Here is a 72,089-nt window from a genome sequence, read left to right as displayed (position 1 = left end):
GGAGCCATTATCTGAAATGATCTCGTTTGGGACTTCGTATCGGCAAATGATATTGTTTCTGATAAACTTAGCCATATGCGCTGCTTTCAATACTGCGTAGGACTGAGCCTCCACCCACTTTGTAAAGTAATCAATTGCCACCATAATGCATTCATGCCCATTCGACCCTTTTGGTGTGACTGCTACTGAGAAAGGCCATGGCGAAGTCATGTTGTATAGTTTTGACGGTGGGATATTCATGCTATTAGCATGAATTTGGCATTTGGGGCATTGCCGAACAAAACCAATACAATCCTCCTCCATAGTAGACCAGTAGTAACCCTTCCTGAGAATTTCCAGGCCAACATTACTCCGTTCTTGTGCGCTCTGCACTCTCCCCCGTGGATAGCCTCCATCAAGCGTTTTGACTTCTCTTCTTCGACACACAACTTGTGCATTCCTAGATGACCTCTCTTGTACAGTTTTCCTCTGCAAATGATAAATTGAACAGCCATCCGCCATATTGCCCTTTTGTCTTTGGCATTTGTCCTTGGTGGATAGATCTCATTTCCTAAGAAGTTCTGGATATCATAGTACCAAGGGTTTTGATCTTGCGCTTCATCTATTGCGGTGATAGTCTCATAGGCCGCGCGTGTATCTACTCAATGATGATTGGACACATCCGGACTCCAAGAGGGATGTCTATCATGGACGATAGAGTTGATAAGGCATTAGCGAACCTATTGTTCTCTCTCAGTAGATGCGTGAAAGTTAGCTTTTCAGACCTAGGAATCAGAACATCCAGGGTCTGGTGATAAACCTTCATCTTTTCTTCTTTGACTTTCCAGTCTCCATTTGCTTGAGAAACAACTAGATTCGAGTCCCCGATGATGTCCAATCTTTTTGCCCTTTGTTCCAGGGCGGCTTCTAAACCAACGATACATGCGTCATACTCTGCCTCGTTATTGGATACCTTGATCTGAGTTTGAAGGCTAAAGGTATATGAGAATTGTCGGGTGCTAGCAGCAACACACCTATCCCATAACCATATTGGTTGGACGCTTCGTCAAAGTACATTGTCCAAGTCTCTTCCTCGACTTGTAGAATGGCTTCATCTGGGAACAAGGTATTCGACCCCTTCATCCCCTTCTACCGGGTGATCTGCTAGGAATTCCGCTACAACTCTTCCCTTGACTGACTTACGAGTAACATATTTAAGATCGAATTCAGAGAGATGAAGAAACCAACGGGCTAGCCTACCCATAAGCGCTGGTTTCTCAAAGAGATATTTAATGGGATCTAATCTTAAAACCAGAATTACGGAGTGAGCTAACAAGTAGTACCTCAACTTCCTGGTAGCCCATACTAAGGCTAGGCAAGCTTTTTCCAGCGAAGTGTAGCGGGTCTCATAATCTAGCATTTTCTTGATCAAATAGTAGATGACTTTTTCCATCCTATCGTCAGATTCCTTAGCAAGCATGCATCCCATTGTGGTGTTTGTTACTGACAGATACAGAATCAAAGGCTTATTCGGCTCTGACGGTGATAACACGGGCAGATTCTGAAAGTACTACATAATCTACTCAAAAACGAATTGACATCGATCATCCCATCGGAATTTCTCTCATTTCTTTAGGAGACCAAAAAGTGGTTCACAAGTCAAGGTTAATTTAGAAATAAACCGTCTTATGAATTGCACTTTACCCAGAAAGCCTCGCACCTCTTTTTCAGTCCTTGGTGGTGGCATTTCTAGGATGGCCTTGATTTTGGAAGGATCTACTTCGATGCCCCTCTGTGTGATCAAGAAACCCAGTAATTTCCCTGCTGTTACACTGAAAGTACACTTCTGTGGATTCAACCACAGTCTGTATTCTCTGATTCGTTGAAAGAATTTCTTCAAGGCGGTGTAGTGGCCCTCTCTTTCTTTGGAGTTGACAATCATGTCGTCCACATACACCTCGACCTCTTTATGGATCATATCATGCAGACTGGTGGTTGCAGTCCTTTGGTAGGTAGCCTTGGCATTCTTCATCCCAAATGGCATAACCCAATAATAGTAGGTACCCCACGGCGTAGTAAATGCAGTTTTCTCTCTGTCCTTGGGCGCCATCAGAATCTGGTTATACTTGGAAAATCCATCCATGAAAGAGAGCAACGCATGACCCGCGGTGAAGTCAACCAACTCATCAATATACGGCAAGGGAAAATCGTCCTTCAGACTAGCCTTATTCAGATCCCTGAAGTCGACATAGACTCTGATTCTGCCATCTTTCTTTAGGACTAGAGCAATGTTGGCTAACCATGTTGGATACTTAGACACAAGCAAGAACCCTGCCTCAATCTGTTTGGTAACTTCTTCTTTAATCTTCAAAGCCTAATCTGGATGTATTCTTTGCAACTTCTGCTAAACGGGTCGGGCCTCGGGGTCAAGAGGGATTCGATGCTGTACAATCTTAGGATCAATTCCAGGCATGTCTTCGTAGGATCACGCGAAAACATCTTTGAAATCTTTTATTAAAGTGACTAAGTGCTCGCGCTCTTCCGAAGACAACGTGGACCAGACGCGGATCCTTCTTAGCACCTACATTAAAAGCAATGATTTCATCAGCAAGGGGTTTTGCAAATCTCTTTTCCTCTTGATTAATCAAGTTTTTCAAAACTGGAGGAATTCCTTTCTCTTCATTTTCATTAAAATTTTAAAAATCTTGGTCAATGCAATAAACAAGCGACATAGAGAAATATTCAGAAATAGCAGTGGCATTCTCATTCATAAAGTCCAGCTCATCTAGTTCTTTAGTTACAACCGACTCGAAAGCAAAAGAAAAAGAGGACCTAAACAAGACCCTGGTATCCCGATTATCACCTCCAGGAATACCGGACTTGGACTCAGGAGAACCAGAATCTGATTCTAACTCCACAGACTATGTGGAATCAGATTCTGGTTCACTACCCAACTCAGAAATAGATATGTAGCCATCATTGAGTTGCCAAATAGGAGATGGTGCTTCAGATGCATCCAAAATGTTGCTAGATGGGTTCACACCCGGTTGGTCCCCGATCATGAAGATGGTAAGGATATCCCCAAAGCTCTCCAAGTCGGCCGGAGGATCTGAAAGGAGACATGCCAATGCTGCTCCTACTCCAAGCTCACTATTGTCCGAGTCACTTCCGATGTTCTGTTCCGCTTCAGCACTTGGTTCAGCCTTGTCCTCAGCATCACTTTCTTGCAACTGGAGGTCGAAGAAGATTTCGAAGCCAGGAACATGCTACTTTGCAGAATTCAACCAGGGCTTGGGAAAGCCACAAAATGGGAAGTCTTCTCCCTCCCGAACAAAGTGACCATTCAGTGTTCCCCAGATCGGCCTGTGAACAAGCTTATAGTATTTCCCAGCCCGCTTAGCTTTGGCTCTACCTGCTATCTCTTCTCTTTTCCTGGTCCAATCCTCTTTGGTGGGCGTATAGCCAAGACCAAAGGCATGCGGATTATGCAGTACATCGGCCAATACTGTGACGCCTTTCCGGTCACTTCTTCCTAATCCCATTCCGGGCACATGTTGGAGTTTGTTCATGAAATACACAGACTGGACACTGACATACATGCCCTCATCAGCTGCCAATATGTTCTGCACCACCCGAGCCTCGGCCAGAGTAAACCCTGAAAGGAATACATCCTCCTCGCCATGAACGATCTCCAGTATTGGTGTAGTTACCTTTGGCGGAGGATGTATGGACAAATTCCTGAACACAATAGCCACTTCCTTCTCGTGAGGGTATTTCAGCATTTGGTAGATGGTAGAAGAGACTGCTCTCACAAGGTGCATCCAGGGCCTTCCTAGCAGTAAGTTGAAAATGGCTGGCACATCTAGGACATAGAACTCGACATCCTATTACGCTAGGCCCACCTGAACTCGGATTTGTATTGTGCCCATCACCTCCCTGCTCATGTTATCATATGCCCGGATCACTTGGGCTGTGGGCACGAAGTCTGCTGGTTTCAGGCCGCTGGCATTAGCTGTACAAGATAGACAAACATTGATGGCTGACCCACTATCGACCAACACCACTGGCACCCATTTTTCTCTGCACTCAACGGATATATACAAAGGCTTGTTGTGTGTTGAGCCTTCTAGCAGGAGTTCTTTCTCAGAGAAGGTTAGGGTTGGACTGGCACCACTTGGGAAAACTAATCCCACAAGCTATTCAGAGGTGATGTTAATGGACAGTTTGACTTTGTCCATTATTGACAGCACAGCTTGCTGATGCACTGGGGAGGCCATAAGAAGACCCTAGATCGAAATGTCGGCTTGGATATTCTTTAGTTGATTTAAAACTGCCTTTTCCTCCAACTGCTTCTCTTTTTGTCTTTCTACCTCTCTCTCTTTCGTAGAGGCCTTGGCTTGGTCTAAATGTGGGGCCTTGAAATATCGCATACTCCTTGTCATGTGATCTACTTCTTCAAAGTACTAGGTATTATATGGAAGGGACTTACCCCAATCCTTGTCAGTGTGGGCCAGAAGTAAATCGTCATCCTCCCACCATACACCTCCGGCAACCAACAAACAATTGTTTGGTTCCGTTCTTATCATTCTCACATCACGAGTATCCCCTACAGGGTGTTGGGCCATTCCAGCTTCCTGTTTGTCTTGATCACTTTCTTGTGCAAACTACTTCAGCACAGCTTTTTGTTTGGTGTTCACGGTATTCACAGTACCCGATTCTTGACCTAAATTCTCGACGCCGGTGCTCTCCATCAGTTTTCCCTTTTCATCAGCCATTTCGGCCACTGCAGCGATTCTTGCTTCCATTTCCTCTAGTTTTGTTTCAGTTTCCTCCTCCCTGTCGGGTTCATCACTCAACCATCCAGAATTGTCCGTCGACCCATTCAAATCAAACCAGTCAATTTGCACATCTCCTTGATCTTGTTCGTCATAGAACTGCAGATTTTCGAAGTCCTCCTCTAGCTCTGCCAGATCATCCAAACCTTGGATCGGGCCATCATCTCTAACCACATTGACCTTCACTGCTGTTGGCAATACCACTTCCGGTTTATCTTGATCTACCGGCACAATGTAGCAGCATGGGTCATACACCCCCTTTGGCAAGTCCTCAGAGCACTCAGGTAGCAGACTCGTACTCTCCTCTAAGACCAGCTTCCATTTTTCTGCCACTGCCACCACTACGGGTTCAGGTTGAAGTGTAGACGTGCCCATCATGCACAAATCTGTGCTTTTAGGAATGAACACCGTTGGTCTGGGTAGGTGGGAAGGGGTAATATATATGCTAAGGTCGTAGGGGAGGGCCAGTGTATGGATTAGGTTTAGGTTGTGAGGTGGAGGAACTTGATTGTGGGTCGAGAGAGGGTTAGTAATCACATTTGGCTTTTGGGGTAGTGCGATCACCTTGTTGTCGACGAGGTCTTGAATCTCATGACGCAACCTGAAGCATTGGTTGGTGTCATGACCGTGCTACTGATGAAACGCACAGTACTTGGTTCGGTTGTATTTTGGTGGAAGGGGATCAGGTAGCGGGCGAGGCTCTAACGGCTTGAGGTGTCCTTTTTGATCAACACCCTCAGGGCTTAGGATAAAGGCATGTAGAGTGGGGTGAAGGTCCTCTAGGATTGGGCCAGGTTGTTTGAAGTTTGTGGAGTTATATTTGCAAAGGGATTGACGATCTTGGTTGTGGTAGTGATAACACTCACATTCGACAGCCGCTCAGCTGTGCTTCCACTAGTGGTTGTATTGAAACTGCGTGCAAAAGGCCTCTTGGCCCACTCTTTCTCATCAGTTATCAACCCCTGTTTCATGGCAACTTCAATCTGAACACCCATCTCATGGAGCTCAATGAATGTGAACAAAGGTAGGACAATCATTTTCTGTAAACACAGTGACTTAAATGCACTGATGCAAATGCAATGCAAAGAAACATATAAGTGTAAATAAAATTTCATATCATGAATTTCAAGTCAAGTTCTCTAATTTCCCCAGTAGAGTTGCCAGAAACTGTAGCTCGACTTTTTCGCACCCCCTTTCGGAAGCTTGAATATAAGCCCTACAGTTTGGACTCCCGTGGTTCTGAATCTAATATGAACACACAAGTATAGACTAAAATTGCAAGAATTGGAACACCTCGAGTCATGTTTGTTTTGTAAAATTGCTTCGAAATATGGACCACTTGAAAAAGTGATCGCATATAAACATTGCTCAAATTATTCCAATTCAAGCAATAAGCCTTCATCCACAGGCATTCAAGCAGTTTATCAATTAAGCAATTAGCCTCATGGCAAGCATGCTAGACATGGCAACATTCACACGCATGCGATTATGCTGAATCGAATAAAAGCTCACCTAGTACTCCAAGCCAAAATAAACAAAATAGTTAGAAAAATACATGATTCCTAACTTATGCAAGATGACTAATGCAATATATGCGATATGCAACTAATAGGCTCGGCTACTAAACATGGCATATGAATCGATGAAATAGCATGTGATCTAAGCATGTATTCAAAGAAGTATTGAAACGAAAATGCAGCTAGAATGATGAACCGAACCTCGGTGCATGCAATACAAGTGGATACAAATATGAAGAGTGCTAATAAAACGTGATGTCCATAAACTGACCATCATAAGCAGTTAAATAAAAGGGAGAAAGACGTGAGGTTAGAAGACATACACATTATTACAACATTTTGATCCCTCACGCATGAAGGTGCGAATCAATGTTCGAAAGTCCAAATTAAGCTAACTATTACAAAATCGAATGAACAAATAATAATTAACTCAACTAAGCTAATTAACTACTTTATTACAACAATTGAATCAATTAGTTATTCTAACTAACTAATTACAAAACGAAATTGAATAACTAGTTGAACTAACTAATTAAATACAACACTTTACAAATTAATTAGCTACAAACCAATTAATTATAACAAGATTAACTACATTCAACAAAATGCGTAAGTTAAAATGGATGAACGTTGCATGCGCAGCGCTTGAGGGCTACTCTGTCTGTCCAAGCCAACTCTATTTCACCTTCAGCCACTGCCTCTATTTCTTGCAAAACTGCACTGCTGGCCACACATTGAGGGCCGACCGTGCATCACTGATGGCTGGCTGGGCCTACAGATGGTCGGCAGGGCATCAATTTGGTGCAAAGCTCTATTTTTGTGTTCTGAGGTGAACAAATGCAGACAAAGTGTCCTCAAGCTCTGTTTGTCCCTTTCTTCCTCCTGTGTCATGGGAAAGCCTTGAGAGAAGGTCGGAATTGATTCCAAAGCCATTAATGAGCAAAATGATTGCTTGATGGTCTCGAATGCAATTTTGGACAAAAGTCAATAAAATGCAAAGAATAAGACCACCCCTCCCTCTTGTCATAGTATGAACTCAAAAAGGGAGGTAGTGACATTTCAAGAGTCATCAAAATGCCATGGATTAGCATGTGACGACTCTTGACACAAGGAACTTGGCATAACGTCTGGCCAAGTTGAAGCAATTTAAGCCACTTTCTTTATGTGTGTTGATCCAAGTTTTAAACCAATTTTATCAAGTCTTTCCATTCTTTAGTCCATTTTTCCATGGTGATGTTAAAGTCCTCTAAACAAGAAGTAATGTCAAATAACAGGTTCTTCTAAAGCATGAGAGAGAGACCACACTGTTGGCAATGAATCTTCGAAAAGATTAAGCCATTAAGTAAGAGTCTCCCTTACATGTATGGAACAACCCCAATCGGTTGAAATTGTTCTCAAGAATGAAAGAGATGAATGGTGGAATAATTGTTAAAGTTAGACTCTTAAACATGGAAACGAGCAAAGGAAAGCTTGGAACAACATGCAACAAGTTATGTATGCCAACTTATGAGACAACAAATGAACTAAACAAAGCATGAATCAATTTAAAAGGCTTGGACAACCTTAAAATAGCCTTTAACATGTGAAAAACAGAGGCTAAACATGCATGAAAGAGCTTAAAAAGCTAAACAATAAAGAGAAGAATGAAGGCTAGTAAGCAAGAAGAAGGAAGAGTGGCTAACCCCTCCACTTTTGAAACCTCAAAACATGATTTTTGGCCCTTTGAAAACTCTGAAAATTAGTGTAGATATCAAAGAAAAAGAGTGGAAAAGGAATGGTTTGAGCTATAGGTAAAGGTATAGAAAGAGCAAACTCTCTCTACCCTTTTGGTAGCTCTTCAAACCCAACCTTAAACACTTCAAATAGACTCAAAACACCAAAAAACAGTAAGAATGATGAAGCAGATGAAAGAAATGAAAGCAAGAGAGAAGAAAACAAGCTTATACCTTTCAAGGGGTAAGCTTGTTGTTTGTGATCCAAACTTGGTTTCAACCCACTCTCAAGCTTGAATTATGCTTGTCCAAGATCAATCAAGGCTTTAAGGTGGTGAGACAAGGTTGTAGATGGAGTATAGAGATGACACAAGGAAGCTAAGTTAGCTCAAAGGTTGCTTGCAATGGAAGAAAGAGGAGGGAGGAGCTCTCAAGGTGAATATAGGCTCTCTAAATTTTTGTTCAACCCTCAAAACAATCACACAGTTTCGTTTTTATAGAATTGAAGCTCAAAAGGTGATAAATATTTTCAAAAATGGACAGTTGGCGGCCTCTCGCCCAAAATAGTGTTTTTCGCCACCAAGGGCCAATCGGCCATTCATAGCCAGGGTCGGCCATCACTGATGCACGGTCGGGCTTTGATGCCCTCCCTTGTTTTTTGGTTCAAACTCAACTCAGAGTGGAAAATGGTCCAAAAATGAAACTCACATGTTCAAACAAGGTAAATGTTGAAGATTTGAGGTTATTTTGAGAGTCTGATTGAATCCGAATCGCTGTTAATTCAAAGAACACAATTCAACTTTCATCATCGAGTGTATCGAACCAAGCGTCTAAGTCTTGCGGGCGTTTAAAAATGGGGTGTCTACAGGTGGCTAAGTGCAAGAAGACTCATACACTTTATTTGATGCAAGGAAAAAATTGTGAAGGTGTTGTCAATGCACTTGAAGATAATACTTTTACCGAATTGTGGCACAAACAACTTGGGCACATAGGTGAAAAAGGGATGCAAGTTTTGTTCAAGAAAGATCTTCTACCTGGTTTAAAAGGTACACATTTTAAAACTTGTGTTCATTGTTTGGCGGGTAAACAGCATAGAGTTTCTCTTCATAAAAATGTTGTTTCTAAAAAAAAAAAATGTTTTGGAGTTAATTCATTCGGATATTTGTGGTCCTTTAAAAGTTAGAACACATAGTAGTGTACTTTATTTTGTTACTTTCATTGATGATTATTCAAGAAAAGTTTGGGCTTTTATACTAAAAACTAAAGATCAAGTTCTGGATGTATTTAAACATTTTCAGACCATGGTTGAAAGAGAAACAGGGTAGAAATTGAAGTGTATCCGATCAGACAATGGTGGTGAATAAATTGGGCCATTTGATGAGTATTGTCACAGCCAAAGTATTTGGCACCAAAAGACAATTAAAAAGACTCATTAACAAAATGGTGTTGCCGAGAGGATAAACCGCATCATTGTGGAAAGAACAAGGTGTTTGCTTTCACATGCTAAATTGCCAAGATCCTTTTAGGGTGAGGCAATGAGGACGGCGGTTGACGTAACCAATTTATCTCCTTCATATCCTTTGAACGGTGATGTCCCAAAAAGAGTTCAGACCTGTAGCGATCCCAGTTTTGATCCTTCTTTCATGTTTTGCCACATTGACTGGGCCGATCGGGGATCAAGCTGCCTAATCAGCTCGCGGGGGTCCAGGGGGCAGCGTCTCTTGGCGGGTTCGAGGGCAGCGCCTTGGCAGGGTCGAGGGGCAGTGCCCCCGAAGCAAAAATGCAAAATGCATTTGAAGTTGCTTGTTCGTTCGAGCGGCCGTTTATGTGCTCGAGTGGAGAATGTTTGGTTTCAGAACTTTGACCTGTCTGCAAAATGTACTAGGTTAGTGTATTTGACACTCGAGCGGGGCCTTCCATGCTCGAGCAGACCATGTTATATCAGTTCGTGAATCCGATATTTCAGATCACTTTTTCAGTCCTCTCTCTCTCTAAAACTCTTCAAAATTCCAGATCGGGAGCTTCTCTCTCTAGAAGTCATCTTCACTTTTTGATTTCTCCAAATCTATTGGGATTTAGACCTAAGTTCTTCACCAAAGTTGGTTATCATACCGAGGGCTTCGTTGTGTGCGGTGAAGATCGAGTTTCGACACAGTTGATTTTGGGGGTTTCATCTCATTTCTTCTTCAAAACTTGAGGTAGGGATTTTTTTAGAGTTATATATATATATATTTTTGCAAGATCTAGATGATTTTCGAAATCATCCTTCGATAGCTTTGAAAATTGATTGTTAATTTAAGAAGTTGAGCGATTTTTGAAAGTAGGTTTGTCTCTTGTTCTTTTAAAATGATGTTATGGATTTTGATCTTCGTTGATTGAAGAAAAGATGATTTTGAAAAGTTTTGTTTCAAAAGATTTGAGTTGTATAGTTTTGGTGAGAAAACCTAGAATTCAGGGAATATGAGAATTGTTATTCATTTTAGAAATTATTGTTCAAAACGTTGAAATAGTCTTGAAATGACTAATTGTTAAGGATACTTGAGAAGAGGGAATTGTGTTATTCCTTAGATGATGAATTGGAATAAAAGTATTTATATTCATTTTGTGTTATTGGCATAACAATTCATTTGATTGCATTAAACTTTGAAAGTTGATTTGAAAACTTGCATTGAGAAAAGAATGTTGAGAAACAAGTTTTCATGAAATGGTTTTGGGGTAAATATGTTGGTAAGTCTTGATAGGTGGTGTAGATGATATTAAATAAGTTGGCCTGAGAGTCTAGGGTGAAAGACCGAAAACCCACGCGGATAGGTGTGGATCCTTCCGGTTAATATCGGTAAAAATGACAATTTGGTAGTACTTGTATAGTTTACTTGCAGACACCGACCTAGGGATTACCAAAGTCGTATTTACCACTATTGAAATAAATTGTTAATTTTTGAACAATTGAAATTGCATGACATCATTGAGCATGATGGTTTTCAAAAGATGAAAACGTGATTTATCTTAAAAAAGGATATAGCATGGCATGTGCATTTCATCTCTTGAGACTTGTATAAAATGTATATACTTTGTTAAGGATTTCCTACTGGGCTTTATGCTCACCCTATGGGATTTTTGTGCAGAAAAAGATGTGGTGATGTCGCCTAACTAAAGGCGAGGAAATGTGTGTTGAGAGTACGAGACTCTCATTTTGCTGTGACTCTGTGTGTAAGCCAAGGGCTGTATGTGTGTGGGTTTGAATAACCGTTTTGTGTAACCAGGCACAAGCCTTTGAAACTTGTAAACCCTTGGGGGTATTTATTTGCTTATTTACTTCTTGTTGGATTAATGCATTGTTGCATGAAGAACTATTGTATCATGTAATGTTAGTTTGGAGATTTATATTCGGTTTTGCTTGAAAGAGCCATGATTGTTGTATTATTGTTTGGGCTAGAAATTTGAGGCGTTACAACTTGGTATCAGAGCTACCCAGTTTGAATACTTGGAGCTCGTAGGAAGTGGCTGTTTAACCACAATGGGTTCATTTAGCATGCTTAGGAAGTGTTATGTATTTTGTGACTATGTGATAACATGTTTATGTGACTAAATGGGTATGGGATTGGACTTTTGGGATGTTGTTTGCACCTGTTAAATTCTTTGATGTCTTATTAGAAGGGTACTTGATCAATACTCATTCTACTAAGAATTCTTGGTTCTTTGTGAGACGAATCTCATCATAGGAGTATAATCCGTATGTGTTTACATGACTAAGTGCTTATGTGGAGTGAAATTGAATTGTGTATATGGTAGAGAAATATATGAAATTGTTGTAGTCAAACGTGTGAGTCAAGCTACGAGCACATATAAGTTAATGTGCTAAATTATTTCTCTTGTGTCCTTTATTAGGATGTCAGGAAGAGGTCAAATCTGTGGTGGTAGAGGCGGGAGGCGTGGTAAGGCTCGCCGGGGTGTGCATGAGGTACCGGTCCATAGGGTTCCGGTGCAAGAAGAAGGGTTCGGCCAAGCTAATATGGCCGAGTAAGTAGGCCAAGCTAATGTAGCCAAGCAGGTGGGACAAACGGGTCAAACCGCAATGGGGGCCCTGTCTCGAGAAATGGCAGGGGCTTTAAGAGAGTCTATGAACTTGTTGAGGGTGGAGAATCAAGCCCGAGAGAACACCGCGGAGTCAAGGGTGAGTTTCCTTGCTAGAGAGTTCTTGCGGGCCAAACCGGATGAGTTCCATGGTGGTCCCGAGCCCAAGAAAGCGGATGAGTGGGTCGAACAAACTGTGAAGACATTTGAGATGCTTCACATTGAAGATAGTGAACTAAGAGTGACTCTAGCGAGTTACTACCTTAAGGGAGACGCGAGTCAATGTTGGAAATATGCCAAAGGTAGAGTGGAGCCAACATAGGAAGCCTTTGCGGTTGCTTTCCAAGATAAGTACATACCTCCCACTGCTAGGGAGAGATTGAGGCAAGAGTTTAAAGACCTCAAACAACTCGACATGCCCATGGTCGAGTTTGAGGCAGTCTTCTCTAGTTTGTCCAGATTTGCACCAGAGTTGGTGGCAACGGAAGAGCGCCATTGTATTGAATTTGAAAAGAAATTGAAAACAAAAATTATGTTCAAGCTTGTCGGAAATATGATTCGGGAATATGACCGTCTTGTGGAGACGGCGACATACGTAGAAATTTCCATACAAGCCGAGGATGAGAGGCTTCAGAGTTCGAGGTCTAGGGGCCAAGAGTCTCAAGGAGACTATTGGCAGAACAAGAAGAGCAGGAACACTTATCCATCCTAGTCCCAATCACAGCAGTCTAGATCCACTTTTCCTTTGCCTAGTGCAGGTCCGGGAAAAAGTGCATCGAGTAGCTTCTTGTGTTTCAAGTGTAGCCAACCGGGTCACAAATCTTTCTCATGCCCATAAAATGAAGGAGGGCAGTTAATGTTACCACCACCTAACCGATCTCAAAGTTAGTCTCAGTCTCAGAATAAAGGTCAAGGGTTTAATTGTTATCAGTGTGGTTAGCCGGGGCATATGAAGAGAACTTGCCCACAGTTGGGAGGCGCATTTGGCGCATCAGGGTCGAGGCAGACCCAGAGCCATCAGCAGGCTCAATCAGTTCAAGCTTCGCGAGCTAATTAGGGAGCCACTTCGGCTCAGTTAGTATAACAGGCCTATGCTCCGAGAGGGGAACAAGTGAATCAGGTGCCACAGGGGCGTGTGGATGCTATTACCGTGCCAGAGTAGTTGCCAGAATCCTCAGTTGCGAGAGGTATTTTTGTTGTGTGTAATTCTTTGGCTAATGTATTGATAGACACGGGTGCGTCTCATTCGTTTATATCTATTGCATTTGCTTTTGTATTGGGGTTAGAGGTAGCACAATTAGTGCCTCGACTCAGAGTAGAGTCACCTGTTGGGGGTACAGTTGATTTAGACTGGGGTTGTCGTGATTGTGAAATAGAAGTTGCCAGGTGTCGACTTCCATTTGATTTTGTGTTGCTAGATATGTTGAGTTTTGATGTCATTTTAGGCATGGACTGGTTGTGTTCTTACCAAGCTGTGATTGATTGTTATCATCAAAGAGTTACAGTGTGCACTTCGAGCGGTGATCGTTTCTATTTTCGAGGGAACCGAGTTGATAAAGCCTTGTCGCCAGTTGTTGACCCTCGTAGTAGGAGCAAACTTAGTGGCCTTTTTGTAACTCTCTTGCATAATGAGAGTGGCGGGGCTCTTGTTGAGTTACCAAGGGTAGTTTGTGAATACCCTAATGTCTTTCTAGAAGATCTTACTAGTTTACCACCTCACCGGGAGATCGAGTTCTCCATTGAATTAGTGCCTGGCACGACACCGATTTCCATGTCATCATATAGATTTGCACCCGCCAAATTAAATGATTTGAAGATTCAACTCCAAGAGCTTTTAAATAAGGGCTTCGTTCGTCCTAGTATATCACCTTGGGGAGCACCGGCTCTCTTTGCGAAGAAGAAGAGTGGATCGTTGTGGTTATGTATTGATTACCGCAAGTTGAATAGAGTTACAGTTAAGAACAAGTATCCTCTACCCAGAATAGATGATTTGTTTGACCAACTTAGAGGGTCTCGTTGCTTCTCAAAAATAGATTTGAGGTCGGGGTAACATCAGTTGAGAGTCCGGGAGGAGGACATTCAGAAAACGGCCTTTTGTACGCGTTATGGCCACTATGAATTCCTTGTAATGCCTTTTGGGTTAACCAATGCACCTGCTTCCTTTATGGATTTGATGAATAGAATTTTTTGGGAATACTTGGACCGTTTTGTGGTCGTCTTTGTGGACGACATATTGATTTATTCAACCTCCGAGGAGGAACACGAGACTCACTTGCGGGTAGTGCTGGGTTTACTTAGTGAGCACCAATTGTATGCCAAATTTGAGAAATGCGAGTTTTAGTTAACTAAGGTGAAGTTTTTGAGGCATGTAGTGTCTAGAGAGGGAGTAACTGCGGACTCCTCAAAGATAGATGCCGTACAGGATTGGGAACAACCCAAGAATGTTTTTGAAATTTGGAGTTTCTTGGGATTAGCGGGGTATTATCGACGTTTTGTAAGGGACTTCTCTAGACTAGCTTCACCTTTGACTAGGTTGACTAGAAAGGGTATCAAATTTGTATGGAGTGAGGCGTGTGAAACGTCATTCCAAGAGCTTAAGACTAGATTGACTACCGCATCAGTTTTGATAATTCCGGAAAGGGGTTTGAATTACACTATCTATTGTGATGCATCCGGGGATGGACTTGGTTGTGTCTTGATGCAAGAGGGAAAGTTGTGGCCTACAGTTCACGACAATTGAAAACTCATGAGAAAAATTACCCCACTCATGATCTAGAATTAGCAGCGGTGATTTTTACTTTGAAAATTTGGAGGCATTACTTGTATGGTGAGAAGTTTGAGGTTTTCTCTGATCATAAGAGTCTGAAGTATTTATTTTCTCAAAAAGACTTGAATTTACAACAACGGAGGTGGATGGAATTTTATGGAGGATTATGACTTTGAGTTACACTATCATTCGGGGAAGGCCAACGTGGTGGCTGATGCTTTGAGTCGAAAATTTGTGAGTAGTTTGGCAACTGTGGCCATTCAGGAATGGGATATGCTAGATGTTATTGGCAAGTTTGATTTGCACTTGGGTGAGTCCGGAGAGAGTGCTACCTTGTTTACTTTGAATGCTCAACCTACCTTGGTTAGTAAGGTCATAGAGGCACAATGAGGAGACCGTGATGTGGAATCAATCTGTGTTAAGATTTCCAATGGGAAGGAAGAGAAAGGTTTGAACGTTCACTCGGATCTAAGGGTACATTACTGTGATAACCCCGTTCCGTATTTAGCTAATTGGTCCTTATTATGAATGTGATTATGTGTTTGACATGATTTTGTGTGCCATTATGTGAAAATATGTGGTTTTGAATTTCTATTTGTTTACCGTAGGAATATCTGTTTGATTACCTACTTTGAAATTTAAGTTGAAGGCCTTATCGGCCGTAAAAATCGAAATTGATTGCACCATTGTGATTGGCATAATATTTAGAGCCTACGGTGAAATTTAATTGAAAATTTTTTTGGATCAAAATAATTAGATTCAAAACGATTAATTAAGTGCCCAATTATTTAATATTAATAATTTTGACTAGTGGGACTTGTAAAGAGAGGCACTATACACTCAATTCATACACTTGAGCTCAAAAATCAAATTTTGTGCCTTAGAAAGAGAGAGGGCCGGCTATAGAGAGAGAAAGGGAGAGAAATTGTGCAATTTTGGCTCAAAGCTTGGAAACCTTGAAGATTTCTCAAGAACTTGCTATAGCTTGTGAAATTAAAGCTCCTAGGTGAGTATTTCATGGATTCTAGTTTGTAATTTTGTGTATTCAAGCTAGTTGGGTAATCAAGAGTAAATTTGACATGAAATTGGGTTAGTTTTGTTGTATTTGAAGTCATCGAATGCATGCATGTGCATAATAACCATGAATTGTATAGTTGAGCATGAAAAATATGATCCATGTAGAATTGGGGCTAGAATCCATGCTTGTGACCACCATTTGTACAACTTGAGTTGAAATGGAAGTTATATCTCACATGCATGTACGATTCACAAGAAGTATGAGCTTGAATGCATGAAATGGTTATGTTGAAAGTGAATTTGGTGTAGATTGGGACATGCATGTGATTAATTTGTGAAATTGAGCTCCATTGTGTTGTAATTTGGTGTTGGTACCATGTTGGTATATGTATATGTGAAGTTTGAGTCAAAATCATGCATTTGGAACCTTTGAACATCGAGTTGAAGCTCAAGAATGTGTTCTGGAAAACCCAGAATTTTTGATGTCCGCTCGAGCGGGGGAAGTGCCGCTCGAGCAGGGAATTCGTGCTCCTAGTATTTTTGCAGACATGGATGTCTGTTCGAGCGGGGAAGTTCACGCTCGAGCAGGGAGCTATGTAGACAGACCTTCAGCTCGAGCGCCAGACTTCACGCTCGAGCGTTATTTTGATGCATCCAGTACTTTTGCAGACCTCATGGGTCCGTTCTAGCGGGGAAGTCCACGCTTGAGCGAGGACCCTGTTTTCTGAAATTTTGAAAAGACATTCTGAGTTTTGTTTTCCGTTCTCTTTCACTTCTAAGTACTCTTGGCATGCATTGAGCATTGTAATTAAGTTATAAGGATAAGAATAAAGCCTAGAGAGGAATATGTGAATTAAAGAATGGATTGAATCGGTTGTGACCCATATGTGTTATGTGATGTGTAGGGTCAAGCTCCAGACCAAATCAACCAGCCGATCACTGTGAGTAATATCTTAACGAAGATATCTGAAATGTGTTATTGTCCAATTGCTTACTTTTATATAAGTTTTATAAGTTCGTTGATTCGATGGATATGTTGTTGTCCAATTGCTTACTTCTATGTAAGTTTTATAAGTTCGTTGATTCGATTGGTGGACAATGTTTGTTATACCAAATGAATGGGCCAGAGGCCATTTTGACACGAATAAATGGGCCGGAGGCCGTTTTGAAATGAATGAATGGGCCGGAGGCCGTTTTGACAAGAATGATTAAATGGGCTGGAGGCCGTTTTGACAAGAATGAATGGATGGGCCAGAGGCCGTTTTGAGAAGAATGATTAAATGGGCCAGAGGCCGTTTTGACAGGAATGAATGGATGGGCCAGAGGCCGTTTTGACAAGAATGAATGGATAGGCCAGAGGCTGTTTTGGCATGAATGAATGGGCCAGAGGCCGTTTCGACATGAATGAATGGGCCAGAGGCCGTTTCGACATGAATACACGAATGGGCCAAAGGCCAGTTTGACACGAATGATAGTTTGACACAAATGACAATTTGACACAAATGATAGTTTGACACGAATAACAGTTTGACACGAATGATAGTTTGACACGAATAACAGTTCGACACGAATGACAGTTTGACACGAATAACAGTTTGACACGAATGATAGTTTGACACGAATAACAGTTCGACACGAATGACAGTTTGACACGAATAACAGTTTGACACGAATGATAGTTTGATACGAATAACAGTTTGACATGAAAGAATGAATGGGCCAAAGGCCAGTTTGTCATCTGAATGGGCCAAAGGTCGTTTTGACACAAAAGAAAGTTTGATTGGGCCAAAGGCCAGTTTGACCTAAATGACACTAATGAATTGGGCCCGAGGCCGTATGACGTGTTTTGAACTGCAATTTCTTAACTTACAGATGTCTATGTATGTGTGTATTAGCTAGAAATATAAACTGGGCCCAAGGCCGTTTGGGGTATATTGTTCCAATGCATATTCTTTATTTGATATTATTCACTGAGCTTTCGCTCACGCTCATTCATGTGTTTGTAGGTGAGCCTAGAGAGGTCCAGACCCAGCCTCAGTGAAGTCGGTGTGGAATAACCAAAGTTTTGAAGAGTCAGCCCTTGCGTCTCACACATGAGACACGTCTTCGCCCTTTTTCTATTCTGTGTATTTCGTCATGTTGGCGAGGACTTTGGTTTACGTCTGTGTATGGTTTTGTTTGGCTGACTTAGTTTTGAATGATCCTGTCTGTACAGAACCTTATGTTACTATACTTTCTACGGTGAGTTATTAACATATGTAAATGTGGAATGTTATGATGTGCATATAAGCACGGCTCTATGGACAAAGTTTTAAATTTGCTTCCGTTTGGCCCCTTTACTCTGATGAGTTTTGTCTTATTTGGTTTGAGGCCGCAGGTAATCTCGTGATTACTGGCCGGTTATGGCCTTAACCCATAGGGGCGGGTTCGGGTCGTGACAGAGTGGTATCAGAGCACCAGTTAATAACTCACACACTTGTCCAAAAGAGCAATAAGCATCTAGAGAAGATCTAGGATGCATTCATGTGATAAGCATGAATATGAAAGCATCAAGAATACACTCAAATGTTTAATGTGAACGATTATGTATTATAAGTTTGTAATTTGCTTGCATTGCAAATTATTTGAATACGTACGCTCTTTAGTATATGTATACCTGTGAATCTTTTGTATAAAGTATAATGTAAGTTTAATCAGATGGTGAGAACATGTGATTATATGAGATATGAATTGTTACACTAATGTGTACAACAAGTTTGTTTTGTTACAATGCACATACGTGAACATATGAGTCATGAAAAGTTACTTATGTGCGTTCGATTCTGCAAATGGGTGTCTATGTGAAATATGAACATGATTTGAGTATATAACTACTTAGTAAACGTTGAGCATGCGATATTTGATAAGTATGCAATCATCTGTTACGTACGTGATTAATTGTGCCATGACGATACATAAAATGGGAATATAACAATATGCCTATGTGCGAATGTACGCATGTGTATCTGTGTTTATTTTGGTATTGGGCATCCTGGTATTTGGCAAGGCTTAATAAGAATTTGTGTAGAACATGGATAAAGTAAGGGCATACGAGTTGGCAGACTCTTCCACAGCCCGACTTGATAGACTGCAAAGAATAGTACAAGAAATGGCAGAGATTTTAAGACAACAACGTCAGTTGCCACTATGGCAAGAACCCTTGCCACCACTAGTGTAAGAAACACCGAGGAGTTTGCTATCGAATTTCTGGGGCTTGTTATAGGTGTGGTAAATTGGACAGTATGGTAAGGAACTGTCCCCGAACTAAACAAAATGTGAACAAATCCTCTGCCTCAGCTAGATTCGTACCAATGGTAGGAATTACTAATCAGGATAGAGTAATTACACTCATCCCAGAAAAGCACTCAGAATACTGCGACCGTTATCCCAGGTATCTATACTGTTTATAAACGAATGCTTATGTGTTGATTGATTTTGAGTTAGTACATGTGTACATCTTTGCTTGGGATATTATTTGATTCGGATCGGCATCTTCTTTCGTATCTGCTGCATGTGTATCCAGACTGGTTAGACCCACAAGATCGAGACCGTATTCATTGAATATATATGCTCCATTTGGGAAATTTGTGAAATATGTATTGGGATATCGATTAACTCTGCACATGCACATGTACATCTGAACCTGTGCTCAGGGTGATTTGTTATATTACTATCTTCAATGACTAAACCACTAGAATTATGACTCTGTGATTGTGTGACTGGGTTGAGCACTCCAAATAACGAACTCTATAAATTGCGAGATCATCTACCTGGATTGGTAGAAAATTGACTGAACTATGTGACTATGTTAAGCTTGACTCGTAAACCTATGTTTTTGTGACTAACTTGGAACCTCTGCGTGACAAATCCTATATTGTGTAATCGAAGAATTTTGTTTAATGTGTTACTGTGTACCATGTGCTTGCATATAAGACCTATTTGAGAATTTCTATACTGATTATGATATATACCTCCTTATATGAACACCTGCATATGCGACTATACCTGAACTTATGTGAACAATGCCATATTGTACATGATTTGAAATACTTTGACATGAACAGTTGTGATAAATGACTCTGATATGACTTTGAGAACTGATGAACTTAGAACAGTTGTGAAACTATCAACTATGTACCTAAGCAACGAAGAGTGCCTTACAGAACCAAAAATACCCCATTGAGAAAACTTTTATCTGATTCAATCTGATAGAACTTTTGTTTGATTGGGCCTGTTAGAACCCTCATTTGATATAATTTGATGGGACCTTTGCTTGATTTGATTTGGCAAGACCTTTGACGGGATTAATTTGATGAGACCCTCTATCTGATTTGACCTTGTTAAGGGGAAGTACGCATTACGTATGAATAAATAACCAGCCTATTCTTGGCAGGAAAATTGATAGACCCAAAACTTGAATCCATTTGGAGTACTTGACTTACTTGAAAGACCTTTGGTGGGCTATCAATAGATTGATCTAACCATGAACACCGTTGAGAACCAACCTTCAACTATTGAGGACATATGTGTTAGAAATGAACTGAATTGTGCAAATCCAGTGATCGGGTGTCTTAAGGAACAATGTTTGTGTATTGTCATACCCTTGCTTATTTGACGCTATGGAAGCCAATGACAACAGATTGATTTGATTGTAAACATTAATGAATATTTATCCTCGACTAATCAGAATATGTTTCATATGTCTGCTTTAGTGCTATCAGATTTTGGGAAATCAGGTTATGTGAGTGGTATTGTGTTTGTTTTGATGACATTCTTGAGACGTCCTTTCGTGCTAGGGGACGTTAAGCCTATGTAGCACCTTTGTTGAGATATCTCTTTTGCCACCGACGGTTTTGTACGGGTGGGTTTGTCTAATCGATCTCGGGCCGGCCACCGACGGTCGTGAACGGGTGTGCTTTGATTCCGAGATGATTATTCATTTGTTTTGTCCGGAATGTCATCCTTTGGTATTATGAAGATGTTATTGACATCCAAGAAGCTTTGAAAAACCTTGATTATCCGTAAGTATGTGAATTGGGTACGTCTTATAATAACTGCTCAGTGCCGTTATATTCTATAATTGGGACTCTGAAGATGTGCAAATTGTGCTTAACGTGTGATTGACTCCTTTGATATTGTCTTTGACATCACAGGGGTTTATATATGAATTGCGTTATGCTTTTGACGACTATCTGATAATGTGGAAAGACTCGATGGAATAGTGGATTGAATATTGAACTGAATTGTAAACCGTAAACCGTTGAATGAATTGAGAACACGTGTATTGTGTTAGAAATTGACTGCTTCGATGTTATTGTACTTTACAGTCAGTATTATGGGGATAGGCGGACTGTGTGCATTGTATGGGTAATTGCTTCGATGCTACCTTTGTTGATTTGGGAATCAGTATCTGAATCCACTTTATATTCCTGAAGACTCTTGATTGGCCTTGGAAAACTGTGATGAGTCGCTGAACTAAATATCGAATTAGATTGTGAATTGTGGGATTATTGGAGAATAAATTGAACTTCCGTGACGAGGAAATCGTTGAATTTGTGTCCAAATGTTTTCGGTGTCAACAAGTCAAAGTTGAACATCAGATATAGATGGGACTACTTCGACTTCTCTCCATTTCGGAATGGAAGCAGAAATATGTGACTATGAATTTCATTGTGGGGCTGCCTTGGGCACCTAGGGGTAAGTCCCGTTTGGGTTATTGTATATAGGATTACTAAGTTTGCTTGTTTCCTCTCTGTGAAATTTTCGTATGATGCTTATAGACTAGCAACTGTTTACATCGACAAGATTGCTCGTTTGCATGGGATCCTAGTATCTATTGTTGTAGACAGGGATCCTAAAATGTGTTTGAATTCTGACAAGCCTTCAAGAGGTGATGAGAACTGGATTGGGAGTCAGCGCTACCTTCCATCCGCTAATTGATGTATAACCAGAAAGAACTTTTAGATTTTGGGAGGAATGCTCTAAATGCATGCCTTAAATTTTTCAGGGAAGTTGGAAAAATCTATCCATCGTTGGCAGACTTTGCTAACAACAACGGCTCACACTCTAGTTTCGGTATGGCACCATACAAGCCTTGTATGGCGGGAAAGGTAAGTCTCTGACTGATTGAGAACAGAGTGTTGCTTGATTTTGAAACAAAGCAGATAACTATCAAAAGGATTGGAGCCGTTGAATAAGGAAGTCTCCCGAGTTTCTTTCAACTAGAGATAAAATAAGTTTGGAGGACCAAACTTCCTAAAGGGGGGAAGACTGTGATAACCTCGTTCCGTATTTAGCTAATTGGTCCTTATTATGAATGTGATTATGTGTTTGATATGGTTTTGTGTGCCATTATGTGGAAATATGTGGTTTTGAATTTCTATCTGTTCACCGTAGGAATATCTGTTTGATTACCTACTTTGAAATTTAAGTTGAAGGCCTTATCGGCCGTAAAAATCGAAATTGACTGCGCTATTGTGATTGGCATAATTTTTAGAGCCTACGGTGAAATTGAATTGAAAATTTTTTTGGACCAAAATAATTAGATTCAGAACGATTAATTAAGTGCACAATTATTTAATATTAATAATTTTGACTAGTGGGACTTGTAAAGAGAGGCACTATACACTCAATTTATACACTTGAGCTCAAAAATCAGATTTTGTGCCTTAGAAAGAGAGAGGGCTGGCTATAGAGAGAGAAAGGGAGAGAAATTGTGCAATTTTGGCTCAAAGCTTGGAAACCTTGAAGATTTCTCAAGAACATGCTATAGATTGTGAAATTAAAGCTCCCAGGTGAGTATTTCATGGATTCTAGTTTGTAATTTTGTGTATTCAAGCTAGTTGGGTAATCAAGAGTAAATTTGACATGAAATTGGGTTGGTTTTGTTGTATTTGAAGTCATGGAATACATGCATGTGCATAATAGCCATGAATTTGTATAGTTGAGCATGAAAAATATGATCCATGTAGAATTGTGGCTAGAATCCATGCTTGTGACCACCATTTGTACAACTTGAGTTGAAATGGAAGTTATATCTCACATGCATGTACCATTCACAAGAAGTATGAGCTTGAATGCATGAAATGGTTATGTTGAAAGTAAATTTGGTGTAGATTGGGACATGCATGTGATTAATTTGTGAAATTGAGCTCCATTGTGTTGTAATTTGGTGTTGGTACCATGTTGGTATATGTATATGTGAAGTTTGAGCCAAAATCATGCATTTGGAACCTTTGAACATCGAGTTGAAGCTCAAGAATGTGTTCTGGAAAACTCAGAATCTTTGATGTCCGCTCGAGCGGGGGAAGTGCCGCTCGAGCAGGGAATTCGTGCTCCTAGTATTTTTGCAGACATGGATGTCTACTCGAGCGGGGAAGTTCACGCTCGAGCAGGGAGCTATGTAGGCAGACCTTTAGCTCGAGCGCCAGGCTTCACGCTCGAGCGTAATTTTGATGCATCCAGTACTTTTGCAGACGTCATGGGTCCGGTCGAGCGGAGAAGTCCACGCTTGAGTAGGGACTCTGTTTTCTGAAATTTTGAAAAGACATTCTTTGTTTCGTTTTCCGTTCTCTTTCACTTCTAAGTACTCTTAAGCATGCATTGAGCATTGTAATTGAGTTAGAAGGATAAGAATAAAGCCTAGAGAGGAATATGTGAATTAAAGAACGGATTGAATCGGTTGTGACCCATATGTGTTATATGATGTGTAGGGTCAAGCTCCAGATCAAATCAACCAGCCGATCACTGTGAGTAATATCATAACAAAGATATCTGAACTGTGTTGTTGTCCAATTGCTTACTTCTATGTAAGTTTTATAAGTTCGTTGATTCGATGGATATGTTGTTGTCCAATTGTTTACTTCTATGTAAGTTTTATAAGTTCGTTGATTCGATTGGTGGACAATGTTTGCTATACCAAATGAATGGGCCAGAGGTCATTTTGACATGAATGAATGGGCCGGAGGCCGTTTTGACATGAATGATTAAATGGGCCAGAGGCCGTTTTGACAAGAATGAATGAATGGGCCAGAGGCCGTTTTGACAAGAATGATTAAATGGGCCAGAGGCCGCTTTGACAAGAATGAATGGATGGGCTAGAGGCTGTTTTGAAAAGAATGAATGGATGGGCCAGAGGCCATTTTGGCATGAGTGAATGGGCTAGAGGCTGTTTGGACATGAATGAATGGGCCAAAGGCCGTTTCGACATGAATAAACGAATGGGCCAAAGGCTAGTTTGACGCGAATGATAGTTTGACACGAATAACAGTTTGACACGAATGATAGTTTGACACAAATAACAGTTCGACACGAATGACAGTTTGACGCGAATGATAATTTGATACGAATAACAGTTTGACCTGAAAGAATGAATGGGCCAAAGGCCAGTTTGTCATCTGAATGGGCCAAAGGCCAGTTTGACCTGAATGACACTAATGAATTGGGCCCAAGGCTGTATGATGTGTTTGGAACCGCAATTACTTAACTTACAGATGTCTATGTATGTGTGTATTAGCTAGAAATATAAACTGGGCCCAAGGCCGTTTGAGGTATATTGTTCCAATGCATATTCTTTATTTGATATTATTCACTAGGCTTTCGCTCACGCTCATTCATGTGTTTATAGGTGAGCCTAGAGAGGTCCAGACCCAGCCTCAGTGAAGTCGGTATGGAACAACCAAAGTTTTGAAGAGTCAGCCCTTGCATCTCACGCACGAGACACGTCTTCGCCCTTTTTCCATTATGTGTATTTCGTCATGTTGGCGAGGACTTTGGTTTACGTCTGTGTATGATTTTGTTTGGCTGACTTAGTTTTGAATGATCCTGTCTGTACAGAACCTTAAGTTACTATACTTTCTGTGGTGAGTTATTAACATATGTAAATGTGGAATGTTATGATGTGCATATAAGCACGGCTCTATGGACAAAGTTTTAAATTTGCTTTCGTTTGGCCCCTTTACTCTGATGAGTTTTGTCTTATTTGGTTTGAGGCCATAGGTATTCTCGTGATTACTAGCCGGTTATGGCCTTAACCCATAGGGGCGGGTTCTGGTTGTGATAGTTACATAGACCGTTTGTTTGTACCAGAATCTTGTAGAGAGGAATTACTTCGGGAGTTCTATCACTCACGCCTTGTGGTACACTCGGGAGGCACTAAAATGTATCATGATTTTAGTCGTCAGTTTTGGTGGAGGGGTATGAAACGAGATGTCACTTTATTTGTATCAAAGTGCCTTACTTGTGAACAAGTGAAGGTCGAACACCAAAGACCAACGGGTTTGTTACAACCCTTACTGATAGCCAAGTGGAAATGGGAGCGTGTTACCATGGATTTTGTAGTTGGGCTTCCTAGAACACAACGAGGCAATGATGCCGTTTGGGTGATTGTTGATAGGTTGACTAAGTCTATACATTTCATTCTGATGTGCACCAGTGACTTAGTTGAATGCTTGGCAGAGTTGTACATTAGAGAGATTGTTCAACTTCATGGAGTCCCTGTGACTATTGTGTCGGATAGGGATCCTCGTTTTACTGCTCGATTATGGCAAAGCCTTCAAGAGGCGTTGGGAACTAAGTTGACTCTTAACACGACTTATCATCCTCAAACAGATGGATAGTCGGAACGTACCATTCAGATCTTGAAGGACATGCTTAGAGCTTGTGTCCTTGATTTTAAGGGGACTTGGGAAAGGCACTTACCATTGATTGAGTTTGCTTACAACAATAGTTACCAAGCTAGTATTGGGATGGCACCATTTGAGGCCTTGTATGGCTGACCATGTAGATCACTGGTTTGTTGGGCCAAAGTGGGTGATGCATCGTTACTGGGTCCATAAATTATTAGAGAGACAACCGAGAAAGTTGTTCTCATTTGAAAGAGGTTAGCTACGGCCCAAAGCCGACAAAAGAGTTATGCCGATAAGAGGAGACGACCTTTATCTTTTGAGGTTGGTGACCATGTGTTTATAAAAATCTCTCAAAGACGGGGTTTGATGAGATTTGGTAAGAGTGGTAAATTATCTTCAAGGTTCATTGGGCCTTTTGAGATCTTAGAGCGAATTGGGGAAATAGCATACCGATTAGCTTTACCGCCACAACTTTTGGGAGTTCATAACGTATTTCATGTATCTATGCTTAGGAAGTATGAACCCGACCCTTCTCATGTTCTTGATTGGGTTGACTTGGAGGTAGATGAGGATGCCTCTTACAAAGAACGACCGGTTCAAATATTAGATACCCGGGAGCAAGTGCTACGGGGCAAAACTATGCCGTTGGTAAAGGTGTTGTGGAGACACCATGGGGTTGAAGAAGCGACGTGGGAATGGGAGGCGGAAGTCCGCTCCAAATATCCGGATTTGTTTGAAAATGCTTAAGTTGATTTTCTTTGTAATATTCCCTAGTGTTGAGGGAAACGTATTTAAAGTTGTTAACCACATGTTGATATGTGCGTTGTTGTTTTAAGCATAAGGTTGTTGAGAGTTGCCATTACTTTTTAGGAAATTTCTGGTGTGTTTGGTTTGTGTTTGTAGAGTAGTTTTTGAGATAAAAAGTATGAAAACTTGTTTGCTTTGCCTTTTTCAGAAATGGTTTTGGAAAATTGTTTTGGGGAGAGAGTTTTAAAAAAAATGAGTGATTTGATGTGTATGAGAGAGAGAGAGAGTGATTTTTGAAAGTAGGTAACCAAACAAAATTTTGAGATTTTTTTTGGAAAATTTTGTTTAGTTTGATTACTCTTGAAAATTTATTTGTAGAGAATTTTTTCCAAAATTTTTTCTGAAAAACAAACCAAACAAGCCTTTCATGTTTATGCATATTTGGGAGGTTGTTGTTAATGAGATAACCACGGTGGAAATGGTGAAATTTGGTTGAGAGTTAGTATTGTGATTTGAAAATGAAATAGCGTGGCTTTGATCGCTAGAAACCCCTTTGTTTGGGTAGGTTGATTTGAAATTTCGGGGACAAAATTCTTTAAGGGGGGAGGGTTGTAGCGATCCTAGTTTCGATCCTTCTTTCATGTTTTGCCACTTCGACTCGGCCGGTCGGGGATCGAGCTGCCCGGTCAGCTCACGGGGGTCGAGAGGGCAGCGCCCCTTGGCCGGTTTAAGGGCAGCGCCCGGGTGGGGTCGAGGGGCAGCACCCCCGAAGCAAAAATGCAAAATGCATTCAAAGTTGCTTGTCTACTCGAGCGGCCGTTTATGCGCTCGAGCAGAGAATGTTTGGTTTCAGAACTTTGACCTATCTGCAAAAGTACTGAGTTAGTGTATTTGACGCTCGAGCGGGGCTTTCCACACTCGAGCGGACCATGTTATATCAGTTCGTGAATCTGAAATTTCAGATCACTTTTTTAGACCCCTCTCTCTCTCTAAAACTCTCCAAAATTCCAGATCGAGAGCTTCTCTCTCTAGCAGTCATCTTCACTTTTTGATTTCTCCAAATCCATTGGGATTTAGACCTAAGTTCTTCACCAAAGTTGGTTATCATCCCGAGGGCTTCGTTGTATGCGGTGAAGATCGAGTTTAGACACAGTTGATTTTGGGGGTTTCATCTCATTTCTTTTTCAAAACTTGAGGTAGGGATTTTCTTAGAGTTATACATATATTTTTGCAAGATCTAGATGATTTTCAAAATCATCCTTCGATAGCTTTGAAAATTGATTGTTAATTCAAGAAGTTGAGTGATTTTTGAAAGTAGGTTTGTCTCTTGTTCTTTTAAAATGATCTTATCGGTTTTGATCTTTGTTGATTGAAGAAAAGATGATTTCGGAAGGTTTTGTTTCAAAAGATTTGAGTTGTATAGTTTTGGTGAGAAAACCTAGAATTTGGGGATTTTTTTTTAAAGATACTGAAAATTCATGAATGATATTGTTATATTTATTTTGTGTGTCAAAATAAATGGATGTTTGGAAATTTTCTTATTCATATTTATATAAATGATGAATTTCAGGGAATATGAGAATTGTTATTCATTTTAGAAATTATTGTTCAAAACGTTGAAGTAGTCTTGAAATGACTAATTGTTAAGGATACTTGAGAAGAGGGAATTGTGTTATTCCTTGGATGATGAATTGGAATCAAAGTATTTATATTCATCTTGTGTTATTGGCATAACAATTCATTTGATTACATTAAACTTTGAAAGTTGATTTGAAAACTGGCATTGAGAAAAGAATGTTGAGAAACAAGTTTTCATAAAATGGTTTTGGGGTAAATATGTTGGTAAGTCTTGATAGGTGGTGTAGATGATATTGAATAAGTTGGCCTGAGAGTCCGGAGGAAAAGACCGAAAACCCGCGCGTATAGGTGTGGATCCTTCCGGTTAATACCGGTAAAAATGACAATTTGGTAGTACTTGTATAGTTTACTTGCAGATACCAACCTAGGGATTACCAAAGTCGTATTTACCGCCATTGAAATAAATTGTTAATTTTTGAACAATTGAAATTGCATGACATCATTGAGCATGATGGTTTTCAAAAGATGAAAATGTGATTTATCTTTAAAAAGGGCATAGCATGGCATGTGCATTTCATCTCTTGAGACTTGTATAAAATATATATACTTTGTTAAGGATTTCCTACTGGGCTTTATACTCACCCTACGGGATTTTTGTGCAGGAAAAGATGTGGTTATTTTGCTTGTTTTGCCATGATTTGGCACTGTTTTTAACCGGTTTAGACACACCATGCTTGCCTTGCATACTTGTCATGTAATGCCATGAATTGCCCTAACATGTGCCCAGCATTTAGACCACTATGCTTACTTGTTTTGGCTTAGCTTTGTGAAGCTTTTATGCACGTTTTAGTATGCCTAAGGTCTGTTTTTGGTTGCTCGGGTCATCCATGCTTTGCTTTGTATAGCTACCATGTAATCCCCCTTTTGAGCCTTGAGTGTTGACCCCTCTAGCATGCTTTACTTGCTTTGTTTCAGTGGTTTGGAACCACTTACCATGTCATTTCAGTCCTCGTGGTATGCTTGTATGCTTGCATTCGATGCCCCTTTAATGCTTTGAAAGGCTTGTGTCTTATGCTCCATGTTTGGACCTTTGTGCATGCTTCCATGTTTAGGCCATTTAGATGCCATCTAGATGCGTCTTTGGTCTTGTTTAGACCTGCATTGGACCTGTTTTAGGCCCCCATGGCCCTTTGGGGCTTGTTTCATATAGCTTTGGTTTAAGGCCCTTGGCTTGTCTTGAGTTTTGGGCATTGTTGGATGCTTGGCTTGTCTTGTTTACTTGGTTTGGCACCTCTTGTAACATGATTTCAGAGCTTATTATGCATGCCATTTGTCCATGATTATCCACTCTTAAGTGTGCTTAAAGGTTGCTTCTTTTATGCTTAAGTGTTGGTCCATTTGCATGCATGTTTGTATGTATATTTGCACCTCATTTCCTTAGTATTTGGCCACTGTTTTGGGTTTGTTTGAGAGCTGCCAAATTGGTATAAGTCCATTGTTTGCATGTTGTTGCATACTTGGACTATCGCATGTGTTGCATGCTTGAATCATGTTGCATTTGGCATGCAATCTCCCTTGATTAAGTTGCTTAACATGTTGCATGCCTTACATGCTTGCTTGTTTAGATTACATCTTGCATGATTGGTCATTAGCATAGTGGTCCATGCCTTGCATGCTTATTTGCATAGGTTGTGTACCTAGCATACATTGTTTGTTTGCATGCTCTTATTGCACATTTAGCTAGCATGCTTTGCCTCTTGAATTGAGTATGATAGAGGTTGAGCTTTATGTGTTTATTTGGTTTGCATGTCATTTGAAATCAAAATGCACACTTGGTTTCTTGGGCCATCACGCATTGAAATGTGCGATTGGTGGTCTGAGAATCGAGTACCATCCCCCTTTGAGTCATAAACATGATAAGGGGTGTATTGGTGCACACATTTGCTTGAAATGCATTGCCATGCCTTATTTTTCCCCCTGCTGCTGTCAAAACAGGTTCTGGAGGAAGTTTTGGCCGGTCGACTACATTAAGTGTCGATCGACCAATTATGGATGGCCGATAGCTCCATAGATGGTCAATGACCACTTCCCTTTGGCCGGTGACCATTCCTCATGGCCGGTGTCATTCCCCAGTGTTCATGAGGTGTACCTTGGGAATTGTCCCATTTTCAGAGGAGCAGAGTAGGGAAAACAGAGGCAGCTTGCGCATGGCATTGGATTTCTGAGCGAAGCCAATCCAGGCACGTGTGCATCCCTCTTCTCAAGGCCTTTTAATGCTTTCCTTAGCCTAAGTAATTTGTTAATTAATTAGATGGTTTGTAAATTATTTAATTAGCTTGTAGGTTAATTAAAGTGTATTATTCTTTTGGTCCCTCCGAGCGAGGGCGAATTTGTAATAAGTGTGGGTGCGTGTGTGCATGTCTTCCAACCCCCACTTCTTTCTCTCTTTTTACTTACCTGCTTTGATGGTTAGTATTAGGGCATGTTTAATTTAGCATCCTTATGCTATGCATGCGTGCATCCATGCATTTGTATTGCATGTACCGGGCTCGGCGCATCATACTAACTGCATAGTATTTCAAATCTAACTTGAATACGTGTTACTTGTTGCATTCCACATGCCACTCTTAGATTAGCCGAGCATATTCTAGATTGCATTTTGTATGCGATGCATTAGCCATTTAACATGGACTTGGATCGTACATTTGATTATTAACATGTTCATTGTTTTGGCTTGCAGTACACTGTAAGTGTTTTATGCTTTAGCATCTCGCATGAGTGTGAATGTTAAACATGACAGCATGCTTAACATGTGGCTATATGCTTATGTGATATAAACTGCCTGAATGCCTATGGTTGAAGGTTGGATTGTTTGAGTTGGAACAACTCGTCGAAATCCATGTTTTTGCCTACTTGCGAGTAGCAAATTTCAAACCGATTTCCGAATAAACGGATATGCGATGCTTTGTCCCAATTCAGGCGACTCAGTCTATATTTGTCACGCTGTGCGCATCACATAGTAAATCTAGGCTAATAACCGGTATAAGAACGTATAACGTTTTCAAAACTAGATATCATGGTTTGTAGAGGCCAATCTTCAGATCGGGCGAGAGGGGGTGCTCATAGCTGACCTTCCCCAATCGTACCCAAGTTCCCGAGCCAAGGCAACTTTGGTGATGACAGACACGTGGCCTTAGGCAAACGAGTCAGGATTTCCTAAATTCCCCCAAAATAAAATATTTAGGTGGTGACTCTGTATCTGGCAAAGTAGTCCATGTTTGGCACTTCTTTACAAAAATCAGTTTTCCAAAACGATTTGCCGAATTTGGACTCTTTGGTTCAGATTAAGAACCGTGACAATTTGAGTCCGAACTGTAGTAAGCCCAAATGAACAAATCGGGATTTTCCTCCCGGGGCGTTCGGGGACGTCTACAGTTTCTGGCGACTCTGCTGGGGAGTTAGAGAGCTTGACTCGAACTCATGATATCTTGTTTTGACTACACTTATGTGTTTCTTTGCATTGCATGTGCATTGGTGTGCCTAGGATACGGTGTTTGCCGACTGCTATTCCTGAGTGGTTAGCCTGAGGCTGCGTGCCATAAGGTTGACCGGTTACGGGCTCTGCCAGTATGGGAACACAAACTCCGATTTTACCGTGGCACCCTTTTGACCATTCGACCTAGTGCATATTCGAAACCGTAGTGACCATTCCAAACTAGGACAGGTTGCTTACCCGATGTTAGGTTGTTTGATACCGCTGCGTGCGTAGTGAAACCCTAGCTCCTGACAAAATAAGACAGGGAAACCCTACCCCAACATAGAGATGTTTTGGCTCTCATTTACTTGCTATGTGTTTTTAGAGTGTATCTCTACAGGGAATGCGCATGTCAGTTTGCAAGTTCGAATACCAGGCCCGAGGGCGCCAGTATCGGTATTTTGAGAATCAGTTATATCTGCGGGTATCCGACTCAGTTTTGAGGCAGTGATTTTGGGGAACAGTGATCAGTAGTAGAGTACAGTTATTCATCTATGCTTTTGTCTGTTCTGATTGGGTTGAAACGCTGCATGTTTTCTCTTTCAGTTCAGAGAGTTAGTTCAGAATAGCCAGCGTCCTCCTTTGCTGAGGCAAGATAGATATCTGATCCGTCAGTCATCGTTCAAGTTCAACGGACTTATGATGACCCAAAGTTCAGTGGAAATTGTGGTTATGATAGCCGCATTAGACCAAGGAATCATCTTGCAGGATGAGACCAATGTCGATGTACCACATCCACCCAGGTCGCCTGTTGCGCACCCGATCTGGACGCCCCAGTTGTTTCAAGCTCGTGAGCCCACCATGTTTGAATTGATGGGAATGATCGGCGATCTCCAGAGATCTGTGGTCGATTTGGCCTACGGAATGTCGGCTTCGCCACCAAATGCACCATATGCCGGGAATTTCATACCACAAGAACCCCCGCTACTGGGACGAATTGTGATCGAGCTTAGCCAGCCTGAGGTTGTCCCAAGCTATGGCAATGACATGTCAACAACAACCGGGTTCCGCTCTAATATAGCAACCCAAACCCTTGATCAGGCTGAGGCTAGAGGTAAGAACAAAGTGGGAACAGATGCTGTTCCCGTTGAACAACTGCTGTGGGCAGTCGTGGCTTTGAAAGCCGGGGGGATGAATAAGCAAACAAGTATTCGCAGTCATGACTAAAGCTGTGGATGATGCTTTCCCCACTCCAGCTGAGGGCAGTTCCAGCCAGGCGGAACATCGGGATAGGCCCCGTCATGCCAGAACAGTTCCTTCCGCTCCCAACCCTGCACCAGGGAAAAGATCAGAAAGCCAAGGCAGTGCCTGCCGACCCTTTCGCTAGTGCGTCTAGCAAGAACCCTCAAACTTCGAAGTACCTGCCTCGAGGGTGCAAAGTCTTTCATGCCCTCTACATGCCTTTGTCTAGGGCATTTCAAATTTTGGCTAAAAAGGGGCATCTTAAACCCCTTGAACCTCGACCTCTCCCGAAGAATCTCCCTGTTACACATGATGTTGCCTTGTACTACGCATACCACCAGCAAACCGGTCATAGCACCAACGGTTGTTTCTGCCTTCGCCACGAAGTGCAAAATTTGATCGACAATGAGGTCATCCTCCCACCTACCTCAGCAAAGTCTGTCACCACTGAGTTGTTGGACTTTGAAGATACTGCAAGTATGTGATCAGGGGTTAGACCACCTGTGGGCAGCGCTTGGTGTATTTCAGATGTGGCGTTTGGCACGCACTGTTGGGAGCATTTGCGAATGCAGTTTTGTAATTTCTGGCTTGGGTTTTGAGTCAGTTCTTTGTTTTTGTTTTGAATCTGTCTCATTGTCTTGAGTCAATATTTTTGCTGAAAGGTTTGTCTTGTTGTATCGAGTCAGTCCCATTGTATAGAATGTCAGGTGATTCCGATGTTGTTGCCTCGAACACCATTTTGTTTTGTAATTATCTTTTTGCTTTCTTTTTTAGTCTGTCTCTGCTGTGGAGCTAGTTGCAACCAGGGAAATCTGAATGAAACGGCTGCGGCTATCATGTTTTTTGTGTTTATTACTACCTTGAGCTAGTTGTGCCAGAGGATTTGAATGAAACGGCGGAGCATCTCACTTACTCTTCTGCACTCCAAACTTATTGCATTGACCTAAGTTTTTCAAAACTTTTTGAACACTGCGGTGATAAAAACAAAGAGGAAGGAATTCCTCGGGTTTTGCAAAACTTTGATCAAACTAAGAGAAAGAGAGGCATGCTAAGCCCTTAATGATTGAAATCATGTTTGTTAACGTGAGTACTAAGAAGGACCCTAGCTTGATCCAGATTGGTTCCGCACTATCTTCAGTGCGAGCGATTTGTCGCTTTCTTAAAAACTTTCAAAAACAAAATGTTTTGCGCAGTCCTGCGAAGGCCTGTGTGGAATCGCTCTTGAGATTGTGCAGCTTAGGATCGCTCTCAGTCTCAGGACTTGAGCCCTTGCTTTCAAACCTTGGACCTTAGTTCAGAATATTCAACGATCAACTATAACATGAGGCCTGCGTGGCCAAATTTGAAGCAACTCTCGAACAAGAGGCCAAGAAAGTCAGATCAAGAAGATCAGACCTCATCCGAAGAAGCTTGCAAAGCTAAATCAGAAGCGCCCCTCGAACAAGGGGCAAAAATGCCCGATGTGCTCGAAGAGTCGAAGATGGATCTTTCAGTAAATCAAGACAACAGCTACTCTCCTGAATACGGATGGCTTCAAAATCGTAAAACCATTTGGCATGGACTTGTTACACTTTTACCCTTTGAGAGGCTCGTTGGGCCGAATACCAGGAAGGGCGACCTAGGCAAAAGTTAGAGCAAGAGAAAAATACAAAAAAGAAGGAAAAAAAAAAAAGGGAAGAGAAAGAAAAATGCAAAAGAAAAGAGAAGAGAGAAAAAAAAAAAAAAAAAGGAATGAAAAGATACAAAAAAAGAATGGAAAAGAAAAGAAAAACAAAGCTCGCAAGGTTGAAAACCCAGAAGGGCGGCCTTGGCAAAAGTTAGAGCGTAAAAAAGTGAGGGATAATACACGAGTGTACCTTACCCCGGAACTACGTAAGGCTTGATTCCCATGTTTGGGATACGTAGGCAACTTCATCCTGAAGTCCAGCCCCACGCACTTTCAAAGTGACTGTGTCTATATATTGGTTTTGACCATCTTTGTCTTTTCTGTATTCGAGAGTTCGGTTGTGATCATCACTAATGAAGACTGACTACAGTATGCTGCGGCGTTATCCAGACAAAGGACAACTTTCCGTTGCCATGAGTCGCCGTCCAATCCAGGGGCAACTTCCCGTTGCCGTGCTGTGCCCTCTAAGACAAGGGGCAATTTTCCATTGCCTCCAATCCGAGGTTGTGCATCTCGAGAGTAGGTTCCATGCTTGTTGAGCAGTGGCCCTTTGCAAAAAATGATTTTTGAGAATTTTTACTGAGGTTGATTAATTTTCGTGAAAATTATTCCATCTTTTCCAAAACTGGACCATTTTCTTGGACCCAAAAAAGGAAAATTTTTAGTGCTCACAGCCTGACTTGCATGATTTTAAATCAAAAATCGAACAAACATGTTAATCTAACTCTCATTTCGGTCAAAATTGTTTAAATAGAAAACCAAAACAAAAAATGGTCAAAATAATGAACTAGGGGCACAGTTGAGTCAGGTTTTCTGTCTTTTCCCCCTTTATCAACGCACTTACCAGAAAGGGCATCATACTTGCCAAAAAGGGCACAACTGAAGCTGTCATTAAAGGGTTGAAAGCTCTCTCAACCTCCGAGCAACGAGGTATCGAGCCAAGTGTGAAGCGCGGACTGGAATGGATCAAGATACTCCACTCCCTTATCAGGAACATCGACTAAACGTCACCGGAGGAAATAGCTGCGAGCTAACAGTGTTGGGCATGAACCCACAACCTCTTGTTTATTCACAGACCATACCTGGGGAGGGATGAAAAATGAGAGATTGAAGAACAAAGAGATGTGCGATGAGAGAAAAAGTATGAACAGGGTTTTGAGAGAAAAAAAACGAGCCTGAGGGCCGAGTGATGTGAGAATCACACATCAGAAGGGTGGGAAACAATACTCGAAGAAACTGGCTCCTTGTGATCTGAGCTCTCTCGCCTTTGTAACACGTTTGTGTCTCGTGTCTTTTGTTTTGTTTTGTTTACCTCAACTCTTGTTTTGAGTCGATTCCGGGCGTTTCTCGTTGTGTTTAGGTTATTTACCTTTTGTTTTTCGTTATTGAGTCTTTTTCACTATGTTCAGTCGTAGGCTCAATACCCGGTTGAAAACCCTTTTCTCAAATCGCTTAGTGCTCAGAGTGCTGTGTCATTCTCCACATTTCTGCAAAACAGGTTTGGTTCTTTTGTAACACCGCAGGGGTTCAACCTGGGTCACTTGGAAACAGTGAACATATGGGTTCCGGATTGCATCTGAGTGTGTTTCAGCTTCAGCAGCTTCCACCTTTGTATTCCGTCTTTTTAGATTGGACTGTTTGTTCAGGATCCGTCATGTGCAAATGAAAAGAATACTGTGTTATGGGCTATGAGTTCAGAATGAGTAGTGTTCAGAACAAGCAGTGCGTTGTATGAGCTGTGTGGATCCGCTGTGTACAGAATAAACCAAGCGCTGTGTTAAGGGCTGTATGTTCAGAATGAGCAGTGGGTTGTACAAGTTATTTTATCGATAGCTGGTTCGTTACCTAGTTATTGCAGTACAAGTGTTTGATTTTCAGACAGAAGATCAGTCTTATTTACATTGAGGTTTAATATGATGCAATGCAATGCGAAGTATGGAATTTACAAATGTAACACTTTTTCAGACAAAAAGTTTGTTTCATTTTATCGTCTTTTCAAGTACACAGTTTTGGAGAAAATAAAAAAAAAAACTGCCCGCGGCAGTACAAGGTACTCAAGCTATCAACAAAAAGTAAAGCAAAACAAAAAAGAAAAGTAGTAAAAGTTTGGATCAGCATCGATCATCTCAGGCCTACGGGTCTGTCCTCGTCCTCTTCCTGGACGAAGGTCCAGGAGCATCGTCATTAGCACCGTCATCTGATCCCGAGCCATCTCCGGTCTTCTCCTCGGACGACTCTGCCTCCGTCTCTGCCTCGGCCTCCGACTCATCATCATCGGGAACTGGTGCCCGTGAGCTACTCCCAACATGAGTGTGCCCCGCTTTGGTGCGGGGATATACTCTGCCATCTCAGACAGGAACAGAAGGCCCAGCTGGAGCACCTCCTGCAGTAGGAATCTGGAATGGAGGCTGAAAAGCACAAATGGTAAATGCATCAGTATGCTACGCAAAACAGGGTATGAATGCCGAATACAGTGTGTGAGTACAGTGCATGACTGTCGTGAGCAGTGTATCAGTACAGAATGCAGTGTATGAGTACAGTGTATGAATGCTGTGAACAGTGTGTCGGTACAAAATGTAGTGACCGAGTGCAATGTATGAATGCCGTGAGTAATGCGGTGAACAGTCTATGGGCTACAGTGTATCAGATGCTGTGAGGGCCGTGTATCGAGTGTTGTGTTGACAGTGCAATGCATCAGATTATGTGAAACAGTTTATGTATGGTTTGAGACTGTGGTCAGAAGAACATACCGGAATACTGTAAATGGCCAGCAGGTCAAGGCTCCGCTGGAGCATCCCCATCACAGAGGCAGTCAGCATCAGGGACTAACGAGTGTACTCGGAGGAAGCCTGCAAAAGTGTTTGAAACATCAGTATTCTGCGAAACATCAAATGAAATGGAATGACAATGCAAAATACAAAATCCAATAGTACATACCGGGGGCAAGTCGTAGAACCCGACTAACTCGTGATCAGCCAGAGGGGGAGCGAAGAGGATCTGATAGTCTCTCCACCCTGCCCTCGGCATGTCGTCATCGCGGGCAATGCTGGCCAACTAGCCTCCCATCCTCTCTGGGTCCCACTCCTGCCACAGACCCGAGCCACCCTCGGCACTCCTGCTCCTGCCCTAGCCGCCGGCGCCCCTGGTCTCTCTCTCTCAGCTCGACGGCAACTGCTCAAAGGCTGCATGATGTAGGTCTGGACGTACTTCGTGTAGTCGCCCTCGCCCCTGAAGCCCTTAGCATCCCAGCCGATCGTGTAATCGGCCATCTCCTCCAGGGTGTACCTCTTTGTGTCCCTCATATGGACCGGGGGCGGACCTGGAACTATCTGCTCTGGTAAACCCAGGGTCTGGGCAGGAAGCTCTCGCCCAGGTACCAAGCCCGACAGACCGGGCCTCCAGCAAAATCCTGAACCGGGCGGTCTCCTCAGCACTAGCAAACCGCTCCCGAACCGCAGCTGGCAATGGAGCCCAGGGCTGCCAGGTGATCTGAAAGTGATATGCAGTCAGTTATCTACTGTTATTGAAAATACAGTGCAAAGCGAAGCTTGAAATAAACTCTAGAATTAAACATACCTCTGTGGCGGTGATGGTGTCGAAGTAGCGCCGAAAGAATATGAACGACTCCCGGGGTCTCCGCACGCATCTCACATCAAAGCAGTGGGAGAAAGGAACGCCGAGAGGGGTCTCCTCATCGGGTACTGAGGCAAGCCTCGGGAAGTAGGCGTAGACCCACAACTGCAGAGCAAATACCAGTGTGCTTATCAGATAAAACAGAATGCAGAATAAAGCAGAAATGGCAGAACCGTGTATTGGGCAGTGTATTGTGCAGAGTGTACAGTGTGCGCAATATACAGTCAGTGTAAAGCATGACATGTTTACAATGTGTGCAGTGTACAGTTAGTTGGCAGCAGATTGTGCAGTATGTGAAGTATTGTGCAGTATACAGTCAGTGTAAAGCAGATTATATGTGTACCGTGTGTGCAGTATATGAAGAGTGATACACAGTGTGTGCGGTGTACAAAGTACAGATAATGTAGAGCAGAAATGTAAAACAGAGAAAGAAGATGTACCTCCCAAGCTTGCCAGTAGCCTCCGAGCAACTGTCCGCTGAGGCGAGATGATGAACTCATGTATCCATAGAGTGTGGCCAAGGCTGCCCCACCCCAGTCGTAGCGCAGGATCTGTGTGACGTCCACCAAAGCGCTCAGCAGACAGAGAGGCACGGTGTTCGCCCGGTCGGCGAAGAGGGTCGTTCCCAGCAAGAACATAAGGAAGCCGCGTGCATACCGCTCCGCCTCCTCCTGAGCCATCGGTGCCTCCTTAGCTAAAGCTGGCTGAATCCGGAAGTGGTCCTCGAACCACGAGTATCTAACGAAGCCTGGACGAGCAAGAGGTGGTAGGTCGCCAAGCAAGTGCATCTGAGTGGCTTCCCACTCGTCCATGTCTGTGTCAAAGGGGATCGGATCACCCCTTACCCCGATGCCGGTGAGCATCGAGAAGTCATAGGGAGTCATCGTCATGTCTCCCGTGGCAGAGAAGCGAAAGGAGTCGGTGGTGTCCCACTACCTCTCCACCAGAGCGGCAAGAAGAGGCCTGCTCGCGGTAAGGCGTGAGAGTCCCCTGCAGAAGGCGCCGAAGCCAGCCTGGTCGACAATGTGACGGACTGCGTCCGGTAGCTCCATGTACCAATCTCGGGCGGCGATGTTTCCATACCCCCGGAAGGCATGGGAAGCCCTCTGTATTCAAAAGCAAATAGTTGCGAAGCAATATTCAATGTACAGTTTTGAAGAGCATTCAGAATTGGTAACCACGCAGCGTGTGTGCACGTGTTCAGATTCAAACAGACATCGGGTGCCGGTGTGCTCGCAGTGAACTACAACATATGATGTGTTAGTGTGTTTGAGTGGTTCAGTACAGATATAGCGTGCGTGCACGTGTTCAGATTCAGACAGACATTGGATGCCAGTGTGCTCGCAGTGAACTATAGTGTATGATGTGTCGGAGTGTTTGAGTGGTTCAGGGCAAATATAGTGTGTGTGCGCATGTTCCAATTCAAACAGATACCGAATACAGGTGTGTTCACAGTCAACTACAGCATATAGTATATCGGTGTATTCGGATCAAATAGTTAAAGGCAGAATCGACTATGGCAGTTAGGTATTCTACTTTGCAGAAAATGAAACGGGGAAGAGTATACCTCGGAAGCACCGTATGAAAGGTGTGTCTCTGGCTCACACAAAAGCAGCTCTGATGGTACCTTCCTATCAAAACTCCTGAACTGGCGAAGTCTGTCAGGAGGCAGCACATGAATCGCCGGTCTGTATGTCGCCGGATCAAACGGCCGGATGTGAAGTGGCAAGAGCTCGGCCTTTGGGTCCATATCCATCTCCAGGGAGCCCCGCCGCCTAGAAGATCGTCTGCCATCTTAGAGAGAGTGTGAAAGTGGCCGGGAATGTGAAAATCGGGCGAAAATATGTGTAGACACCCCATTTTTGACCGTCCTCAAGACTTGGACGTCACCGTTTAAACACCCGGTGATTATCCATGTTTGTGTTCGTTTGGAGTTCCCGGAGGTCCCGGCTACGCGCCTTGCCTCAGGATCTCCGAACTCGACTGTTTGGTGTCTGGTTTTTCACCAAACACTTGTGTTTTGCCTTGGAGGGGTAGGGAATGCCTTGTGAGGCATCCCCACACATCACCGGCCATGGCCAGAGGCCACCGGCTGATGTTTTGTTGCCATCGGCAATATATATTGCCGGTCGGCATCATTTGTTGCCGGTCGGCACTCAATTTTGACAAAATGGCAATTTTGAGCAGCCGACTACTGTTCATCTACTTTATGTAGATATTTTGTGCCAGCTGTGATAGCTGGCACCAACTCTGTTTCCCTCTAAGCAAGCTTGTTGTGTAAGCTTTGCAAGGGGGACTTCTATAAGAGGAAGGCTCTCCTCCTTCTTCTAGGTTAGCAAGTTTGAAGAGAAAACCAGAGCTTATACATATACATACACTCTCTCTCTATATTTCCCCCTCTCTCCTCCTTTGTGTGTGTTTGGTGGCCTTAAAGTGTATTTCTACCTTACTTTTGCACTAATACACACACTATTACACCTTGCTCCAAGATTGAGGGGCTTTGAGGGTTGATTCTTGAGTTTTTGGACTATTTTTGATCAAAAGAAGAGGGTTGCATTGGCTGTTCTTGAGGTGTGCTTCAAGGGTAAGCACTTTGCTTTAGTTTTCCCAAACTTGCACTAGTCTTTTACCTATCTTGCTTGCTGATTCAGTTTTTGTGCATAACATAAAAAAGGCTTATATTTTCATGCTTAAGAACTTTCATTAAGGGTCTTTTGTGGTTTGAGTTCAAACTCACCCTCTTAGGCCTTACTTGGCCTTTTTGTTGCCTCCTTGGTGAGGCCTTGTTTGCTTGAGAGTTTTGGTCTTCTCACCACTGAAAACCAGTGGATTTTCAGTGGTGAGGAAGGTGGTTTGAAGTCTTGTATAGGGGAGGGACACCCCTCTCCCTTCATTGCCTTATTTTCTTGCCTTTTGGCTTAAAGGGCAACTTGCATGCTTGATTGATTTTGGCCCTATTTCAGAGTTTTTTTGGTGTCTCTAGGTCATATGTCATCTCTGTTTTTGGTCGGATTTGTGCCCTCTTGCATGCTTAACATACTTGCTTTGTATTCCCCTATTTGGCCTGGAAATGCACCTTGTGTTTAGGCCATGATTCTTGCATGTGTTAGCCTAATTTCATGAAGGTATTGGCATTATTTTACCATGTTTAAGGCTTGTTGGCCATCTATTTCAGTCATGCTTGCCTTGTTTGGTGTCATCTCTTTGTGTTTTGGCTTGTAAGCTTTGAGCATATTGACCTCTAGCATGCGTAGCTATGACCATCCTCATGATTTGGCATCATTTAGGATCGTATTTCAGTCCATGAATCATGTTTGTATGTGTGCATATGTGACCTCTTTCATGCTTTAAGGATATGCCCTTTTATGCCCAAACATGAGTCTTGGTGCATGCATCTCATCGGAGCCACTTAAGCTACCATATTAGTGGGTTTTGGAGTCCATTTTTGCATGCTAAGTTTCTGTTTTGCTTGTCTAATTCATTCCATGAATGGTCATGCAAGTGGATGTAAAGTACCCCCCTTTTGTGCCTTAGCCTTAGGTCCATTGGCTTGCATGTTGGCATGAGTGTCTGTCCACCTTTTTGGGCACTTTTGGCCACTGTTTTGAGGTGGATTGAGGTCTGCCTCTTTATGGTTTAAGGCCACCCTTGCATGCTTGTCTCATGTTTGTTGCATAATTGCTTCATAGGGTGTTGTAACATGATGATCCTATTGCTCAAACCATCTATGTTTGCATTGCATTTGCATCTTGCATGCCTAGCATTGCATACTTGCTATGGTAGTTGTATAGCATTTGGCATGCCTTGCATCTTAAATCTCATGTTGCATTTTTGAGTCATGTTTGCATAACATGCATTGCATTAGTTGGTTTGATGTGTCAAACCAAGTGTGAGGATTAAGGAGCGTTCATACTATAAGTGATGTAACGCGTCTTAACTCTCGGTCACCGGGGCCCTTGACTTAGACATGATAGGGTCTTGGTTCTCATTTGTGTGTTGCATGCATTTTTACATCAAATGGCAAGCTTGATCACTTAGGCTATCATGCACAATTGATGGCTCGAGGATCGAGGGCCATGCTTCCCTGAGTTCAAAGCATGATGGGAAACATGACCATGCTCACATGTGCCTGAAATCCCATGCCCTATACTGTCTGTCCTCTGTTGCTGTCAAAACTGTCTTCTGCAGGAAGCTTCTGCCGACCGGCAACATCCAATGCCGACCGGCCATTTGTGAATGGCCGACAACTCCATCAGAAGCCGATGGAAATTACATACGGCCGGTGGGCATCTCCTCCAGCCGATGGTATTTTACAGTATGCAAGGAACCTGTCCCAGAACTTTGGCGATTTTCAGAGAAGCAGGGCAGTGTAAACAGAGGCGGCAGTGGTATGGTACGGACTTTTCGGACGAGACGGTTTCGAGCATGCATCATTCGCGCATCCCAAGGCGGGGGCTGTGGCCACCTTTCTTTTTGCATTCATTCAGTCAATTAATTAGAAATTCTGTAATAATTTATGCGTTTAATATTCGGACTGTAATATTTATTTGGACCCTCCGAGTGAGGGTAATTATGTAATAAGTGTGCGTGAGTGTGTGTATGTCTTCCAACCCCACGTCTTTCTTCCCTTTTATTTACCCGCTTATGATGGTAGACTAGGGCATATTTAAAATCAGCATACCTTATGCTATGCATGCGTGCATTCATACATTTGCCTTGCATGCACCAGGCTCGGCACATCATTCTAACTGCATTTGTACTTCAATTTCAAATTGAATACGTGATAGTTGTAGCATTTCACATGCCATGTTTAGGTTAGCCGAGCCTATCTTAATCGCATTCTATATGTGTTGCATTAGCCACTTTAACATGAACTAGGATCACGCATGTTTGCTAACCAGTTTATTGTTTTGGCTTGGAGTACGATGTAAGTATTTTATGCTTTAGCATACCGCATGCGTGTGAGTGTTGCCATAACAGCATGATTACCATGTGGCTAGATGCTTATGTGATAAACTGTTTGAATGCCTGTGGGTGAAAGCTGGATTGCTTGAGTTGGAAAAACTCGTTGAAATCTGTATTTTAACCTACTTGCGAGTAGCAAGGTTCAAAACATTTTCCCAAAACAAACGGATATGCAATGCTTATTTCCAAATTAGGTAATCTAGTCTATACTTGTTTGCGGTGCACATAATGTAGTAATTCTAGGCTAATAATTGGAATAAGAACACGTAATGTTTTCAAAAACGGATATCACGGTTAGTAGAGGCCGATCTTCGGATCGGGCGAGAGGGGGTGCTCATAGCTGACCTTCCCCAATCGTACCCTAGCTCCTGAGCCGAGGCAACTCTGGTGATGATGGACATGTGGCCTTCGGCACCGAGTCAGGGTTTCCTAAATTCCCCCATAAAAAATATTTAGGTGGCGACTCTGTATCTGGCAAAGCAGTCCATGTTTGGCACTTCTTTTTCTAAAAATCTGTTTTCTCAAAATGATTCACCAGATTTGGACTCTTTGGTTCAGGTTAAGAACCGTAACACAAATTGAGTCCGAACTGTAGTAGCGGGGCCCCCCCCCACGCGGACGCGTCTACAATATGAAAAGTCAACTAAAAAGTCAACCCCGAGAGGGCGAAAAATGACCGGAAAGGTCGGGGTGCGGAAAAGGCACAGAGATTGAGAAAAACTCGAGGGAAACAAGCCCCGAGTGGTGAAAATTGAGAAAAAGGGACTGAAACGAAGATTCGTTTGGTTCAAAACGTGCGAAACAATGAGGTGTTCGCGAATCAAACGTCGAAATGGGCTCTAAAACCAAGGAAAACAAAGAATAGAAGAAAGAAAAATGACCTAGAGGAAGAGGGGAAGAGATTTCAAGCAAGGAGGAAGTGAAGAAATAGGGCTAGAGGCCCTATTTTAAAAGACCCGTGCCGAAATGTCCAAACTGCCCTGATTTAGGCAGATTTGGCCGGTCGGCCACATTGTTGGCCGATCGGCCAAATATTTGGCCGATGGATTTGTTTTGAGGCCGATGGATGGCCGGTGACCTCCCCCGATGGCCGGTGAACCTTCTACACCTTTGATTGGGTCTTTGATGTGGTTTGGGGCCTCCATTGCTCAACACAGTGCAAGAGAGTGCATTTTTGAAGCTCAACTGGACTCCGTTTTGACTCCGGACCGTGTTTTCTGTGCGTAGCACTTGAATACGTGCGCGACATATCCTTTTGTCTCCTAAGAGATTCAAAAGTTGCCCCACGTGCATACGTTACAACGCTTTGTCGTAAACGCGCATTGAGTTATACGTCATTCCACTCGCATTGTCATGCGCATGCCATACTTGCATTAGTATGCATCTTCTTTATGTTGCATTGTCATGCGCACTTCACATGCATTGTCATGCATTTCGAGTGACTCGTGTCGTCACACATTCAAGTTCACATGCATTGTCATGCATTTCAAGAGACACGTGTTGTCGCGCATTCAAGGTCATGTGCATTGTCATGCCTTTCAAAAGACACGCGTCGTCATGCATTCAAAAAATAAATACATGCATCATTATGCACTTTTCATGCATTTTCAAAAAAAAAAAAAAAACTTTGCATTATCATGCATTCATTGTATATAGTGCATATGTCATGCATTTCACTATAAATAGTGCATATGTCATGCATTACAAATAGTGCATATGTCATGCATCTCACTGTAAATATTGCATTTACATACATTCCATTGCATATTGTATATATTGCATTGTAGCCTGCATGCATTCCCTGCATCACCCCCACCTATGGCTTGCGCCTTTCCAGGTTGAGCTTGGCCTGGTATGTGCCCATATTTTTCACGTCGAAGCGCAGTTATGATATTATGTGTACACGCCTATTCCACTGCTGGTATTGTGGTTTGAGGGTGACGGCACCGTTTCTGTGTTAGATGCGGTTTGTATGTGTCCATGCCTTTCCTAGGCAAGACACGGCTTGGCCGCAGGCCTTTTCCACTGCATCCGTTGCATTCTTCCCAGCAGGTTGCATTGTACATAGCATTCATTGTATATAATGCATCGTACATAGTATCCATCCATTGCATATTGTATATATTGCATTGTAGATTGCATGCATTCATTGCATCACCCCCGCCCACAGCTTGCGCCTTTCCTTGTTGAGCTTGGATTGGTACGTGCCCGTACTTTTTGCGTTGAAGCACGGTTATGATATTATGTGTTCGCACCTAATGTTGAGGGTGACGGCATCGTTTCCGTGTTAAACATGGTTTGTATGTGTCCATGCCTTTCCTAGGGAAGAAACGGTTTGGCCGCAGGCCTTATCCACTGCATCCATTGCATTTTAGCTTGTAAATATTGCATTGTCATGCATCTTTCCTTACATGCATTGTAATGCATTCTTCCTTACTTTGCATATGTCATGCATTCATTGTAAATAGTGCATATGTCATGCATTCATTGTATATAGCTTACATTGCCATGCATGCATTGTATTGCACATAGTTTAGTATTGCATGCATCATCCATCTATGGCTTACGCCTTTCCATGTTGAGCTTGGTCTGGTATGTGCCCATATTTTTCATGTCGAAGCACAGTTATGATATTATGTGTACGTGCCTATTCCACTGCTGGTATTGTGGTTTGAGGGTGATGGCACCGTTTCTGTGTTAGACGCGGTTTGTATGTGTCCATGCCTTTCCTAGGCAAGATACAGTTTGGCCGTAGGCCTTATCCATTGTATATACTACATTGTAGTGTAATTTGTTACGTCCAGCATTTAGGATCACGGTCTTTCCTCAACGGGTCATTTCCCCACTTACGTCATTCCACCAAATTACTTGTTCTTGTGTCCGTCTACATTACTCATAGTTCTGCATGTGTACGTGCCTATTCCACTGCTGGTATTGTGGTTTGAGGGTTGTGGCACCTTTTCTATGGTAGACGGACTTTGTATCTCCATCATCCCTTTGACATTTGTGTGGTTTTGAACCGCTTATGGTTTGATCATGTTTCAAACGCATTGCATATCATTTGCATTGTTTTTACATTGTTTTGTAATTTTGCATATCATTTGCATATCATCGCACTGTTTTGTGCACTTTGCTCGCATTTTGCATGCATTTCAATTGCGCTATTTTGCGCATCGCGCTATCTTGCGCACCTCATTCGCACTTGTTAATGCATTGCGTTGTCACGCAGCTTTCGATTGCATTGTTGTGCATGTTACTAACAATATTGTACCTGTTAAGTTTCTCTCTTATACAGGCGCGATATTGTATGTACGGTTCATTTGAAGTTGGTGCAACCAGACGAACCGGACAGGTATTGTATTCTCCGTGAAACGTAGCGAGAATTACATAATTCTCTTACATCCTTTCTGCATTGTAGTGTAGTTGGATTTATGTTAGATTGCTTAAAACTGTTGCATGTTATGCTTCGTTACAGCTTTCTTTGCATGATCATGAGTTATGTTCGGCTTCTTGCATTGTCAGAAGGAAATTGAAGGCATACACCGACATTAGCACGGTCTTCACTATACTTATTTACCGTATCTTGAGTGAAATCTGCGATGGGGCATCACTATAACATATAAGAGTTTTAGAGACCAATTTTTTTGGTCTCTAAAAGTGAAAATTTTGTTGCAAAAGACATTTAGGGACCAATTTCTATCGTCGTGAGGATAGTCACTAAAAGGTCGTCCCGAAAAGTCAAAAACAAAGCTTTTAGCGACAAAATTTTGAAAATGTCACTAATAAATAGCCTTTTAGGGACAAAATAATTTGGTCTCAAAATAGTTTATTTTTTGAGACAAAAAATTTGGTCTCAAAATGATAATAATTCATCACTAATGTTCAATTTTAGTTGCTAAAAATCTAATTATGACACTTTTTGTAACAAAAATATTTGGTCCTTAAAAAATAATTTTGTCCCTAAATTTTCATCTCTAAAACCTTAATTTTTTGTAGTGCATACGTTCAGTGGACAACAAAACAAAGTGAGACACAAAGGGGATATAACCCAAGGTATGTTGCACCTTCCATGATGAGAGAGGGCACCGAATAGAAGAATGCACGCCGCTCAAACAACACTTGAAAGAGTTGGCAGCTACTGGGTATTTGGATCACTACATTGATGGAGGGTTCAGGGCTGCTCCTCAAGAACAAGCCTTGCTAAATGGCCTGACAATTGAAGATGTTCCTTCTCGAGGAATGATCAATTGAAGAGATCAGGGGAGATCAATTTTGGAAGATGCCGGTGAGAAGGTCGAGGAAAAGTGACATATAACTTGTAGATTGTTTTATCAAGATTGTCATTTCTTTATGAATTTACATGTTATAATGAACTCAAAGTCTCTATCGAGCAAAATTTGCTCGGCGACATAGATTCTTTGCTGTGCATTGGAAGTATGGTCCAAGGGGCAAAGGATGTTGTTGCCCTTCGGTTAAAAATGAACTCCTTATCAAGCGAAATTTGCTCGACAAGAGGTTTGTTGAAGGTTTTGTTTAATTTTGGAATTCCTTGCTGAGTAGATTTTGCTAGGTGAGAGGTTTGTTGAAAGTTTTGTTCAATTTTGAATTTCCTTGCCAAGCAAATTTTGCTCAGCAAGAGGTTTGTTAATAGTTTTGATCAACTTTGAAATTCCTTACCGAGCGAATTTTGCTTGGCAAGAGGTTTGTTAGTGGTTTTGATTAACTTTGGAATTCCTTACTGAGCGAAATTTGTTTGCTAAGTGGTTCATTGATGGTTTTGATCAACTTTGGAATTCTTTGTTAAGCGAATTTTGCTCAGCTAGAGGTTTGTTGATGGTTTTTATCAACTTTGGAATTCTTTTCAAACAAAATTTGCTCGAAAAGAGGTTTGTTAATGGTGTTGATCAACTTTGGAGTTCCTTACCAAGCGAATTTTGCTCAGCCAGAAATTGTTAATGGTTTTGATAAACTTTGGAATTCCTTACTGAGTAGAATTTGCTCAGTGAGAGGTTTGTTGAAGGTTTCGTTCAACTTTAGAATTCCTTACCGAATGGATTTTGCTCCGCAAGAGGTTCGCTGAAGGTTTTGTTCAACTTTGAAATTCCTTGCCGAGCTAATTTTACTTGCTAAGAAGGAAGTTGGCAGTTTGTCCAACTTTGAAACTCCTTGCCAACTAATTTTTCTCTCTGAGAAGTAAGTTGGTGGTTTATCTAACTTTAGGATTCCTTGCTAAGCAGATTTTGGTCACCAATAAAGAAGTTTCTTACTACGCTGATTTTATTCGCCAAGAACTAACTTAAGAATTCCTTGCCCAACTAATTATGCTCACCAAGAAGGAAGTTCTTTGTTGAGTTGATTTTGCTCGCCAAAAAGGAAATTTTGTGTAGAACTATTTTGCTCCACAAAAAGTAAGTTGGTGTTTTGTCGAACTGATCATAACCATGCAGTTGAGCACAGTCTAAGGGGCAAGTGATGTTGCTACCCCTTGTGTAACAACCCCGATCTGTACTTAGCTAATAAACCATGATTAAGAATGCCTAATGAGTAGTTAAGATGAAATCCTGAGTTAATTGCATGTGTCATGTGTTATTTGCATTTTTATCTGTCGGTCATAGGATTATTTATCTGTAATTTTGTTTCAATGTGTGAATTGAAGGCCTATTCGGCCACTAAACACGAAATTGACTAAGTCAAAGTGTAATATGGAATTTTTAGATATTTATGGTAGGTTTAATTGAAATTTGATTTGGAACCGAATAATTAGAATAAATTAACTAGAACTAATCATACTTAATTAGTCTAATCCGAACCAAGCCTATAAAAGGCTAGTTGTTGGCTCTAGAACACATTCACACACTTCTAGACTTCTCCAACTTGAGCTCAACGTGAGGGAGAGGAAGAAATAGAGAGCAAGGATTGACATCTAGGGTCAACACTAAATTTCATAATACGATCTAGTAGTAAGGGTTGACACTAAGAACAACAAGGGTCGACACTTAATTTCATAATGCAATCTAGCAGCAAGGGTCGACACCAAGAACCACAAGGGTCGACACTAAATTTCATAATGCAATCCAGCAGCAAGGGTCGACACCAGGAATATTTGAAACTAAACGTAGAGAAGAGAGAAAAGTAAAGGGTCGACACCCAAGTTGCAAGGGTCGACACTTGCGAAATCTGGGTTTGAAAAATCCAGCTGCCAAATTAGATCTGGACTGTCACAGATCTTTTTTTAACCATTTTTTCAGACTTGTGCACAGAATATGTCATCATTTCTGACCTTTGAGCAGATCTTCTGGCACCACATCTTCTCTAAGAAGTTGACTTATGAGGTTGAACATTAAATAAAAAGTTTGTGCATTTAACAATCCTTCTCTTCCCAAGACCTACATACACTACAACAAAATTGAATTTTTATGGCTTGTAATGTATGCCGTAAAAACTCTTTCACGGCATGCACACAAATGCCGTTATATGACATGCCGTGGAAATTTGAGCATCTTTTACGGCATGCAGGTAAAGTTGTAAAAAGTAATAAATCAAACATCATTGACATACTTTATATGTCGTACATAACTTTTTACGACATTTTTGCCATGCCATAAATCATCATACTTTCCATGGCATAATTTTGCATGTCGTAGAAAGTTATTTTAATATATTTATAACATACTTTGTATGCCGTATATAATATTTTACGACATTTTCTTGCATGTCATAAATCAGTACACTTTTCACGACATAATTTTGTATGCCATAGAAGGTCATTTTTAATATATTTATGACATACTTTGTATGCCGTATATAATCTTTTACGGCATTTTCTTGCATGTCATAAATCATTATACTTTTCATGACATAATTTTATATGCCGTAGAAGGTTATTTTTAATATATATATATATATAGAGAGAGAGAGAGAGCAAATTCAAAGTTTATTATATGAGTAAACTCAATATATGAACACACGATATCATTAAAATGCCCATTTTAGTACTTGAAAAGCAAATTACAAGATCAAATAGCAAATTATATGTACAAATGAAAGCAAAAAGATTATATACAATACAAGCAGTCAAGTCTAATTCATTATTAGGAGTATTAGAGAAAGCTAAAGAGTCAATTAACTTGGCCACTACAAAAAGTCTCTGCCCCAATACCAATGGTAGGGATTCGAAGAGCAGATGTTGCAACAGCAGCAGCAGCAACAGGTGCAAGCACACATTTCAGAACAACAAAAAACCACCCAACTTCCTGCAAAGCCAGGGCAAACTCAACAACTTACAGAAGATTAGTATTATAAATGTCCAACACACAAAGATCAGGGTTCCTGCATGTTAACATCAATTGGAGACTTCTTTTCCAAATTATCACTTTTATCTCAACATTCCAAATGGGAATTTAATAATAATAATAATGATAATAATATTTGACAATAGCTAGTTGAAGATTAGTATTATAAATGTCCCCAAATCAAGCAAGAAATAATCTGGTCACAATTAATTTATACATGTTGTTTACAACCTACATAGATATCTCATATCATAGGTATATATATCACATCATAGAATGCTAAGATAACAAGCAACAAGGAAAGAAAAGGAAGAAAAGGAACTTGAAGCAGCATATAACAATTTGCCATGTCCCATATCTTGAATGGCTTTGAAACCAATTTATATCGCATCGCCACTTCCCAAAGCATTATTTCACCAGTAGCAGAACCAACTGTATAAAAGAGAATCTACGTCAAATAAAGGAAAGAAAAGGAAGAATTCGTATATTTATTTAGTAGGAGCTCAACCATTGAAATCATAGGTGGTATGTTAAAATCATTGATCAAAGACCATCATAACAAGAAGCAATGTGTGATGAGAAGGATGAAAATCCATGCTGGTGACAGCAGATCCTTGATGCATGGTACAAGCTACTATTCTTGGCAAGTCATCCAAGGACCAAGTGGCATGTTGATGAGATGTCGGATATGTAACCTGGCAAGAGGAGCACCATTAGTAATGAATTCATTAGTAAGAGAAACTTGTTCAAAAGAATAAGTGAATCACTTCAAAAAAATAGTCACTGAGATATGCATAAGCAAAAGTTGACAGCAAGGATCAAATATAGAGGATGAAAGGTAATGAAATTTGCCCAATCTGTTTTCTGTCACAATAGGGAAGCATGAGTATAGAATGAAAAAATTGAGTTGAAAGGCCTACCTTTGGTTAGAATTCTCCATTAAATTCTTGACCATAAATTTGAATTCTCTAATTTTTGGAGCAAGGTGATAACAGCTTGCAAGAAGAGATAAGGGAGCCACTTATACCAGAAGACAAGACTCAAGCTGATGAAGAAGATGGCTATGGTCCCAAAGATTTGAGCCACAAAAGCAGTTCTACGGAGCATGAATGGATGGTTTACCTTAGTACCTTTGTCGCAGTGTGTGGTTCTTATGCATTTGGAACCTGTGTAAGTGCCAATCATTTAACCAAACTTCATTTCATGTTTCATTAAAGCTGAAAGAAACAGTTGAAGACATTACAAACCAAAGCAAAAATTCAGAATAAGTTTCTTAGAAAAGTAGAATTTTTTGGTGGCAATTCTGAGGTGTCATAATTTGTTGGTGTTCAGGCAGGTTATTCATTACCTACTCAATTGGCCATCACAGACGATCTCGATCTATCACTAGCAGAGGTTTGTTAAACATTAATTTTCCTTCCTGTGAAAGAGGTTATCCTGGACATATTTCCATTATTCACATATCCTATCAGAAAAACCATAAATCACAAAGGCTAATGAAACAATATTCATAGATGAGGATGATAAATGGACATATCTAGTTTCTATTCATTCAGAATAAGTCGACACAAGGCAAATTCGACTGCTCAACTCTGAATATTAAGTTAACATCAGTTTAATTTTATAATCAACAACCTCAATAATTGCATATCTAATCTCACAAGATTTCCTTCCAGCACTGGAACTATAATCTACGCATGTATTCAGGTTATCAACGTTCACGCCCTTAGTTTTCTGGAGATCTAGATATCTCTTCTTACAATGAATTGGTTCTAGTGTTCTTTTAGGTACCTATTACTGGTTTAGGTGCAACCTTAATCGACAAAGCTGGAAGAAAACCCCTTTTCATTGGTAAATCCTAGTATGAAGTACTATTAGCTGGTTCCGGTTCCTCCTCAAGTAAGGTCAGATTTTTCTTTTCATTCTAGGTTTCTGGATCAGGATTGGTCATAGGTTGTGCACTAACAGCTATTTCATTCTATCTAGAGGTAATTTCCAAACAATTAATAGTAAGAGCTTCGCTCATGTTTTTTTGCTTTCTTTCTTTTTTTTTTTTTTTTTTTTTGGTTTTAATTTTGATCTACAATGATCATTGTGTGGACCAAGTCCACAAAATAGCAGTCAATGCATCACCAATACTTGTTGTAACTGGCATACTGGTAATACTATCAACTCTCTAAAACCAAAATTTCCACCAATATCAATTTATTCTATATGATAACTTTTTTTCTTCATCAGGTATAAATAGGAGAATTTTCAATAGGAATGGGAGTAGTTCCTTGGGTTATAACGTCTGAGGTATGTAAAACTGCAGAATCATCATTTCCATCTATGATTTGATGATTTCATCAAGCTGAGAGCTTCCTCTTATTGTAGATATTCCCTATAAATGTAAAAGACGTAGGGAATTTGGTGTCTGTCACTATAACTCCATGGCATTCAATTGAATTTTTTTAACTTCAGAGAAACAGAATTAAAACAGTAAAACTGCTTCCCTGAATCGAGATGGTGTTGAGTTGGATGCCTGGAGTATACAAATCAATTAGTATTCTAAAAATAAAATAAGCGTCATTATAACTCAGCTCAGCAAAATTATAATAATTGGGATATCTATTGCTCATTATTTTGAAAAAAGATAGTTGTAACTCAACTTCGGGATGTCAGGAACTTAGGATAGAATATTGATACTCCATTAACTCTTCAGATCCTTTTGCTACAAAATTGCCCCCCTAGAAATGCTATTTCTCTTAGTTTGATATCTATTAATAACAACTAACAACTGAAAAGCAGCAGCTCATTATAGTTTTCTGTTCAATTTCATATCTTTCTGCAAATCCTGATGCGAAAACAACTACAGGAGAAATAAGTTAAAATGCGAATTCAGAAACAAATTGTTAGAACTTCAAATAAAATCATCCCACAATACAAAACCAGCTAATGATCTAAATTCAACATGACTGCATTAACAATTGTCTTCAGTTTTGTACAAATCTTCAATTAGCGAAAGTCTATGTGTTAGAATTATGAACAGTTATTGAGCATCTCTCCTCAAAGTTGATACAAGACATAGTAAATTTTCCCATAGAGATTACTTATCAAAGATGAATAAATTCTCAAGAGAGATTCACACTAAATCTTTTTTTTTTTTTTTTCAAGAACAACCTGAAGAAAACAACAGGAAAATATAGGGAAAAAGAATCCACATTACACATCAAAATGAATACTACCTTCAATCACATTACTTCCATTGATTAACTCACTCCTCAAACTTCAACAATTCTAAAGAAACAGAAAGAAAAAAAAATAATAATTAAATAAATAAAATTTTTCGAGACACTAATTAGTAGATTTCCTCGAGACGCAAAAGAAAATTAAAGGAAATCGAAATGAATGAATTGGAATTTGGATCCAGAATGAATAAAGAAAGAACAAAAGATAAGTGTGAGATAAGAATATTGATTGCTTGACCATATAAAAGCTTAAAAGTTATTGTGTTTGAGAAAAAAAACCTTGAAAGATGCACCCAGGATTTATCCATGTAGACCCAGGTAATCTCTTGGATACGATTGTGCTTAGAGCTACATGTAATCTCTGGATCCAAACCCAAGTAAATGAGTCCATTTCCAATGAAAGAAGAGGGAAGCAAAAATTTAAAATAAGGGCACTACAATTCTATTTCTTGTCAACCAAACAAATAAATTAAATTATATAAACCATACATATCTCTACTAGGAGTTGATGTTAATAGGAATTGATGTTAGTCACTACTATTGGTTGGGCATACCAATTTAGTTCATAAGAGTTTATGCTTTTATACCATACTGTGTATTTAATTTTGACATTAAGCGTTAATTTGACCCAGGTAATCTCTTGGATACGATAAAGGGAATTCGGACATTAAGAACCTGGTATGGTGTTAAACTAATAATTTTTCCGTATGATAATTTTGTAACAGGTTATCTAGAAGTCTTCTGGCAGCAAGCTAAAAATGTCAGTTTCTTGGTTTTAACACTTTTTTTAGTCAAAAAAATCACCAAAAAAAAGCAAAAAAGCTAAAAAGTCAGCTTTTTACCAACTTTTGAAAATACCCCCTAGTTACATGTTCTATTTGATCTGTACTTATATACAATGAATAGAAACAATGTAATTCCAACACGAAAGATATTCTACAAAGAAGGGATCTTGTTGGAGGCGGTAAGACACTCTATATAAAGATTAACACCATATAAAGACTAACACCTCAAGGGTAAAGATATGTGAGTATTTGTGCAGTCCAACTTATTGTGCTTTGAATGTCTTGTGCATTATTATACATTTGCTATTCAACATTTACAAAGAGAAATTTTCAAAAGTGTTAACATTTCATCCCAAACATAGCAACCTAGAAACCAAAAGCAAGCAAAATCAGAAGATCAGATTTGGACTTCCAAGGTTGCGTATGAATGAAATTTATTTGAGACAAAAATAGAATTTCCCTAACAATGCAAGCTTGCGTATTCAAAGATTAGAAATTACCTTCACAAAGAGCAAGCTCAATCTCTACTAGAAGGATATCAATGGCCTAATGATCTTTCTGAAAAATTCAATTCTCCATAAAATCAAAATGGGGAAAAACAGAAACCTTAATATTCAACAGAAAATAATCACAAAAAATTCTAATCACAAAATTAGAATACGAAAAATACGTTGCAAAACTGAGATTTATTTGTAATATGACCCATGTTACATGTCAGCTACAAATAGCATTTCCCTAACCAAACACGGCGTTAAGGTTTTTCCACTACTTTGAAGATCAAATTTACGTACTTGGGCTTTCATCTAGACCAAAATTCCTTTTGCAATTCAATACTTCAAAAACAGGGAAAGTTTCTTAACCAAATCGCAGGGGAGTTAGATTCTTAAGATACTTAGTTCTTTACAAAACATAGCCAAAAAAAGAGAACGGTTTCGCACAATCATAAGCATAAATTAATATCTCATTTCAACAATTCAATAGAAGCAATAAAAAACATACAAATTATATTATCTCATGACAACAAACATCAACAACAAAAAAAAAAAAAAAAAATGAAGGAAAAAGTTGCATCACCTGTAAGTTTCTTCTAGAATTTCATCCACGAAGCATATTACCAAATTGAGAAAGATTACCTAATTGATTGAGTCACCATGAAAACCCTAAAAAAGCAAGAAAAGTACTAGCATAGAGAGAGAGAGAGAGAGAGAGAGAGAGAGAGATCTTGAATGTTGTCTGGTTTCTGAGAAGAAGCAGAGGAACCCATAGCACGAATTGAGAAGATTGCTTCCAGGATTCCCCGAAAAACAATTGATCAAATCAAAGAGCACTACGAAGCACTAGTGGAATTTAATTGAGATTCCATCAACAAATTATTATACAGCAAATTGCTCAAACTCGATGGGAAAGAAGAGCTTGAGGGGGAGAGAAAGAGAATACGAAACTGAGGAGAGAGAGAGAGAGAGAGAGAAAGAGAGAGTGGTGCTCACCTTAGTAGACGATGGTCCTCACTTCCCTCGCCGGTGCAGATGGTGGAGGCGGCGGAGCTTCGAAATTGCCAATCGCTCTGAGATTGAATCTGAGATGAATCACCAATTGCTCTAAGATTGGATCTGAGATGAATCACCAATCGCTCTGAGATTAGATCAAACGGGGCTGAAGAAGGCTGATTCGATCGGTTGAGAGAGATTAGGGTTTAGAGAGAGAGAGAGAGAGAGAGAGAGAGAGAGATCGAGACCAGAGACTGAGTGAGAGAGTAAGAGGGCCTAAAATGTTTTTCAAGTTTTTTGTTTTAGTTATTGTAATATTTGTAATATTTTAAATTCAAATAATTTACATATACTTAAAAGAAATATTTTATTTTAATTTTAATATGTTTTACTTTTTAATTTGTTTTAAAAAAAAATCACTAAATTCAAAAAAATATAAATTTAAAACATTTCATATATATTATATTTTATTATTTTTTTTACAAATATTTTATTTTTTAGTTGTATTCAAATTAGGAACATCTAAAAAGTAAAAAATAAATAAATTATTAAAAGAAAGAAAAATATCAAATCAAGGTAATTTAAAAAAATAATAATTACAAATTAGTGAGAAGCCATATAAATATTAATCATTAAAATTATAAACTTTTTCATGAATGTGTAATTTTTTTTTCCCAAAATCCCACTAGGTGCAATTATCCCTTAAAAGAGACACTAAAGTATAAAATAATGTTTAAATTTTTTTTTTTATGTTTTGTCCTCAATTAGGAAAATTTAAGGTGAGAAGCTTGGTTGGAAAATGTTAGCTTTTTTAAATCAAAAAAAAAAAAAAAAAAAAAATCGGATTGAAATTTTTTTAATAAAAGTTTTCACGACATACTAATTACGACATGAAACGTATGTCATCTTAAGTACAAATATTTTATGACATATTTTTGTATGCCGTGAAAATATACATTTTTTACGGCATGCTTTTGCATGCCATAAAAAAATTCTGATTATTATTATTTTTTTTTACAGAAGTTTTCACGACATGTTAATGTATGCCGTGTAAAGTTATAATATTTTATAACATGAAATGTATATTGTCTTAAATGTAAATATTTTACGACATATTTTTGTAAGTCATAAAAACATATATTTTTTATGGCATACTTTTGCATGCTATAAATATATGAATCAATGACTTACATGGTATGTATGCTGTTATTGACAAAACATTAACGGCTTGCAAAAAAAAAAAAATTGTCGTAGAATGTACTAACTACGACATGCATTTAATGCATGTCGTAAACATGATGCTGTAAATAGTTAGTTTTGTTGTAGTGATACAGTCTTCTTTCTACGTACTCTAATCAAACACAACTGGAAGATATTCTCCTTGATTTGCTCCAACAGCTAGGAGATTGAAATCTCCTCTCTTCAACAGCTAGAAGTCATTAATGCTATAAAGATGAAGCTTTCCTTGTTCATCGAATACACTTCTTTAATACAAAAAATCTAGAGCATTCAAGAGCAATCAAGAGCCTTTAATACACTCCATTGTATTTCCATTTTCATATCTAAGTGAGTTTTAAATTACCTGTGAGCATACACTTTCATATCCATATTTTAAGAGAGTATATTTGTTAAAGAGGACAGTTGTAACTCTTGTTATTGTTCCTTATTTTCTGAGTGAAACACTTGTAAAGTGAGGCATTTAGTTGAGAGGTCCTCAATAGATTGAAATAAGTCCTTTGTAAAAATCCACAAGCTAGGAGAAGCTTGGTGGTGCATTGATTCTTAGTGAAGAAATTCTCAATGAGGTCTCTTGAGGAATGGATGTAGGCCGGCGAGTCTAACCATTATAAATCCTTGTGTCAAGCTTTTCTTTCCTTTCCTTTATTTTCTGTGTACTTATTATCATCTGCTGAATTTATTCTCTTAGTCTTTGAAATCTATTTTTTAGCCAAAATTTTTATTACCCAATTTACCCCCCTCTTGGGTTGCTTTCGTGTATAACAATTGGTATCAGAGTCTCGTCTCTAATATTGCGACTTACCCGTCTTAGAGTGATCTATGGAAACCCCTAGCTCCTCTTTTTCCTAAATGTCAAGCCTCAAACAGACCACTCTTCTTCACTGGCACAAATTTTAACTATTGGAAAACCCATATGATTATGCATATCCAATCTATTGACTATGAGGTTTGGAAAATCATTTGTGATGGTCCTAAGGTCCCCACCAAAACCATAGATGGTCTGCTAGTTCCCAAACTTGAGAGTGAGTGGACTAGTGCTTATTATAAAGATATTCAATAAAATGCCAAAGCTGTTAAGATGTTGTATTGTACACTTGATGCTACTGAATTTATCAGAATATGCACTTGTACCATAGCAAAAGAAATTTGGGATAAACTTATTGTAACTCATGAGGGAACACTCAAGTCAAAGAGTGTAGAGTGAGCTTACTTATTCATAACTATGAGCTCTTCAAGATGAAACTAGATGAGAACATATCCCAAATGTTCACTCGCTTTACTGATATTATAAACAATCTTAAATCTCTTGGGAAGACTTATACTAAGCATAAATTGTTAGAAAAGTTCTCCGATCATTGCCAAAAAGTTGGGAGAACAAAGCTATTGCAGTGATAGAAGTAAGAGACTTGTCAACATTGAGTCTTGATGAGCTAATAGGATTTCTCCTAACCCATGAGATCATCATGCAAGAAGGAAAAGAAGAAGAAGACAAAGAAGAAGAAGACAAGAATAAGAAGAAAGGGATAGCTTTCAAGTCTACCTCAAGAATAAGAAGACAGTGATGACTGTGACTCAGAGACGGATATTTGCAAAAATGAAGTCGCAAATCTATGCTTGATGGCACTTAAAGTGAGGTAAATGATGACTCCTTTACCTTTGATGAATTACAAACTGCTTTTGATGAATTGCATGATGAATTTAAAAAATTAAGTATGAATAGTAGTTGTCAAAAGAAAATGATCTCAAGTTTATCTCAAGAAAAGGAATCCTTGACTTCTCAGATCAAGACTTTAGAAAATGAAGTCTTGAAAATGGAAAAGGAAAAAGAATTTTTGAAGGAAAAAGAATTTTCATTTTTGAAAAGAAAGTAGATGATTTGCAAAAGGAAAATGAAATTTTGAAAAAAGAGAAAATTGTCTTAAATGAAAATATAGAAGATTTAAAAAATGTACTTTTAAAATTTACTCAAGGTAGAGATACCTTAGATAAAATTCTCAAAAGTCAAAATCAAACCTTTGGAAGAATGGGGATTGGCTATAAACCTTTTTCAAAAGAAAAAAATTCCAGAAAGACCTTTGTTCATGCTTCATCTAACCATTCTCATCTCACATGCCATTATTGTGGAAAAAAAGGTCACATCTCTCCTTCATGTCCTACTAAGAGAAACTCATTTGTTAGAATGAAAAAAAATGGGTTCCCCAAAACACTTCAACTCCTAACTCTCATGGACCCAAGAAATAATGGGTACCAAAAGGCCAAAAGTATGATTTTTGCAAGTGTGCTTTAGGTCAAAATCCAGCAACAACCGGTGGTACCTTGATAGTGTGTACTCAAGGCACATGACTGAGGATAGATCAATGTTCTCAACCCTTAAATCCAAAGAAGGAGGTCATGTAACCTTCGGAGACAATAGTAAGGGAATTATCGGCGAAGGTAGTATTGGTAAAACTTCTTCACCCATTATCGAAAATGTGTTGCTTGTTGAAGGGCTAAAACATAACTTGCTTAGTATTAGTCAAATGTGCGATAAAGGCAATCATGTCACTTTTGAAAAATCCCACAGCACCATTAAAAATTCTGTTGATAACAAAGTGCTTTTCGTTGGTCTTAGGGATGAAAATGCATATATATTTGATTTGCATAGTTTGTCTCCCAATCATGATGTTAAGTGCTTATCTGCTATAAATGAATCTGCATGGTTATGGCATAGAAGGCTAGGTGTAGACGTCTCCAAACGCCCCGGGAGGATGAGTCCCGTTCTATTCGTTTTTGGCTCACTACAGTTCGGACTCTCAAATCGTCACGGTTCTTAATCTGAACCAAAGAGTCCAAATCCGACAAATCGTTTTGGAAAATAGATTTTTAGAAAGAAGTGCCAAACATGGACTGCTTTGCCAGATACAGAGTCGCCACCTAAATATTTTTTTTAATGGGGGAATTTGGGAAACCCTGACTCGTTTGCCTAAGGCCACATGTCCGTCATCACCAGAGTTGCCTCGGCTCGGGAACTTGGGTACGATTGGGGAAGGTTAGCCATGAGCACTCCCTCTCGCCCGATCCGAAGATCGGCCTCTACTAATCGTGATATCTTGTTTTGAAAACATTATGCGTTCTTATTCCGGTTATTAGCCTAGATTTAGTATGTGATGCGCACAACATACAAGTATAGACTGAATCGCCTGAGTTAGAACAAAACATTTCATGTTTGTTTTTTGAAAGCAGTTTGCTACTCGTAAGTAGGCTAAAATGCAGGTTTTGCCACCCTCAAGTGGGCTTAAAACTCATGGTTTTAATGCATTATTCCAATTCAGGTAATTCAACCTCCATCCACAGGCATTCGAGCAGTTATATCACATAAGCAAATAGCCTCATGGTAATCATGCTGTCATGGCAACATTCACACGCATGCCAGGATGCTAAAGCGTAAAAGCTTACAGTGTACTCCAAGCCAAAACAAAGAACTCGTTAGCAATCAATGTATGATCCAAGTCCATGTTAAGTGCCTAATGTAACGCATACCGAATGCAATCAGGATAGGCTTGGCTAATCCTAGGATGGCATGTGAAATGCAACCATTTGATGCACGTATTCAAGTTAGATTTGAAATACTATGCAGTTAGCATGATGTGCTGAGCCCGATGCATGCAATACCGATGAATGATGCACGCATGCATAGCATAAGGATGCTAAATTAAATATGCCCCAGTACTAACCATCAAAGCAGGTAAGTAAAAGGGAGAAAGAAGTGGGGGCTGGATGACATGCACAGACGCACCCACACTTATTACAAATTTGCCCTCACTCGGAGGGACCGAAAGAATAATACAGATTTAACTAACCTACAAGCTAATTAAATATTACAGACCAATTAAACTAGTTAAGCAAATTAACTAATCTAATAAAATAGTAAATAACCTCGGGGAGAGGGCCTGATGCAATGCGTGCTCGGCTCCGCTCGGAAGTCCACTGTTATGCACAAGTTTGCCTCTGTTTCCCCTGCTCTGTTCTTCTGAAAATTGCACGACTCCCAAGGTATGCTCTATGGACACTGTGGATCACCACCGACCAAGTGGAAACCCCATCGACCATGTCCGGATGGTCATCGACCATTTGTTGAGCTCTCGGCCATCAACAATTGGTCGGTTGGTAGTATGGATGGCCGGCCGGCCAAAGCTTCCTGCAGAAACTGTTTTGACAGCAGCAGAGGGCAAAACAAGGCGTGACAATGCATTTTAAGCAAATATGTGCACCAACGCATCCCTTATCATGTTTGTGACTCAAAAGGGTATGTTCCTTGATTCTCAGACCACCAATCGCGCATTTCAATGCGTGATGGCCCAAGGAACCAAGTCGTGCATTTTGATTTCAAATGAAATGCAATACATAGAAACATACAAAGGGGCTTTCAACCTCTATCATGGCTTGATCAAGAGATGAAAGATGCATGCAATGATATGCAACCTAGACATGTGAGCTAAGTGTGCAACATGAGATGCAAACAAGTAAGCATGCAATAGGCACATAACTTAAGCAAATAAGTATGCAAGACATGGAATAGCTATGCAAGCTTAACCATACAAGCATGCAAGGTGCAACATGGACAACATGTTAGGCAACTTAGCCAAGAGAATGCGTGCCAAATGCAAAGCGATTGAAGCATACAACACATGCAATAGGCTAAGTATATGACAACACACAAGGTGAGCATGCAACAACATGCAAACAATGGACTTATACCAATTTGGGCAGCCTTATACTAGGCCCAAAATAGTGGCCAACACACTAAGGAATGAGAGGCAAAACACGCACAAACATGCACATGTTAAGGCCTAAACACTTAAGCATATGGAGACAAATTTTAAGCACACTTAAAAGAGGATGAACATGGACACATAGCATGCACAGAAAGCTCTGAAAATTTTGTTATAAAGGTGCCAAACTAGGTAAACAAGACAAGCTAAACATGCAACAATGGTCCAAGATTCAAGGAAAGCCTAAAGGGCTTAAACCATGGCTAAGTCAAACAAGCCCCACAAAGCTAAAAGGACTTAAAACAGGTCCGAGGTAGACCTAAACAAAGCTAAGGACACACCTAGATGGCATATAAGTGGTCCGAACATTCAAGCATACAAAAGAGGCCACACATGGAGATAAGATGACAACCTTGTAAGGCATTAAAGGGACATCAAATGCAAGCATACAAGCATACCATGAGGACTGAAATGGTGCTATAAGTAGTGCCAAACCACTGAAATGATGCAAGGATGGCATGCTAGAGGGGTCAATGCTCAAGACATACAAGAGAGTTTGCATGGTAGCTATACAAAGCAAAGCATGGACGACTCAAATGACCAAAAACAGACCTTTAGCATGCTAAAACAAGCATAAAAGCTTCACAAAGCTAAGCCAAAAACATGCTAGAAATAAGGGTCAAAGCACAAGGCATGTTAAGGCAATTTATGACATTACAAGACATGTATGCTAAGCAAGCATGGTGTGCCTAAGCCAACTCACGAACATGCTATATCATGGCAAGATAGTCATAAAAAATAGTTAAGGCATGGCCAACATACACTTAAACAAGGTGCTCACTAATGAGGCTAAAATGGCCCTTTTCAAGGACAACAAGGAGAGGGGGTGGCCCTCTCCTTCTTAGGACCTTAAACCACCATCCTCACCACTGAAATCCCTCAAGATTTCAGTGGTGAGGAGGCCCAAACAAAGTGGTCCCAGAGCTCACCAAAATAGCACAAAAATAGGGCCAAACAAGGCCTAAGAAGGGTCAAACAACCCCAAAGCTCAAAGCAACCTTAAACAACTATTTTAAGCAGGTAAAAATAGAACTTTTATATGTTATATGCAAAGTCTAAAAACAGTTGCATGATAGTCAAAAAAAGCTATGCAAAAATAGGGAATAAAGGGCAAGAACACTCACCCTTGAAGAACACTTCCAAGATCACAAGACTAGACCTCTTCTTGGATCAAAACCAGCTCAAAAAGTCCAAGATCAACCTTCTAATGCCTCAGCAACTAAGGAAAGGTGTAATGGTAGGTGTTTGTGTGCAATAGTAAGAACAAACACACACTAAACACTCAAGAGAGGGAGAGATATAGAGATAGAGTATGAACAAACCCTAACCCTAAAACTCAAAGCTTTGAAAAATTTGTCAACCCTAATGGAGGGAGAAGAGGCTCCCTCTTATAGACAATCCCTCTTGTAAAGCTTTCCATACAAGCTAGCCAAGAGAGAGATCCCTCCATACGGAGGGGAGCAAAGTGTATATGCCAGCTAGCACAGCTGGCATAAAAATATCTGCAAAAGCAGATGAACAGTGGTCGGCCAGCCAAAAATGCAATCTGGCCAAAATAGATGGCCGGTCGACCATCTAGAGTGCTGGTCGGCCAAACATTTGGCCGATGGAAACAAAACACAGCTGGTAGCCTCAAGCCATGGACGATGGAGTGTGGGGGTGGCCAACAAGCCATTCCCTGCCCTCCAAAGCAAAAACACAAGTGTTTGGTGCCAAACCAAACACAAAACAGTCGAGTCGAGAGATCCTGAGGCAAGGCGCATAGCCGAGACATCCGGGAACTCAAGACGAACACAAACAAGGATGATCACCGAGTATTCAAACGGTGACGTCCAAGTCTTGAGGACGGTCAAAAATGGGGTGTCTACACTACGACATGCTCATATGGACTTGCTTTCAAAACTTTCAAAACTTGACTTGGTTGGTTTACCAAAAATTGATTTTGGAAAAGATAGACTTTGTGATGCTTGTCATCAAGGAAAACAAACAAGAGTTTTTTTTAATTCAAAAAATATTATTTCCACATCTAGACCTCTTCAATTGTTGCATATTGACTTGTTTGGACTATCTAGAACCTTAAGTCTTGGTAGAAAATGTTATTGTCTTGTTTGTGTGGATGATTATACTAGATTTACTTGGGTGATTTTCTTGGCACACAAAAGTGATACTTTCTCTGCATTTATAGCTCTTTGTACACGTATTCAAAACATGATTAGTCTTACTATTTGTACCATTAGAAGTCATCATGGTAGAGAATTTGATAATGATAAATTTATTCTATTTTGTAATGAGCATGGCATTAATCATAATTTTTCTGCTCCTCGAATTCCTCAACAAAATGGTGTGGTAGAAAGAAAAAAATAGAGTTCTTGAGGAAATGGCTCGGACTATGCTTTGTGACAATAATTTGCCAAGATATTTTTGGGCGGAAGCCATCAATACAGCTTGTTATGTTATTAATCGTGCCATGATTAGACCCATACTTAAGAAAATACCATACGAATTATGGAAAGGTAGAAAACCCAACATTGGTCAATTTCGTGCATCTGGCGGTAAATGTTTTGTATTTAATAACAATAAAGAAAATCTTAGGAAGTTTGATGCAAAATCTGATGAAGTCGTGTTTCTTGGCTATGCAAATTTTAGTAAAGCATATCATGTCTTTAATAAAAGAACTTTACTTGAAGAATCCATACATGTTGCTTTTGATGAATCTAACTCCTTTGCTTCCAAGAATATTGCTATTGATGATGTTGCAGATTCTAATCCATGAATTGAAGGCATTTATATATCCGAAAATGATGAACTTCATTCTTCAGAACCCAATATTGAAGTCTCTATGGAAGACCTTCAAAAAGAATATGTCCATCCAACGAACGAAAATTATCTACCCAAAGAATGGAAGTATGCTCATGGACATCCCAGAAATCTCATTATAGGAGATGCCACACAAGGTGTAAGAACTCGTTCTTCTATTCATAATGTTTGTGGCAATTTAGCTTTTGTTTCTCAAATTGAGCCAAAAACTTTTTCTGAGGATGAACACGACGAAAACTAGATTTTTGCTATGAAAGAAGAGTTAAATCAGTGTGAAAGAAATGAAGTTTAGTTTTTGACTCCTCGTCCTAATGATCATTCCGTTATTGGAACTAAATGGGTTTTTCGAAACAAAATGGATGAATCTGAGGTTGTTATCCGAAACAAAGCTAGACTTGTAGCCCAAGGTTATAACCAAGAATAGGGCATTGATTTTGATGAAACTTTTGCACTCGTTACACGTCTTGAAGCCATTTGCATGTTGCTTGCATTTATTTGTTTTAGAAATTTTAAACTTTACCAAATGGATGTGAAAAGTGCTTTTCTAAGTGCGTATATTTCAGAGGAAGTGTATGTTGAAGAACCTCCTGGTTTTGAAAACCACGAACACCCGGACCACTTTTTTAAACTCTCAAAAGTTTTGTATGGTTTGAAACAAGTCCCTAGAGCTTGGTATGAATGTTTAAGCAACTTTCTTATTGATAAAGGTTTTTCTCGGGGAAAAATTGATACCGCTCTCTTTATAAAAACCAAAAATGATGATATGCTTATTGTTCAAATTTATGTTGATGATATCATATTCGGTGCTACTAGTGAATCTTTGTGCGAGGAATTTGCTAAGAATATGCAGGAAGAATTCGAAATGAATATGATGGGAGAGTTGACATATTTTCTTGGATTACAAATAAAACAAACCCATAATGGCATTCATCTATCTCAAGCCAAATATATCAAAGATCTCCTCAAAAGGTTTGAAATGGACTTATCCAAACCTGCAGCAACTCCCATGAGCATATCGATTAAAATCGACAAAGATGAGCAAGGTAAACCAGTAGACGAAAAGAAATATCAAGGTATGATTGGTTCCTTACTCTATCTAATAGCTAGTAGACCCGATATCATGTTTAGTGTGTGTTTGTGTGCATGTTTTCAATCAGCTCCAAAAGAATCACACGTCACCACAGTAAAACGCATTTTTAGATATCTTGTCAGTACTCCACTTTTGGGCCTTTGGTACCCTAAAACAAATGTTTTTGACCTTCATGGTTACTCGAATGCCGACTTTGCGGGATGTAGACTCGACCGTAAAAGCACTAGTGGCACTTGTCATTTTCTTGGAAATTCACTCACACCTTGGTTTTGTAAAAAACAAAATTCTGTGGCTTTATCTACAGCTGAAGCGGAATATATTGTTGCCGCTAGTTGTTGTGCTCAAATGCTTTGGATGAAACAACATTTTGATTTTGGACTTCACTTTGATCACATACCCATTAAATGCAATAATTTCAAAAATTCCCATACATCACTCATGCACTAAACATATTGAAATAAGGCATCACTTTTTATGAGATCATGTACTTAAAGGTGACATTGAACTCGAATTTGTGCCTACAAGTCAACAATTGGCCGATATCTTTACCAAGCCTCTCAATAAGGAACAATTCTACTTTATTAGAAATGAGATTGGCATGTTAAATATCCCTATGTGATGTTAAACTATGGCCCTGTTTGGTGCAGCTTAAAAGCTGCTTATTTCAGCTTTCAACTTAATTTAAGCTATTTTGATGTGTTTGGTTTAGCTTATAGCTTATACCTTTTTGGAAGTCAGAAATCAGCTTATTCTTTGAGTGGGGCAGGAGATGCTTAATTTATAAGTTAGAAATCAGCTTATGTTCATAGTTATAAACTATAAGCTGTTTAAGCATAAGCTATAAGCACTTTCCCACAGCTCTACCAAACAGGGCCTATGTGTTATTATGCTTCATTGCAAAATTTACAAAGTAAAACACTAGTTTTTGTCTTGCAGGACCCTTAAGGGTCGACCATCTGTTCTATAGGGTCGACACCTTGTGAACTAGCCTTGTGCTTTTTATTGTTAAGGGTCAACACCCTTCTTCGAAGGTGTCGACACCTATAACTTTTGAGGACTCTGCTTTTCAGTGTCGACCCCCCTTTCTCTAAGGGTCGACGCCGGCCTTTTGGGTAAGGTTTTTGCTGCGCGGTCTTTTCAAATTTGAAGGGTCGACTCCTCTTTTTATGAGCGTCGGCACCCTCTCAAGGGTATATATATACACCGCGACCCTTCCCTTTTCTTGTATGACCCTTCCAAAATCTAGCCCTAGCCCTTTTTTCTATTTCGGCGACTCTCTCCGACGATTCCCATTCCAATCTTCCTTCATCTCTCTCACGATCTCTACTCTTTCTCTCCATGGATTCTCAAGCCCCTCCTCTTGTTCCAACATGAAAATGACCACGCACCTCTTCCTCTTCCACCGCCATCGCTACCTCTCCTCCCGTGCTTCGGTTCAAGAACCCTGATTGCAGATCTGGTTTCAACAAGGACTTTAATCTATGAAAGGTAATCTCTAATGCTCAATAGACACCGTATTTTTTGAAAAACATTCTATTTCCATGAAAGCTTGGTTTGACAATAAAAAATGGTCATCCCTTTTAAAACTCGACTGTGACATCTATTCTACTCTCATTAAAGAGTTTTTTGCAAATCTTTCTTATGATGAAACCTCGTCTCCTCATGCCCTTGACTGCTTTGTAAAGGGTATCCCTTTCACTCTGACACCCTCTGTCATTAACTCCATTCTGAAAACCTCCAAGGATGGACACAGGGTCAATCCATCTGTAACTCTTAAACCACCCCAATACTCCCATCTCACTGGTCTCTATCTCCTCACAAACAACCCCGATCTAAATCATTTTGTCACTGTCTCTGGGAAAGATCTTTCTCTAGAACTGAGACTGTTGCATCACATCATCATCCATAACATTATCCCTAGGTTCAGTCACTTTGATGCTGTGACCTATTGTCACACTTATCTCATTTGGGCCCTATCCACTGGTTTTCCTACTAATTCCGATTTTTTGGTGATTCACTGTATTATCAATGCCCATAAGAAAAATAACCAAACTCTTCCCTATGGAATGATTTTCACAAAAATTTTCAAGCATTTCAAAATTGATTTCAAGGGGGAAGAAAAAGTCCCTCCTGGCCCCTCTCGATATGGGGTTGAAACTTTGAGAAATATGGGATATGCTCTAATCAACAACATCTGGATCGAGACCAAAAAAACTGGGTCTTCCTCTGGTCTCTTTACCCATGGCTCTTCTCTTTCCAGTCCTACACTTCTTTTCTCCACCCCTGGTCCCTCTACTTTACCACATTCTTCTAACCTCTCCTCTCTCTCTCTAAAAAAATCGAGCATCTGGACTTTATGGTTCAGGGTCCCCTGACGGATGGGATTGCTTCAATCAATTCTAGGCATAACAATCTGAACCTAGATTCCTAATCCATCCCTGCCTCTGATATTCCCTCATCCTCTCACACTGTCTCTGCTTCATCCCCCTCTGCCTTGGAACAAAAAGTAGATGAGTTGGCCTCCTTAGTTCTTCAACTTGTTTCTTAACAGATTGAAATGCAGAATGACATTGATTGCATGAAGCTACAACAAGCCCAAGTCATTGCAGCTGCTAAAGAAAGTGTAGAAAGTATGGTGATAGCATTCTATGGGATCAAGGACTTCAAAGAAGAATTCCGTCAAATCTTTTAACAATGATGGGACGATGATTTGGATGAACAAATCCGCAAGTTCATGCTATGGTTTGCCCAAGGTTGGCACGAAGCTGCCCCGCATTGGCCTCGATCTCCTCCTTCATTTTGTTGATGCTCTAATCCCCTCTTTTTATGATGACAAAGGGGGAGAAATTTATTGTTAGAATTGATAGAATTAATTCTAATAGTAGTTGGATATTTATATCGTTCTTTAGATGATAGACGTATATGGATGACGTTGACTTGGTAATTTTTAATAGTAGTTGGATGTTTATATCGTTATTTAGATGATAGACGTACACAGATGACGTTGACTTGGTAAAACTTCTTTTGGGTACAAACTTTTGGGAAACACAAGTTGGGTAGTATATGTTTTGGAAATATATATATATATATATATATATGAATGTTGGTGAATTCTCCTTGAATGTTATGAAACATGTTCTTTAGTATTGATTGCGAATGATTGTAATTATCTATCAACAACACACACTTAGAAAGATTTTTGTTTTAAAATGCTTGTGATTTCATTCAATGAAAATAAATTGAAGAAATTGATTTTACTAACGATTATCTCAGTGCATATTGACAGAGGGAGCTTGATCTATATCAAGATTATTTTATTGTCTTAATATATATATTCCTCATGATTTTTGTTTTGGTCATGAAGCCCTTTTTATAGGGGGAGTTTTCAATCTCATTTTGTTTTTTCAAAATCTTCTTTTACAAAACTCCTTGACAAATACTTCTTAATGCTTTCACTCATACTTTGAAAACTTTAAATATGTGTCATCGTCAAAAAGGAGGAGATTGTTAGCCCCAAGCTTATTCAACTTTAGATTTCTATTGATTTTGATTATTGGCAAATATTTTGAATTTAGTTTGTTATTCAAAGTTCTCAAAATAATTGTATACAAATTATGCTTCAATTCTTCTAAAAGTTACATGGCTCTAGGATGTTATTTTCCTATGGTTTTTAGCCCCTCAAAACATGAGATTAGCACTTGGTTGCAAAACTCTATCCATGCTTAAAACAGGTCTAAGGGTCGACACCAGAGTAAAGCTCAAAATGCCTAAATGTTCCAACTACAAAGGCCGACACCAAGACAACAAGGGTCGACACTAAATTTTCAAAATACAATTAAGCAACAAGGGTCGACACCAATAACCACAAAGGTTGACACTAAATTTCAGGATGCAATCCAGCAGCAAGGGTCGACACCAAGAATGATAAGGGTCGATACCAGGAACATTTGAAACTCAAGGCAGAGAAGAGAGAAAAGCAAAGGGTCGACACCCAAGTTGCAAGGGTCGCCACCTGCGAAATTTGGGTTTGAAAAATCCAGCAACCAAATTAGATCTGGACTGTCATAGACCTTTTTTTAACCACTTTTTCAGATTTGTGTACAGAATATGTCATCATTTCTGACCTCTGAGCAAATCTTTTGGCACCACATCTTCTCCAAGAAGTTGACTTATGAGGTTGAGCATTAAATAAAAAGTTTGTGCGTTTAATGATCCTTCTCTTCCCAAGACCTACATACAGTCTGTTTTCTACATACTCTGATCAAGCACAACTGGAAGATATTCTCCTTGATTTGCTCTAACAACTAGGAGATTCAAATCTCCTCTCTCCAACAACTATAAGCCATTAATGCCATAAAGATGAAGCTCTCATTGTTCATTGAATACACTTCTTCAAAACAAAAAATCTAGAGCAATCAAGAGCCTTTAATACACTCCATTGTATTTCCATTTTTATATTTAAGTGAGTTTTAAATTACCTGTGTGCTTACACTTTCATATCCATCTGTTGAGAGAGAATATTTGTTAAAGAGGACAGTTGTACCTCTTGTTATTGTTCCTTATTTTCTGAGTGAAACACTTGTAAAGTGAGGCATTTAGTTGAGAGGTCCTCAATAGATTGACGTAAGTCCTTTGTAAAAATCCACAAGCTAGGCGATGTTTGGTGGTGCATTAATTCCTAGTAAAGAAATTCTCAAAGAGGTCTCTTGAGAAGTGGATGTAGGCCGGTGAGCCGAGCCACTATAAATCCTTGTGTCAAGTTCCTCTTTCCTTTCTGTAGACACCCCATTTTTTATGGCCCTTACGACTTGGAAGCCATCGCATGCACACCCGATAATGAGTCTTTCTGCCCACCAGATGCTTAAAGTCCTTAGCAGAGTGCCACAACTTTGAGTCTTTCAAACTTTGTACACCTGTTGCCGCATTCTTGAACCAACCTTTGGTTTTTGAGCCTGCAGCCTCTGGTGGCCTGCCGGCCACCCTTTTTAGGCTATCGGCCATCACTTCTTGGTTGTCGGTCTGCTACCGGCCACTAATGTGGCTTGCCAGCCACCACTGATGGATGGCCGGCCACCACTGATGATCGGCCGACTACTAGTGTATTTTGCAGATATTTTATACCAGTTGTGCCAATTGTTTGCACAGATGCACCCATCTATCCCCACGTGTAGGGCTGGATCTCTTTGAGGGAATTTCATGTTTTCTATATATAGGGACCCCTTCTCTCTTGTAGCAAGGTTAGAAAATTTTGAACTCAAAAATTTTCCTCTCTCTCTATAATTTTCTCTCTCTACAAATTCTCTACACTTTTGCCTACAATTCCTTAACCTTTGTTTACACACCCCTAACCGAATCATCTCATCTTTGAACTGAGGTGTCTTTGAGCTTGGTTTAAGCTCTAGATGGTGTTGTTTGCTTGGTTTTGTTGCTTGGAGTTGCTCTTCTCTTCAAAGGTATAAGACTTTCCTTGTAGCTTTGTTTTATTTTCTTCTATTCCTACTATTTTTCCATTGTTTTGGGCTGTCAAAACTTTTTGTTTTTTGGGTTGAAACTTGGGTTTAAGGCCATTAAAGGTTGACTGGTTGATAGCCCTTCTTTGTACCTTGTTTTGGAGGCCCTTGCCCTTGTGTTTCCCACCCTTTTACTATCTTTTTCCTAGCTTTTAAATATTGATTTTCAGAGTTATTTTAGTGGCCAAAATCATGTTTTGAAGTCCAAATTTGGAGGGATTAGCCTCCCCTCCTTGTGTCTTGCTTACTAGCCTAGGTTGTGCTATGTTTTAGCATTTTAATCTAGCTTGTTTTAGCTCAATTCCAGCATGTTTTAGGACATATTTTAGCCTGCTTTAGCTGTTTTGGGCTGTAGTTTGCATCGAGCTTTGTTTTGCATGCTTCTAGTATAATAGTCCTCATAAGCTTGATGTTTTAGGTCTTAGACATCACTTATTTTTGGCTTTTCATACTTTATTTTAGCATTAATAATCTTTGCAACTTTCCTTCTTTATTGGCTTTTAATTTTGCTTTGAAAGTGGTTTCAAGTCACTTGCTTGCCCAAGTATGAAATTGAGATTTCATACTTAATGGTTTAATCCCTTGCGGGGTTCATTACCAATGGTATGATGTTTCTTTCATACCCAAAGCAACTTATGTTTTGAGCCCTTTTTCCATCAAAGGACTTTAATTCACCTTTTGGACTTAATTGGATTAAAGAATAGTTGGTAAATTAAAATCAGTAACTAAAACTTGGGACTAAAAGTGAGCAAGATAATATTTGGCTGTGTTCAATCAAACGTTAATTGAACACATGGAAGCTTGAACCATTTCGTACTTGCTAGTGATGAAATGATCCAAATCACCAAGGTTAACTTCTTCCCTTGATCATTCATGAAAGAGAGGAGGCTTGTGCCTTGTTTTGCATTTATTGAACTTGCACACTTGGTTTCACAAGCCATCATGCAATGAAATTG

At 40.1% G+C, this 72,089-nt stretch overlaps 1 long non-coding RNA gene across 2 annotated transcripts; it reads right to left on the bottom strand.

Moving 5' to 3' along the window:
• Nucleotides 1-49,814: 49,814 nt before the first annotated feature.
• Nucleotides 49,815-55,956, bottom strand: LOC145789144 (uncharacterized). 2 transcript variants are annotated; one of them, XR_014334684.1, is made up of 8 exons: nt 55,667-55,956; nt 55,254-55,516; nt 54,680-54,737; nt 53,674-53,755; nt 51,513-51,601; nt 51,085-51,381; nt 50,673-50,859; nt 49,815-50,596 (listed from the first exon to the last, which is right to left on the bottom strand). It is a non-coding gene; the product is annotated as an uncharacterized LOC145789144 (long non-coding RNA). The 2 variants fall into 2 exon arrangements; XR_014334686.1 differs by lacking the exons at nt 53,674-53,755; nt 54,680-54,737; nt 55,254-55,516; nt 55,667-55,956 and having other exon boundaries at nt 51,085-51,330; nt 51,513-53,018.
• Between the last annotated feature and the right edge of the window lie 16,133 nt (nt 55,957-72,089).

The sequence above is a fragment of the Camellia sinensis genome, chromosome 1 (genome assembly GCF_055761805.1).
Source record: "Camellia sinensis isolate YWXY chromosome 1, ASM5576180v1, whole genome shotgun sequence".
Lineage (NCBI taxonomy): Eukaryota > Viridiplantae > Streptophyta > Magnoliopsida > Ericales > Theaceae > Camellia > Camellia sinensis.
Note: the sequence above shows the minus strand (reverse complement) of the source record. Positions and strands in the feature narration are given on the sequence as shown.